The sequence below is a fragment of the Micromys minutus genome (assembly GCF_963924665.1).
Source record: "Micromys minutus genome assembly, chromosome: 25".
NCBI lineage: Eukaryota > Metazoa > Chordata > Mammalia > Rodentia > Muridae > Micromys > Micromys minutus.
The window spans coordinates 8,907,869-8,968,816 of record NC_137960.1 but is presented as its reverse complement, the minus strand read 5'-3'; the positions used below and the strand labels follow the sequence as shown (position 1 = coordinate 8,968,816).

Genomic DNA, 60,948 nt, shown 5'->3' with positions numbered 1-60,948 from the left:
AAAGAGCCTCATTATCTTCCTGTGATGTAATGTGTCCTGTGCAATTCCTAGGGCTCCCCAGCAAAGGCCTGGCGTGGGCTTCCAGGCCATTTAGATGACCAGGTGAGAGAGGCGTGCTATGGGGCCGGAAGCACACTGTGATCTCTCATAGTTGTCACCAGATTGTAAGCACAAAGCTGAAAACAACAAAACAGCTAAACTCTAACATGGAACTCTGATCATCCATAGCTGGGTCGCCATCTTTGTCAACAGACGTCAGCCATGTCCACAGCTTTGGTATCAGCAGACAGACGGGTAATTTTAAAGAGATTCCTCTCCCTTCCATTCACAGGGAGCAGGTGAGGGGAGCTGATCATAGTGTGCACATCTACTCAGAGAGGGTGGAGGGCTAAGTGACAGGGCTGACAGTCACCTGCCTGGCAGGTGACAATACTCAGCTGATAGCTAAATACCAGGAAATCTGACACATGCCAGGAAAATACAGCTTTTAACTATCTTTTAAAAATGATTTTCTGAAAAATAAATTACTGCACAGGTCACTCAGGATGAGTCCACGTTTATAGGGAAATGCATAGCAGCAAAAGGCAAATCCTTGTCTGGAATGGATTCTGTATCTCTCTGGAACATCTAGGCATCTACATCAAGCTGATTAATTCAGGGTGAAAAAGAAAACACAGGTCCTCTTCTGACTTCCCTTAAAAATATCCCATTTCCACATAAGCCCTCATCCACATTCTCATGCAACTATTGCATTTTGTTTTGCTGGGGAGAAACTCATATCCTGCAGTTTAAAGGAGATTGTGGAGGGGCAGGACAGCACAGGGACCGTGACCTTAGAAGCTCAGCACTCATTGATGGCCTTCTGGTTCAGGGAGCACTCTGGGGACTTTGGAGCAGTAGGGCCTGCTGAAAATCTACCTGCAGGGTGACCAGTTTGCAAACAACCTTGTTACAAATCCTGTCTCTCCCACCTACACTGGGGAAGTCCCGGACAGGCTCAGAAAGGACTTGCAGCAGGGACTTTGATTATGTTCATTATCTCTTAACCCTTACATTTCTCCTTTTGAATCTACATTTGTAGATTTGTAGCTACTCTGAGTTGTTTCAGCCTCTTCCTCCTGTACAGCCCTACTTGGCTCTAGTATATGTATGTACTCTGCCTGTACCTCTTCTCCTTCCTGACACCTCACCCCAGGTTTCCAGTTTTGGAGCTAATGCTCTGGCTCTCCTTGCATCTGGCTCTTGCTTAAGAAACAGCTCCAGAACATCTGTGGAGGTATGGGCGACCAACCGGTCTGCTGAGATCTGACTTAGGGGGCGTGTCTCCCCACTCCACCTTCCACTTCTGCCTCCATTTAGCAGAACAGGCTCTTGGCCCCATATAATGTTCTTTTTCTTCTCAAAGTTGTGATCATCCTAATTTCTCTACTATAAAACATCTTATGAATCAAAACTTAAATTTAGTCAGGTCAAAGGTTTTGTTAGTAATATTCTGGAATCACATTATTTTCACACATCACTGTTTTTTTTTTTTTTTAAAGATTTATTTATTTTATGTATGTGATTACACTGTTGCTCTCTTCAGACATACCACAAGAGGACATGAGATCCTATGATAGATGGTTGCGAACTACCATGTGGTTGCTGGGAATTGGACTCAGGACCTTGGAAGAGCACTCAGTGCTCTTAACCACTGAGCCATCTCTCCAACCCCCACATCACAGTTTTGCGAAAACACATGTAAGGCAGTAACAAAGTAACACAGGGCATCAGATCCCATTACAGATGGCTGTGAGCCACCATGTGGTTGCTGGGAATTGACCTCTGGAAGAGCAGTCAGTGCTCTTAACCACTGAGCCATCTCTCCAGCCTAACCTAGTACCTCCTAATCAGGGCCTTTCCAACCTATAGTCCAGGATCATGAGGCCCTCCCATTTCATTGTGGCAGGGTCTAGACTCATTTATATTCTAGCTTTGTTGTTGTGGGTGTGTTAAGAAAACTGAATGAATTAAAGAAAAACATAGCAATAATCTCAACTGCATTCTGAATTTCTACGTAATATCCTTCAAATCTGGTACTTTAAAATTTTTTTCAAGCTGTCAGGACGGTTTTAAGGCTTCATCAGCTGTCAAATCAATGAGGTTTTTATTCTAGTGTTTTAATGCAAAGGATTAGAAAGCACTTGGCTTGCTGAAGGATGTGTCATCCTGTCATCCTCAGTCATGGTGTTTATGACACCACTTATCAAGGGACTGCCATTTACCTGCGATTCTGTGTCACCTTGTTAAGCCTAATGTATTCAGAAGGGGTCTGGGACATTGAGATGCAAATTTCAGTGCTCCCCCAATTTAATATTGATAAGATGCCTTCCCTGCATCACCATGTTAAGTGTACTTTTCCTTGCAACGGTGTGCCTGCAGACTTGGCACATTCTATTTATGGAACATGTCCTCCATGTGACCTAATCCTTCTTGTCACACCGGTGAACCAAGTCAGACCTATTTTCTATCAGGAAAAAAAAAAAAAAAAAAAAACCTGACCTACTTTTCCAATAGAAACAAGAGTGTTAGCGAGCTTTTCTAGGGATATTGGAAAAGAAAACCATGAGAAACGAGTTAGAGCAGACCTGGAAGAAAAGAAATAAGAAATATCTGAGGGCAATCAAGTCAGATTTTTAAACATGTGGTTCTAACACAGCTATTTGGCTCATCTTGTATTTCAAGAAAATGGGTCTTAATTTGTAACAACCTCATGAAACATGGCTCGTGTCCTTGTGTTTAAGGCTCCCAGAACGTTTGTTTGCACCGGCACACTCTCTCCCCCCAGTCTCCCACGGGAGGCAAGTGCTCTAACAGTATTGTCTTACTTGTTAGCATCCTCATCAAATGGCTCCTTCATCTTTACAAAAAAAAAAAAAAAGAGAGAGAGAGAGAAAGGGATGGGTTGCTGTTGGCACACAGTCCAAGAATGGGGAATTCTGAGTGCTTGTGAGAAAATTAGAACAACAAAAAACCCAAACAAACCAAAAACAACAACAACAACAAAACAAAACAAAACAAAACAAAAAACCAATACTAGAGTCTTGTGACCTCAGTTTCTTCAAAACCACAGAACTTTCTTTTGTGTTCCTCTCAGGCGCAGAGGAAAGGCGTGAACTTACTTCAGATTATTAAGAGAAAACATGTTTGCCACATGTGACTTGACATTTGATTGTACTCAGCTTGAACTCACGAGAACTTTGCTCATGTGACCATTCTTAACTCTAGAGCATAGACCATCTGAGGCTTTGAATAAAGTTGGCTATTGCATGAGACCGAAGTCCACCTCATTTTTAGGATCCGTTCTCCCAGGCTCAACTGCCAGCTAGAGTGGTAAACAGGCTGCTAAAAAGCTAAGTCGAGTAGCTGTGCATCTGCGGTCCTTTTCATTTTTTTTAAAAGAATTATTTACTTATTTTATGTATATGAGTACACTGTTGTAGAGGGCATCAGATCCCATTGCAGATGGCTCTGTGCCACCATGTGGCTGTTGGGAATTGAACTCAGGACCTCTGGTAACCATTGAGCCATCTCTCCAGCCCTGCATCTGTGATATGTTAAAGAACATTCAGTTAATAAACGACACAAGTAGAGAAGCAAGTTGCCTGAGACCTACCTAAGTGGCCTACTGACCCTGGAGAGAAGGCAAGAAAGGAACAGGCTGCTTTCGCCTCCATTTTGGCTTCCCTGTTTTCAGCCTGAGATAAACAACCGATGGCAAACGTGTTTGTTTCACTTAGTAGAGAAAGTGAAACTCTCAGCTGAATTGGTTTTACTCCCTGACTAGTTCCAAAACAGCTCATGTCTTTAAATGTGCTGTTTTTAAAAGATACGTGGTTCACATGACTCTGACTCTTTAAAAACACTTCTATATTTATTTTATATTTAATTACAGAAATATCAGCCAGACAGGTGTTTTCAATGGGACATAAAAAGCCATGCTAGGTTCCACAGCCATGACCGCTTCCTTGTGGATTCCCTCACATACTCTCTTACAGAACACACACCTTCTCAAGACCACAGTACAACAGCCTTGTAGCCAACTTTCCCAGAATCATGAAGATCCTTCCTTTGACAGCACCCCGTAGCAGGGGTGAATAAATGCACTGAGTACTCGCTGCAGTGTACGGGAGGCGACATGACCAGACACCCTCATGGCCCAGCTATTCACACCTTTCAAATCATGATCAAGAGCAATGGAAGGAAGGACAACTCGGACAGGAAAATGTCTACGGCAAGTCATAGTGAAACATCTTAGTCTTTATTGAGAACATCTCAGTCCTTTGTCTACATGTGACAGCATCTCATGCTCAGTTCCGGCTGGGCTCGGTGTGAGGAAGCTCATGCAGGCTGTAACATGTGGTATATACATAAATATACATACAGAGAACACTGAGGATTGTATCTTAGCAACACGTATCTTGGCTGAATTACATTCATGTAAAGTGTCCAAACTCTAAAATCAAAAGTATATAACTCAAGCCTTGGAAAAGCTAAGAGCCTTTAGGGGCTTATTCCGTTAACATTCCACAAACTGTGCTTTTAACCCACTGTGTTCCATTCAGAAGAATGGCCCATCAGCTTCTTAGGTACCACCAGCTCCTGCTGTGGCTACGATTAAGTGCTTCTGAGGCTGGGCACTTGTCATTCAAACAGCAAACAGAAAACACAGGCACTACCACAGAGACGTGAACATTTCCCCAGGAACTGAACGGAAAGTGCACTGAGGAGCCAGCCATGATTGGTCAGACCATGGGACTAAAACCCTCACGATCCCTGGCAGGTCGGAGGCTTCCCAATTCCAATTTCCTCATGCTACATGAACCCAGTAGCCCCAGTGTGGAACAGTTCACAGCTGCAGAGTGGGTGGCCACCCCCTCAGCCCTGGGGAGACTGCCACATGATAGATATGCCAAGAGACAAGGAGACACACAAGCTGTACACACTGAACGCACACACTCTGCCCTTCTCCCGATGATGTCTGGGGTTGATGATATGAAGGGATCTTCTGAGAGGTTCCCTAGTTTCAAGAACTTGCAGGTTTGAATTGCAGCTCATTTTAGTTTTCTTTCTGATTGGGAGAGCTGACATTTCTGGAGTAAAGCAGCTTGGAAGTGCCAAGCTGCTCCTGCATTGTGTGTATTTACTCTTGGCACGGGGTGATGTGCAGCTCACCCCACATTCCTGACCCTCCGGAGGCTGCCCACCTTCGGTGCACCTGCCCGAAACTAAAGTTTAAAAACCAAGTAGCACATACAGTCTGGAGGGGAGAGGGGCTGGTGATGAAATAAAAGAGCAATGCCTCATGAGATGATGGCTGCACAATTAGACATATTTTTAATTATTAAAAAAATAAACCCTTAAAATAGAATGGTGAAAGACTCAGATGATTCAAAGGTGTTCTTTGGTGTCCCTTGCTAGGAGAGGTGCTACCTCCTGACACCATTAATGGATCAGGGCTAACGGCATGAACACCACACTCACCCTGCCTACATCTAAGTGGAGAAACTCGGCTCTGTCCACTCAAGACTCCGGCAACAATGCCTTCCGGTTGTGTAGCTGCAGCCCCACTAAAGCTGGGCCTGAATAATCCTGAGGGATACTGCTTTGTGGAATTAATACTTCAGGTTTAGTTAGTACACAGAACGGAGACACTCCTGTTCTTTACCCGCTGAAGTATCCAAGGCATCTCCATCAGGTTCTTGGTGTGTCTAGCTTTCTGCTGAGTCTGTGACATTTAGGTCCTGGACATGAACTACTGTCATGGGGGACCTTCAGGAGGAGGCTCAAAGAGCTTAGTGTCTTAAATCAATATTTGTTTCCTTTATCTCTGGTCACAGATGGGCTGTTTGAGCTGCCATATCCTGGGTGCAGGGAAAGGTGGCACATACCCTGTGCTGGCTCCTCACCACAGGGTGCCTCCAGGGTTTCCCTCCTTTCCGGGCCTAGGTCAAGTCTAAGCAGGGCCATCCCCTACTGTTTTAGATGCACTATACATGTAACATTCACTTCCCGGCTGGGCACCCTTGTTCTCTGACATGAAAGCCAGATGTAATGCATGGTTTTTAGTGTATATGGGATATACTTTCACTATACGTTATAACCAAAATGTACTTAAAAAGAAACTGAATCCATCTTCCCATCTCTACTAGCAAAAATACAATTTAAAAACAAGAGTGAGAACACACCAACATGTGTGTTTTTCTTTCTAGAAAGTGCAGAAGCCTGTGGGGAAGGTGTGGCACTGTGATAAAATGGGACCATTTTTCTAAGGAGCCCCAGTGCATTTCACCTAAAGATGGCCCTGCCATGGCATGCAGGGCCCTGCAATCCTGCCTGGGAGGGCTCCCTTTCAGGGGGGCAGGTGGTGATCTGAGCAGATCCGAGATAGCACGTGTCACTAGGGAGTTCTGGTAGGACCTTCATGCCTGGAAGATCAAACCCCACAGGACGAGAGCCATGGGAGACACCCACAAGGACGTGACAGGACTCCTGACATGGAGACTCAGTGGGTCTCACTTAAGCAATGACACACAGCCTCTTGAGGTCTGCTGGGAATCTGGTGGAACCCACGGTGGCGGTGCTCCTGTTCTGTTTCTCAGTGTGTCAAGGACAAACAACTGGGTGAGCATCCTGGAGCCACGCAGCTCTCGGAGCTCTGGATGCAGCCGTGGCGGACATGTGCCGTAGGGTGAGTCTGCACCTTCTCTGCTCACGGCCCTGAAGCTCCTCAGAGCAGCCTGCTGGACCAGGCTGGCACACTGAGCTCACAGCCACAGCCCCTCCTCCCTCTACTCCTTCCTAATCCTGAGTGGAAGCGACAAGGCACCTGGGGCAAGTCGGAGCACAGGAGGTCCAGGTGTCCCGTCCAGGGCCCTGGGTGCCACCCTGTGCATAGAGGGTGCTGAGTAGCATCTTGGGGTTCAGCCCCAAGATGCCAGGAGCACCCAGGCCTGCCTGTCGAGACCCCAGTGTCTGGTCTGCAGCGTTCCAGACTTACACTGTCCCACCAGCTTCAACATGAATGTTTTATTTTTCAAACACGTGTCTGATAAAGCTGGAGGAAACACCTTAATAATGTGCCTTAGGTGGCATGCTCCAAGAATGGTACCTGCTTATAACCTCTTTCCATCCTGTGAAGCTTTCTGAGCAGTCAGTAGTTCCTACCCACCAGATCCCAAGGGGGGAGCAGAAGGAAGACTGTGCTCTGACTGAGTAGCAGCCCTACTGAGTGCCTCTAGGCCTGTATGGTTAGAACCCCCGACCTTCAAATGATGGCCAGCAAGGACAGGCTATGGACAGATTTGGTCTTCAGTTACTCAGAAGCAAATAGAGTTCTCCATGATTTGAGCCTAACCAGGAGCATGGAAGATTCTAGAGCCAGATTCTAGAACTCTCTGAGGCAGCAGAGCCTAGGTCATGGCTCTGTCGGACACAGCATCCCATCTGCAGGGCCAGTGTGTGCCAAGGTCACACTGCATCATGCTGGGGTCACCCCATGAGAACTGTTAAGACCTACTGTGAGAACCTAAGTGTGAAGGACCTATGGCGAGAAGCCACACACGGATGTGCGCGTGGTGGTTCTCGTCTACTTCCTACCTCTATATTCTCGTGCTCTTTCACATATAAATGCTTTTGTCTATTTGCAATTAAAATAATGTGGCATAAAAGTGACCTGACATAATTACTTCTTATTTTATAAATCTCATTCCTAGCTCTGAATAAATTATTTATTCAAGAATCTCACACAAAGTAATTTCTATTTTCCTATACTCGAGGAAGCCCTACTCAGTAGAACTCAACGTCTAATGTAAACTGAGATATAAAGCGGTCACTGGGTAGCTCAAGAGAGGAAATGTGAGGCAAGGGGTGGTGATGGCCCCTGTGCCCCCATGCACCCCCACTGTGCACCTGATCCCTACTTGGATGTGAGGTGCCCGGCACCTGCACATCCCCACGCCGCCCTGTTGGGGTGAGAGCCTCGGGGGATGATGCTCGATGTCCAGTGGTTCCCCCAGACTCCCCATCCTGTCCTCAAGGTGCACACCTGTCCCAGTTCAGATGCAAGGCTCTGGGGGACGGTTCGGCACCACAGCCTCGCACTCTGTGCTTGGCGCCCGCCTGGCTCAGGGAGTGAAGGAGAACTGGTCCTGCTCCGTGGGCTTCTCCACCCAGGCGCCCAGCCCCGCCTTGATGAAGGCAGTGAACAGACGTGCCTTGGCAGCCTGGTACTCCTTCGCTGCCAGCTTGGACTCGTGGTATGTGGTGGGCTTCGTGATCTTGGTGCGCAGCAGGTGGGGGGGAACCTGTGGAAGGATACATGCATCGTGTAAAGTAACTGCTGGAACAGCAGCAGACGAGAAAGAAACCTAGCATAATGTTCAAAGATGATGCTCAGGGCTGGGCCGGCTTGTGAGAAAGCAAACAACGTTCTCTCCTAGATGGAAGAGCACCCACGAGAGGCCAGGCCTCAGGCTCAGTTTAGCCTCTAAGCAGTGGCTTGCTGGTCAGACAGATGGCTGCAGGACCTATGCTTCTGGCAGATCCCAGGGGGATAAGGTCATCAAGATAGCATTTGTCTGTCCCCATGAGGGTGGGAGAGTTTCTGCCTGAGCCCTACACCACTGCTCTGAGCTGACCTCACAATAAGAAAACACCATATCCATGGCTTAGACAAGAACAAATGTAACACCACCGTATTACCTGGTTTTTCTTGGGTAAAAGGGCTCTGTAGCTGAGGTAAGTACTCACTGACTACTTCCTCTTCATGATAAGCAGTCTCCTGCCTCAGTGCTGGGACTGCAGCTAAGCCTGTCAGGGAAGGAGGACGCTGACTCTGAGGCAGCTGTTAGGCTTGTGGAACCAGGGCCATACCCTAAGCTAACAACAGTCTGAAGAAATAAGATTTCTTTTGATATGATTGTTTTAGGAGGTTGCAATGGAGACATGACGGTGGAAACCAGGAGGGATGGAAGGGGTGGGGGTGGGCTGACACCCGGTGAGGGCACCTCAGTACCTTGCCGTGTACACGCATCCAGCGACAGTACAGCGCGTGCTTACACAGGCGGGATGGGCGACCCAGCTCATCCTTCCCTGTTGTGGCATTGATAACCTCAATGGCAGCGTCACCCACTGTCCAGTTGACACTGAAGTTGGGCGCCTTCCCCGGCTGCCGTGCCTCTGCATTGCTGATACCTGAAACCAAGAAGACATAGGAAGTGACAAGAAGCCCTTGCTTCCCACCAGGAAGGAGGAGGGGCCCGGCACAGCACCGGCACAGCAACAGTTCAGAGCTGAGAGTATACACTGGCCACAAGGAGGCTCAGCTCCCAGTGTGCAGCAACAAGGCCGAGAAGTCAGAACTGATACGTAAGTATACACTTGTCTGCTTGTCTGTGAGGGGCAAGAGTCTGATAGAGGCCTGCATCCACAGGACTTCCTATCAAGCGCGTCTTATCCCTCCCTGGGGACCTACAGAGTTAGAAACCTTGCAAGGGACAGACGGGCAGGCTGTCATAGCGGCACTCGGGTTCTATCAAGCGGAGCCAGTGGGGCTGCTCAAGCACAGCATGCAGCCCTGCCACAGAAGTGCCACATATCCAGGACACTCAGTTGTCAGCACAGTGCTCTGGGTACACAAGGAGTGTCAGCAAGTAAGCACAGGAGCATCCACGGGCTTGAGTGGTCTTGTAACCGACCCCAGGCTTGATCTGAGGAAACAGCACACACGTGTAGGTCTGTACGCTGTGCCTTATGATACAGGACATGTGGCTCTGTAGCTCTCTTACAGGCAGGCAGGCTTACGAGGGGAAGTGGCACAGGGACGGAAAGGCACAGGCAATCTGAGACTGCTGAGGGCATCTCTGAGCAGGACTCACCACAGCCTGCTTGTTACTCAAGGCTAAAGATGTCTGCGAGAACGAGAGAGAAAGGTACCTAGCACACACACAAGACAGAGACGAAGTCCTAGAATCAAACTCCTAGAGAGGAGCTGGTGTCTGAGAAGAAATATACATGATAGACTTAATCACAGAATGCAAAGTGCCACAGAAAATACCAGTGAACTACCATACACACATACCCCCCACACACATATACACATACACACACACACATACACACACACAGCCCCCACACACACACACCAAACACCATATACACACATATACACATACACACACACACATACCACACACAAATACACACACATACCACACACCACACACACACACACACACACACACACACACACCATACACACACACACTACACACACTACACACACACACACACACACACACACACACACACTACATACCACATACACACACACACACACACACACACATCACACACACATATATACAAGGGGAAAGAGACAACATGAGAACAGGAAATCATCAAGATATGGGACAAGCACCAAGTCTATATATGAAAAACATTAATAAAATCTTTCTACAGTCTATGAAACCAACAAACTACAGAACTAAGACATTCAGTAAAGCATAAGAAATACGAAGAGACTCCATCAAAGCATGTCACAGTAAACGGCTCAGCATCAGCAGAGTGAAAATCGTAAGCACAGCCGGAGAAGACATAAGAGGGGCTGGACAATGGAGATAAGACGGTAGGGCAGTGGCCTCTGAGTTCTAAAAGAGCATAAAGCCCCGGCCAACCCAGAAAAATATACTAGCTTAGCAAAATGTATTTTTAAAGATGAAAGCAAAATACACTCTCAGACATACTGATGCTGAATAATTAATTCTCCATCAGAAGACTCTTGAAAGATGTAAGAGAAGTCTTTAATCAAAGGGGGCAATAATGGCAAGTGGGAATCCAGACCCACAAAAAGTAAAGCAGGGTTGGGGGGACCTTATCATTTAAAAACCTTGAAATGTTGAAAGAATTTTAAAACGAAAGTAATTGTGTGGGATTTTTAGTACACAAAAAATATTAAATTGTGATAATACCACAAAGGCTGGGGGAAGAGAAAATGGAGCATCTATTGTAAGAGTCAGGGGGGTGTCTCTCTGTGGGAGGTGGGAGAGGGCCACTTGAAGGCAGACTGTGGTACATTCAGGATGTATATTATAAACCCTTTAAACTTATTAAACCTACGAAACAAAAGTAACAGCTAGAAAAGTAAAGAAAAGCTAAAAGATGATCATTAAACACAACTAATACTGTGGTAAGAAAAAAATGGAAAAGGGCAACAAGGAACATTTGGATCAAATTGAAACTAAGTAGGAAGATGAAAGAGTTAATCTAACACAATAAAAGTAAATGGTTCAAACACCTCGGTGAGGGGAAGAGACTGTTGTGTTTAAAATAATAAGACATTAAACGAGGCCTATCACTGGTCAGGAGAGAGCTGTGGCCACAGGCAGCTCACAGAATGAAGGACATTTCCAGAGTCAAAAGTCATTTTACAACGACAAAGGAGATTGTTTATTAAGAGAGGCCAACAATCCTAAACTAAAACACATGAAATAAAGGCTTGAACTAGATGGAGAAATAGACAGCCTCTGATACTAGTGAAGAGGCAGTCAATGTCTTTCTCTCATGAGCTGACAGAAAGAACGAACGTGGCAGGCATGACAAAGTCGGTCAACTTGGTGGAACTGACATAAATCACTCTACCTACAAACACTCTACCTGACACCCATTCTCTTCCAGTTCCACAGATCATTCATAAAGAAAGATTTAATATATATTTATGCAGGTGGTGGTGGTGCACACCTTTGATCCCAGCACTTAGGAGGCAGAGGAAGTGAGGTATCTGAGTTCAAGGTCAGTTTGGACTACAGAAAAAGTTCCAGGACAGCCAGGGATATACAATATATAGAGAAACCATGTCTTGAAAATATTATGTGTGTATAAAATAAATAATATATATATATATATTGTATCACATGTACATAACAGAACATACATGTGGTGGCCTGTAGTAAATGGTTCCTTTCCTGTCACCATGTGTTCTCACAGGATCCAACACAGGTCATCAGGCTGGGCAGCAAGTGCTTTAACCACTGAGCCATCTCACAAGCCCAATACAGAACATCACCGAATTGCAGAAGTTTGAAAGGACCGAGGCTATAGAATGAAAGTCTATTTGAAGTTGGAAACACAGACCGTTTTGCAAACCCCTCTAATACACTCGTGACTAACCAATGGACAAGGGGCTCTGAGATGAGTGGAAATGAGAGCACAACATAATGATGTTTACAAAGACCATAAAAGCAGCAAAAGACAACAACCTCTGCTAGCACCATGAAGAACTAGAGAAAGAGCAAGTAACACAATGCGTGTGCAGAAAAATAAGATAATGAAGGTGAAACAGAAGTAATTAATATGAAAGACAGAAAATAATAGGGAAAAGTCAATGAAAGCAGAAATGATTTTTAGAGATAGTAAAAGAATCAATGCTGCTGGTTGGGTTGACTGGAAAGAGGTGGGCCACTGTCTCAGGAAACACTGTGACCAAAGCTCTTTGGAGAGGAAAGGGTTAATTCAGCTTAGTCTTCCACATCACTTCATTAAAGGGAGTCAGGACAGGAACTCAGACAGGGCAAGAACCTGGAGTTGACGCAGAAGCCAAGGAGGGTGCTGCTGACTGGCTTGCTTCCCATGATTTGCTCAACCTGCTTTCTTATAGAACCCAGGACAACAGCTCACGGATGGCCCCTCCCACAATGGGTTGGGCTCTCCGCCATCAACACTAATCAGGAAATTGAAAAACAGGCTTGCCTACAGCCTTATTTTATGGAGGCACTTTCTCAACTGAGGCTCCCTCCTCCCTGATGACCCAGGCTTGTATTAGGTTGACATAAAACTAGCCAGTACACTCATCAGCACCAGAGTGGGACACAGTGTAACTAGAGATGCCACAGAGATTAGAACGGGAAGAGGAGTATCAGGAACACATTTACACCTACATTTCACAAATCAGACGAAGATACAGATCATCAAACTTACCCAACGACAAAGATTAAAGAAGTAACTGACATTCAGTTTGTAATTTCCTGTGGCTGAAGAGATGGCTCAGTGGTTGTGAGTACTGCCTGCTTTTTCAAAGGACCTGGGTTCAACTCCCAGCACCTACACGGCAGCTCACACATATCTGTAAGTTCAGTTCCAGAGAACCCAACGCCCGCGTACACACACACACGTGCAGGCAAAACACCAATGGACATAAAGTAAAAATGAACAAATCATTAATTTGTAATTTCCTCATAATGAAACCTCCATCAAATAGCTTCACTGTGAATCCAACCAAACATTTAAGAAAACATATCAACCCAAAACAAACTCTTCCAGAAAACAGATGGGAAAGAGCTGACTCTCTACTCCGTTTATGCCTGGTAAAGATGCGAACTACAGTAGCCTTGCAGCCCAATGTGGTAATGTGCACCAGTAATCCCAACACTCCGGAGGCCAAAAAGCAGAGGAAAGGAGCCCTTCCACACTCTCTAGAACTTTTCAGAGTTTGCTCACAGACATGACTACCTACAAAAGAGGTGATGTCAGGCCTCAGCAGAACGGGCACTGCTCTAAAGGAGAGTCTCACCGATGTTGGCATGAACAACCGGCCTGTGTCACCCAGCGGCCGTCATGGTTGTAAGTACGTACGGCAGGGCAGGGTTCTTGTCCAGAGCGCTGAGCCTACCCAGCATCCTAACGGCTAAAATGGCATCCTGGCGCGTGTGAAGGAAAACGATCTCGTTCAAGGTTGGACAACTCAGCCTCTTGGCCTACTTACTGAACCACATCATTTCCTCTGAGAACAACACCCTTTGCAGTTTCTCACATGGATCCATCTCAGGATCTGCAACGGCTTCTTCCTGGGTTTGTTGAGCTACCCAACTGCTGAATGGAAGATATCAAGGCATTTCCTTCTCTGAGGGAGGAAGTATGAATGTCCACTTAGCTTCAACCCGTGGGAATCCTCTGATCATAATGAAATTGGATTGTGTTCTTACAAACGGCTATTTTGTACTGTGTCATCTTCCCTTCCAATTGGATTACTTCTGTGTGATAAACCAGAATGAAGGACCATTGTGTGACTCCTATGTACCAAGCCTGCAAGATTCTATATTCCAGACAAATGGTCAATTAACTAAGAAGTGAGACTCTAAACGTGCAGACGTCCCCCCTTGTATTTTAAGTTAAGCAAATGGCCATCTTTAATGAAAACAGTGCAAAGAAGGCAAAGAGAAGACAGCTAGCCCGAGGTTCCGATCTAACCATATACTTTGTCTGAGCAGAAGGCTAGCAACGGTCACGTGAGTGCATTTCCAGTCTCCGGGGCTGACACATTGTGAGGGCGGACACCCATGAGCAACTCATCTCTCTGGGGCTGCTAAGTGAGAAGTAGGGTAATGAGCTGATCATAGGCCACTGTGCGGAGACAAATAAAAGCAGGAAGGACTTGGTGGGTAATGAGAATCCCTAGCTGTTGTAAATTAAGTGTGCTAAATAAGAACTTTTAACACAAAACTGCAGAGAGACTTGTGAACTGGCCTAATAATGGATTCAACTGAAACGTCGGGAGAGCTGCACTGATGGGTTTCTTATCTTCACTTCAAAGGCACACTCTAATGGGTGCCTCACCTGACTGAACCATTCTATGTGCAATGATTAATAGAGATATTTATGATTACTGTGGGTTTGTGTTTTAGAAATTATTATTAGTCCTTATAAGTAGAGTAAGGGAAGTTCACTAGTCTTTATTCTGCAAGTAAGAAACTCAACACTCCACCTCTTCCTAGAAGGGGACCTGAACCAAGGGACTTCACATGGAACACAAGTGCTCTATCACTGAGCTACATCCTTAGCCCTAAGGCATGAACTTTAAGGGAAGCCGTGTCCACAGCACCTGCCCATTGTGACCCAGAGAGCCTCCAGACATGGGACTGAGCCACCAGACAGCAGTAGCTGTGTCCACTGATAACCAATTCCTTAAGCAGGGGCAGAGTAGCTGGGACTGCTGCTCTTTCTTTACAGGAGTGGTCTGCTTGTGAACCTGTGAGGATGAGCAGCCACTGCCCTCCTGCGGGGAGGAGTAGTGCTTCCCCAAGGCCTGGCCATCCTACAGTCTCCCCAGAGCTCCCTCACACACAGGCTGTGCTCCTGGGAACCATATACCCATTCCCCTTTGTTTGCCCATTCTTGTGACAATGCTGCCCTTAAAGCTAGCACTAAGGGGGCCCAGTCCACCCGAACACCATCCTAGCAGTCTGTCTGTCATTCAGGCTCTAGAGCCCTCATGTGGGGGCAGTCCTTTCCTCTCGTATCTCAGCGAGCCTTGGACTATGGTCTTGGTCAGTGGAAGATCAAAGTCGGGGAACCTACTGGACAGGAGCTGACACCAGGCTGCCCTGAAACATGCTGGTGCTGGATATGCAGCTAAGGAGAAAGCTGCTGAGAAAGCTGGAGAGGTTTCTGTTTCCAGCCACTAGAAATGAAGCCAGGGAGATGAATCAGGAGGTCAGTGCTGGTCCCACAAACATAAGGATAAGGACCTGGGGATAAGGATCCTTGTGAAAAGCTGGGTGTGGCAGCGCACGCCTGAGACACAAACCACCACCAGCAGCAGGTGTGGCCTGCAAAGCCAAAGCTCAGAGTGCCCTACTTTCACAAGGAAATAAAAATTAATTCTTATTTCAAATGTGACTGCACTTAAAACAAGCAAAGAAAAACAAAAGCAGCAGCCCGGTGCTAGATTTCTGTCATGACTTGTGAACTTTTAGGTCTCCTTGTCTTAGAGAGTTTAATTATCCTGTGTTGTGTGTGTGTGTGTTGTGTGTGTGTGTGTTGATTTTTGTTCCTCCCTAAAGTCTGACAATCTACAGGGTACATTAGCAGTCATTCTCACAGATAAAAGGGGAGGAGGCGACACCTTCTCAAATACAACACTAACTGTAAAGGGCTGACAGAAACTGATGTCCCAGTGGTCCTTCTGTTCAAGCCACTTGTTAGACATAAGACAATAACCTAGAAAGCTGCAAAGGCTCTGCTGTGCCGGAGACTTATTGAGACTTACTGAGACAGTGAGCTCATAAATTAAGGAAGATATCAACTTCTCTGATTGCTTTTGTTTCTGGTGACACCCACTGTGGTATGTTTCCATCTTCTTGCCCTCTTCGGGCTGTGGGAGCAGGCGTGTGTCTATCCGCCCTCCATTCAATCCCTGGGCCGCTCTACTTTCTGCTGGGTGATCCCTTTGCCAGCCTCACAGGCATCCTAGTCCAATGGTGTCCTTACTAAAACAAAACAGCAGCAACACACTGCACCACTATTTCCAAATCAACTCAAGCAGCTTGCACCTTGCAATGACCCTGGGGCTGTCTGGTGGCTCAGCCGTGAGTCAGACTCTGCCTCCTGAAATCGGGCCATACTTCTGTACTTCTCATCCAGAGGATCAGAAAAGGTAAGCTGGTCCATTCCAATAACTGAGGCACAGAAGTTACCAACAAGCCAGTCAACAGAGGGGCATGACCCAGGCACCCTGAATCCCAAATTCACACTCCGTGAATGAATGAATATAAGGCAGTGACAACTAGAGCTGAACACTCACCATGTTTTGGATCTGGGTGGACTGTGTTCTCTGAAGGCCAGATGCAGCAGCTCATGTTTACTGAGCTGGGGCCAAAGTGGAGGAACGTTTCAGAACTGAGGCCCAGGGGAGGAGGTTAGGTCATTGGTCACACGCCCTCATAAGGGGTCAGTGCTCTCGCAGAACCCGGCTCAGGTCTTGGAGAGCAAGTCCTTATAAACAGGGATCCTGACCCTTACCTTGTTCTGTTGTCATGGGTACCGTACCATGGGTACGTTTATCTGTCTCGCTGCCCTTCTCTTTCAAATTTGAGTGTGTGTGTGTGTGTAAGAGAGAGAGAGAGAGAGAGGAGAGAGAGAGAGAGAGAGAGAGAGAGAGAGAGAGAGAGAGAGAGAGAGAGAGAAACAGACTGCACCCTTGCACCCTTGTTGTGTGTGTGTGCCTGTGGAAGCCAGAAGAGGCAGGAGGTTACCTAGACCCTGAGTTCTCTCTCCAGCCCCACCATGGGCTCTGCATGCATTCCTCTCTCTGTTGTGATGACTTCCTATCCCACATGAGCTGGATGCTGAAGGGATAAGGCCCCTGACCTTGGATTTTCAGTCTCCAAAACTGTGAGCTAAAGAAACATTTCTTTATGAAGTGTCTACTCTCAAATATCTTGTGACTGCAATTGCTGATAAAGCACTCTTCCTCCAAATGCAGCACACAGCAAGTTTCCTGACCTCTGGGAAATTCATGCCCTAATAATACTCCAAGGTTCAACCAAGCCATCAGGTCTTATGAGTAAAAAGGACTTTTTGAGAAATAGGGAGCTGCGATATTTGATCCTAGATACCTTTCATCTTTCCCTTTCCCTGCATATCTGCATATTTCCAATGCTCTGACAGACATGCTGTCAAACAAAAGTCCACATGCTTTCCTGTAGTTATGCTAGTAGCAGGGCACTGAGGCAGAGTACACATGCACCCTCCCCCTCCAAAAAAGCATTTTTTAGTGTAGGGTAAAACATTTTAGTTTTGAGCTTACAGAAGTAAGTAAAATGTTATTTTTTAAAAGAGTAAAAATACCTTAACTGTGTCCTTTTAAATAAGGGTGGCTTAGAAGTTAGGACCCTTGAATTCAAAATCTCCTGTTCACTTTACTGTCAGCCCCTGACACTCTACAAAAGAAAAGAAACCAGGAATAAAGGTGTAAAAGGCAGGAGAGGCACCAGGGAAAGAGAGGCGAGTGGTCAGCGCAGCTGCCACACCTGCCACAGTGCAGAGGGGGCTGGGTGGCAGATGCCAGCAGCGACTGGGATAGCGTCTGAGTGAGGACGAATGGTTGCCAAGTCCCAGCCTGGCTGGTCTGGGAAGAGTGCCTAAGTCTTTGCCACTGGGGCAGGAATGAATACAAGGTACACGAGAAAGCACAGAGGTGTCAGGCTCCTGCAACTTCTGTAGCAAATAGTTCACAACTGAGGAAAGGCATTTTTCTTGGAGAAGGACTGCCTTAAAAGGCCCTGGAGATCAGACCAAGAGGCTCAGAGACAAGGTCTTGTTCCCCTTTTAATGGCTTTGCCGCTGCCTGGCAGCCACATGCTGGCTCTGGCGGGGCCTCAGACACTGCGAGCTCAGGGCACGGAGGTAGGAGGTGAGGAGCGAGATGGTACTTGCCGCTGAGCAGGGGCTTGTTGAGGGTGTAGAGTGGTGGCAGGTCCTCGATGTTGGAGATCCGCTGGTACATGGCCCTGGAGAGGTGGTCCCCGTGGTACAGGCTGCCCAAGATGATGCTGGAGAAGTAGATGGGCTCCACGAAAATGCTGAGCAGGGAGCCCTGGATGCCCACCACGTTCCAGCTGCAGGGAGAAGGGGGCACATGTCAGGAGACGCAACTGTGGCATCCCGTGCAGACAGCACAGAGACTCACGGCTAAGTCTGCGGGACTTGTAGAAGGTGAAGACCACGCAGTGAAAACTTTGACTCTGCAGCTCAAGTTTTACACAAAATTATTTAAAAATTACCTTAGACTGTGAAATAATTTCGGGTCATAATCTTAGGGTTTCTATTGCTGTGATGAAATGTCACAGCTAAAAGCAGCTTGGAAAGAAAAGGGTTTATTTCATCTTATAGCAAGGGGAAGTCAGATCAGGAGCTCAAGGCACAGACTGAAGCAGAGACCATGGAGCAATGCTGCTTACTGGCTTGCTCTCCACAGCGTGCTTGGCCTGCTTTCTTACATCAGCTACACCCACGTGCCTAGGAGAGGAACTGCCCACTTTAGGCAGATGCCCTATGACGTGCCTATAGATCAGTCTTACGGCATTTTCTCAATTAAGATTCCCTCTTCCCAGCTGCATCTAGCTTTGTGTAAAGCTGACAAAAACTAAGCATATTTCCCCATGACAACATACTTTCTGGAGGTTTTTTTTTTTTTCTTAAAAGGCATGTACTGGCTGGTTTTGTGTCAACTGGACACAAGTTGGAGTCATCACAGAGAAGGAGCCTCAGTTGAGGAAATGCCTCCATGAGATCCAGCTGTAAGGCATTTTCTCAACTACTGATCAAGGGGGGAGGCCCAGCCCATTGTGGGTGGAGCCATCCCTGGCCCAGCCCATTGTGGGTGGAGCCATCCCTGGCCCAGCCCATTGTGGGTGGGGCCATCCCTGGGCTGGTAGACCTGGGTTCTATAAGGAAGCAGGCTGAGCAAGCCAGGGGAAGCAAGCCAGTAAGTAACATTCCTCCATGGCCTCTGCATCAGCTCCTGCTTCCTGCCCTGTGTGAGTTACAGTCCTCACTTCCTTTGGTGATGAACAGCAATGTGGAAGTGTAAGCTGAATAAACCCTTTCCTCCCCAACTTACTTCTTGGTCATGCTGTTTTGTGCAGCAATAGAGACCCTGACTAAGACAAGGTATTAAGAAGCCACATGTTTGTTTATGAAAAACTTGAGGAAATTTCACAAGGGCAAATATATACTTTGCCTGCTTCTAATAAAATGGCTACTCAGTCAGGGAACAAGTGTCCTGATCCAGGGCTACAGTCTCATGTGGAGTTCCTCAGAGGGTGGTGTCTGTGTGTGTGTGTGTGTCTGTGTGTGTCAACTGTGGCACATGCACTAGAGACTGAGATTGTAACAATGAGCTGCCAGTTACCACACCACTGTTTGATATCTGCAGGCCAACACTGACATACTGCTGGCCTACTATGTGTCTGCTCTCTTCACTCCAGATAAGACATGCTAGTTAACCAGGAAACCACTGCATACCAAGCAACTTTTGTGTGTGTCACATGCGATGGAAGAGGAGAGGAGAAAACACAGCCCAGGGACTAAACAATAAAGCAGCAAAAAGGCAAACAGATGAAGGCACAAGCAATCTGTGGCAAAGTACAGAGCTCTGTGAGAAAAGGATAAGAGAGACTACCCACTTAGGAGGTACCAACTTTAAGGAAGGCTTCTTGAACTGACTGATCCTGAGGCTGAGCCCCAAAGAGAGGGGGTGCAGGACATACTTCAGCCTTTGGGATGAGGGATTAGAGACAGGTGGTGGTAACCATGGAGAAGTAGGACAGGCTGGAGGGCAGGGTTGATGTGAGTGGCCAGGAGCCACTAAGGGAAAGGGTAAGATGCCAAGCACGTTCTGGAGGACTTATGGCATGGAGTAATTCAATCCCATCTGACACAGGGGTCTATGGAGAGAGGTTGACTAGTGCTGCCTTTTAGAAAGTAGTGTCATCAGTACAGGGGAAGAGACCCAAGGAGAGAGCCCCTAAGGTACATGGGCACGTGTCAGATGCAAGAGCCAAGTAAGTGGCAGTGATGCTGCAAACATCAGCTGATGTGGAAAGAGGAGGACTCCTGACAGAAAGAGTCTAAGAGTCTAAGGCCTGACCTTGAACTTACCCTGGAGTACTGTCACTGGATGGGCACTGTAACCCCAAGTGACATCCTGAACTGAAGCAGGAGTAGAAGGTAGATGGGTGCTTCTTGGCTCACAGCCAGTAAGCAACAGGGAGCACTCCACATAAGCAATTGATGAGGGGCACTCGGGTAGATCTGCACCCAGTCATGCTTTAGCCACTAGCCTCCAGCTGCTCAGGACTAAGGGCTAATGTAGCTATTAACAGATCTAAGTAGAGACACTGGCTGCAGGGTCCTCCCAGCGTCCCTCAGTCCCTACTTTTTACAGAGTCTTCCTGGCTGGGCTGCCCTTCTCCCAGCTGCTCTTCCTGATGTAACTCAGCCATTTTGGTGCTGTGGTCCTTTTCTGACCTCTTGCCCTCTGCTCCTGGTCCCCTCTCTTCCTCTCTTCTCCCCATCTCCTCACACGGCTCTGTCCAGCAGGCTGGTGGGTCATGTTCTGTCTGGGCTCTCTCAGATGCCCCTGGCTACGCCTCTCTCACATCTACAATAGTCTTTTTCTCCCATCACACCCAGGAACGGCCATGTCTGACTTCGTTTCTTCTTTTCGTCCAAGACCAAGCCAGCATTAACCTTATTTCTCCCTTCTGTCACAGCAGATCTGAGGACTCCGCCTTAGGAATAGACTGAGCTCTGACTTACGGCTAACACCACAGCTACACCAGGGGCAAATATGTCACTCTCGTCCTTCCCATTTGTGCCCTCTTCTGAAGGAAGAGGAGTTCTGCTCAGTCTCTTCCTGTACAGCTGGCACAGCCCTGGGAAGATGTTGGCTGGTCTAGTCCACTACCTCCCAGGAACCCCCAAAAAGGTCCCCAGAAAACAGCCCATGTCCAGCAGGCTGACTTTCTTTTACCCACTTCCCTCACGCTTCAGCCTGGTCTCCAAGTTGGCTCGTCTTCCTGTTTCAGCCTAGAGGACGGGGCACACAGGTGCCACCCACTGAGCTTCCTCACATGCCTTTTACAGAACTTAAACTTCTGGTTTCCATGACCTCCCTCAGCCCCCACAAAGAAGGCCAGCATGTTGAATGGACAACCATAATTCCTAGGATGTGTTCTTTCTACCCTCCACAAAAAAAGAAAGAAAGAAAGAAAGAAAGAAAGAAAGAAAGAAAGAAAAATTTAAACAGCCTTCCCCATCCTTAGAGAACATCTGAAATGATTCAGCTCTTGGAGGCCCAAGGGCTCCTTTCCGATGCAGATGAGAAGCCTGCTGATTTAGAAACTTAAGCAGAACTTAGTCCCCTGGGCAGTAATGCAGAATCTTGCAGAAACCAGCATCTGTCAGGAGTCATTAATTCTGAGCACATACTTCCTAGAAGATCCCAGGAGCTCCTGGAGCTCTGAGGCACTGGGCAGAAAACAGAGCCCTTCAGCCAGCTCCACTGAAAGACAAGCTCGTGTCCATTAGTCTTCCAGAGAATTTACTCTCACTTTCCCAGACCACAGACCACTGGGCAAGGGCATCACAGATACAGGCAGATTCCGGGGGGGGGGGGGGCAAAACACTCACCAAGTAACACATACGCTGTAACCACACACCTAGAGATGTCTGCCCAGTTTCCACCTGGGCCGGGGCACTAGATGAAGAGCTTCCCCTTTCAGGCCCCCAGGAAGGGGACTCATTTGTCACTAGAAGACACTAAATAGGTCCTCCCAACTCCTGGCTTTAGGCCTGTCGTGCTGGGTTCAGGACTGGTCTGTGGCTTTTTTGTTTTGTTTCCCTTAGGTTGCTGTTTGAAGATGGACTACACAGTGTTGTCAGCTGAATCTACTGCAGGGCCTAAGCTGGCCCTGAGCACCCAGGGACACTGACCAGAGGACAAACAAGACAAACACTGACTTGCTCAGACAAGCAGCCAGTTCCGGCACACGTCTGTTCAGGTCTATGCTGCGGCCTCTTTGGAGGCACTGCATCCAACTGACATCATTCTGGCTCCTGTGCTATTCTTGGACCATGATTTCCTTAGCCTTGTTGGCTTTTCTGGAAATGTGTGTCATTCCAGTTTCTATCAGTTTGCTTTTCCTCAAACAGTGTTTCTTAAATATGAAACAAAGGGCACCAAGTTTTAAAAAGTCTGACTCTGGCATTTGTTTGTGTGACCTCCCCTTTAGCTGAGGGCAGAGACTCCCCTCACTCAGCACACCCTTCAAACCAGTGTCTGTGCAGCAGAACATCAAGGTGGCTGCCACTCTAGATGCTGACTGAGGGTCAGAGCTCTCTCTTACTACGTGGCTGTCATTGTTATTGTTGTGGGACTTTGGTAACTGTTAGTAAGTTAGAAATCGTATTTAACTGAGGATCTACAGGACACATACAGACCACCGTAAAACTGAGCACAGCCATGAAGGGACAGGACTGTCAGTGGTGTCTGGCATGACTTTAGTGACTTCTGCCTACAAGGGAAGTGTAGTGCTGGGAAAATCTTCATACCTGGGCATGGAACAGGGGGGTAGGTCAGAAAGCTGTATCTTGCATATGTGAAATTGGCCTGGTGGTCATCTTTACTGTTAGGCAGTGATGGGCTAGGACTAGAGTTTAGAAGCTACTAGAAACAAGCAAAGCACCAGGTTAGGACTCAATTCTGCTGTCAGGAACCAGAGGACTAAGGACTCAGAAAAGCCAGAATTTATTAGGAAGAACTTACTTGCACAAAGCTAATACATAGTGGCTAAGTAGCTCTAAGAGAAATTCTTTTCCTAGATGTTCAATCCCAGCTAAATAAATAAATAGCACCAAAAATAAAAACAGAAGCTGACCAAATGACTAACGATAAATTTCTAGAACCCAACCTTAAAGAAATGCAGATCTGAGTGGTTGGCAAATAATTTAGAGTAACTGATGTAGGGGGCTGGGGAGAGATGAATCAGTAGTTAGGAACAATGGATGTTCTTCTTAAGGACCTGGGTTCAATTCCCAACACCCACAGCTCACAGCTGTCTGCAACTAGGGGATCTGACACTCTCACACAGACACACATGCAGGCAGAACACAATGTATAAAAAGTTAAAAATAATAAATCATTTAAAGTAACTGACATAAAATGCCTAGTGAGCCAAAAGGGCAGAGGCACGCAACACTATGGAAAGACTGCATAAAGAAAATGAAATTGTCAGCACATGAGAGATTCTGAGCAGGAAGAAAGCTGAACTGAAAGCTTGGCTGTGGAACCAATGGGAGAAAGAGCCAGTGAACCTGAAGCCTGCCATCAGAGAGTAGATTAAAAAAATACAAAGACCATAAATGATGATGGGCTGTGTGCCGTAGGGATACCAGCGAGCGGAACAACATGCAAGTCTTGGGGATTCCGAGAGAAAGAAAGCAGAAATGAAAGTTTATTTGGAGAAATACCTGAAACCCCAAGGCCAGAAAGAGAAAGATCACACAGACCCAAGAGCAAAGAACCGAAATGAGTGTAACTAGGAAAACTGAGCAACTTTCCACCCAAACCAAGTCCAGACAGACGTAAGCAGCAGTGGGAAGTCGGTGCTCATGTAAAGACATTTTTTCAGTTTCTCAGTAAAACCTTATGAACCAGAAAGCAGCGGGAAGATGTCCTCAAGTATCCCTCATAAGTGACGGGGACTGAGGACTTTCTTGGGGATCGCCAGCAGGTAGTCTCATCAATACTAGACCTAAGAAGGCGCAGAAGGGAGTCCTTCAGGCTGAATCATCAGAACGGAAGACAGCCACAGAGGCTGGGTAAAAACGTGAGGAGGCTCTCCTGCAAAGGAAAACACACGCGGAGCACGGTAACTTCACTGCTGTGGTTAAGAGCTCAAGGGACAGGAGCTCAGGTCCCGGCTCTCAGTCAGCACAACCTCTTGTAACTTGAGCTCCAAGGGGTCCAACGCTCTTTTCTGGCCTCAGAGTCACCCTCACACTTATAGTATTCATTCACACAGATACACACACATACTCATAAGTGGAAATAAATATTAAAATTATATAAATAAATACGTTTTAGTATACTTATAATAAATGCTATAAATAAAACAGTACATTTGTTTATTTGGTAATTATTTATTTACTTATGTATTTATTTTTAGATATGGTCTCACTATGCAATTCAGCTTTGAACACAGGATTCTCCTACTCCAGCCTTCTGTGAGCTGGGATTGGGTATATACCACCTGGCTTGTAATTCTGATTAACTGAATTTAAATAAATTTGGCTATAGGTCTATGTAAATGGGTTATAAAATATACAAAGACATAATCTGTGCTATTGACAAAGTCTGAGGGAGTGGAGCTAGAAATGAATACATACATTACATCATCATCAGTTTGAAATAGAATGCTGTAATATTAGGATGTTTTATGTAATGAGAATCATAACTTTAAGGGTGGAGAGATGACTCAGAGGTTAAGGGGCATTGCTGTTCTAGAGAACCTAAGTATGATTTCCAGCATCCACATCTGGGGGCTCACAACCACCTTTAACTCCAGCTCCAGTTGTATTCAACACCTTCATACACACCTGCACAGACACACACACACCTGCACAGATACACACACCTGCAGACACACACACACACACCTGTACAGACATACACACCTGCAGACACACACACACCTGCACAGACACACACACCTACACCAACACACACACCTGCACAGACACACACACCTGAATAGACACACAAACCTGCATACACATACACAACTGCACAGACACACAAATTTGCACATATACACACACCTGCACATACACACACCTGCACAGACACACATTCCTGCACACAGAGGCATGCACACACATTTACATATTTAAAAAATCAACAACAAAAACTTAAAGCCACAGAGGAAGTTTTGTAGAAAATACAAAAAGAAATGACATTTCTTTAAGGCTATTTTAAAAGAAAGGCAGTAAGGGCAAATCAAATAAAAAGAGAAATAAGACTACATGTCACACAGATATAAAAAGGTGAGCCTTCCCTACACAGAATCTTTTAAATGTTAATGAACTAAACTTCCCTGACAAATGGTAAGACTGACAAATGAATTAGTAACAGAACAGGGTGAGTTACATTCTAGGAGATTTACTTCCACTTTAAGGATCCAGGTATTGCTGAAAGTGAAAGGATGAAGAGAGATAATTCCTGCAAGACAACCAAATGAGCAGGGATAGTTAGATAACAGAGATTTTTAAATTCAACAAACTCTCAGAAGAGACAAAAGATAGTACAGGGCTCAATTCGCTAGCAAGATAACACATCGACGGCCAGTAGAGTGGCTCAATGGGTAAGGGCACTAAGCACCTGAGCTAAACCCTTGGGAGCCACAAAGTGGAAGGAGAGAACCAATGTCTGCAAGTAATCCTCTGACTTCCACACACACCACCTGCCAGACTGACACATAGGTGTGCAAAACAGCAACAACAAAAAACCCTATTGGGCATCAGACAGCAAGCCACAGAACTTCTGAATATGAGGCAAAGCCTGGGAGGCCTCCAGGAAAAATGGACAGGAGCACCATAAGGCTAGGGAACGCCAACACCCACGCGGCTATGCACGTATCAGTTGGAAGAACAAAATGGAAGCAAGAGATTGAGGATACTGTAGACCATCTGCATCTAACACCATCAAAATAGCAGACATTCTCCAGGGCAGACCTCAAAACAAACTTCACAAAGTTCAAGAAAAATCAAATCATTCAAGTATCTTCTTATAACGGTACAAATCAGGATAAAAATGCAAATTAAAAAATTAAATACGTGGAAACGAAATGTCATGCTCTGAGGCCATCAACAAACCAAAGTATCAGGGGACTTATGTGCATGAAAATGAAAGCAAGCGTACAAAAGCAAATTCCCGTGAGATCTCCAGGAAGCCGAGGGAGCCAGACAACTTAGGGGAAAGAACAAAGTTTGAGGGTCCTATTGGCTGACTTTAAAGATATCAAAATAGTATAAAATTGATAGTAATCAAAACACTGTGATCCTGGCATGCAAACATACAGTACAACAGAACAGAGGGACTGCCTACAAACACGCAGTCATCTTCTCCAGCGCGCTCGCGCGCGCGCGCACACACACACACACACACACACAGACTGGAAAGACACATAAAGAGTAAACCTGTCACAGGCAGCATTCCACTAAAGCCTGGTGGTTTGGCGTATGTAAGCTTTGGGTTTCAGCTAGGTGTGCTCAATTGATAGAATCTATACATATATTTCAAAATGCAAGAACTTCCAAAATCTCAGACGTTCCTGGTCCTGGGTTTTTCTTTTCTTCTCTTTAGCTGGGTGTTGCCCAACCTGCACCAGTCCTTGGGAAGAAGGATGAACCCAGTCCCCGATGAAATCTGCTTTAGAGAAAAATCAATGCGTAGTGCTCCTGACAGTTGAAAGGATGTTCATAAGTGCTGACTAGGTTTCATGCCACACTGTGAGATGTGCCTCCCTGAGCTTGTTAGAACATATCAGGTTGGGCACATGACCCATCTGATGTGAAGGAGACAAAAGGCACACGTGGGCTAAGTCTACGTCAATTCCAAACCTTCAGGGTGGTCAGCCAATCCACAACTGCTTACCCTTAATCCACAACAGGGCCGTGCTCTGTAGGGAGAGGTTTGACTTTATATACACTGACATACGTTAGCTGAAACAGAAAGAGAAGAGCCACTGCAACTTGTATTGGCGTCTGAAAAGAGAGCTTTCTAAAGTCTGACCTGGATCTAAGCTCCCAAGAGAAGCTGCTTCCCAGGCACATGGTAACTAGAGCAGTGTGCTCACGGAGCTCTGTCTCTCCTTGGCCTGGGATGCCTCACGTTGCTCGGGCACCTCAAGGGTGAACACTGTGTTCCCCGCTGACAAGAAAAAGCTTCTCTGTTTTCCTCAGAGAGCAAGCTGTAAAATATAGCCTGTAGACGGCCCAACATCGTCAGCTTAGCCCTGATACCCATGTTGAAAAAGACATACAAAAAGACAAGAAGAATGTCTGGAAGCGAGTGACATGGGAACACTGGAGTGTCCTGTCCCACGGTCTCCCTTGTCCCTCCAGATAACCCCAGAGGCACCTGTGTAGAACCTGAGTCCCTGGAGAGCTAACTCTTGGAGCACCCGAGCAGGCAATGGGGTAGAATACATAGAACTGAGGAGCCAGGAGAGCGCGTGTGCTAACCGCATGTGCCCGGTAAGGGCAGGCGTGGCCTTACCGTGCTATCTTGTCACTGCAGGACATGGTGAGCAGCCGTTCCCCCTGCAGCACCCCATCCCAGGTCTGGATGCTGGCATTCGAGCGCACAGGGATTGTCCCCTCGCCAGACTCTATTTTCGTCCGCAGCTGTCCCCTTGCTTTGCGATTCGGATGTCTATCGGCTGGTTCTAGAAGAAAGAGAGGTTCAAAACCCACAGGTGATAAAACAGCTAACATACTGAAAAGCACATCTAACGTACCAAAACTTAAAGTGTAATTCATAGATATGTGTGCAAACATTTATTCAAGCCATACAAAATAAACATCCCAGCAAATATATAAAATTGAACTAAAAAGACATAATAGAGACCACATTTATGAACATGGAAAAAGGTGGTTTACGTTTTGGCTGAGATGATTTCCATCACTAATGAGTGGAAACAAATGGAAAAAAACGCTAAGATTTGCTAATTCTGAGCAACAGATACTTGACTGCTTGTTATGTGTTCACCTTTGTATTTTCATCATTCCAAAAAAAAATAATACAAAAATCAATCCACGGGGAATATGTAAAGATACTCCCAGTGATTAGCAGTAAGTTATATGAATATGGGTGACTGTAATTTATTATTATTATTGTTGTTATTATTGAAAATAGCAATTATTTACAGTGAGCACCAGTTTTCACATTCCAGGACACCCATTTGGAATACATGGTGCTTAGGTAAGAGAGTAGGGATTTACATACAAACTGCCATAAAGCCGAAGCGCTAGGCTGGTCTCAGAGGACAGAACAGTCACACGAGGGCCTCGGCCGCCTGTGTCCACGGCTTCCGTGGAGCAACCTCACCGTTCACACACTCACCAGCCAGACTCACCGCAAACACAGCGCCTTCCTCTTAGAATTAGCATTTTTCCCTCATTAACGTTTCCTAACTAAACTGAGAAGAAAGAATCTGTACTTTTACAGGGACTCTTATCAAAACCAAACCTAAGGCTGAAATTTCAAAACAAAAATAAAACAAAACAAACAAACAAACAAACAAAAAACTGAAGTGGAACACAGATGCGGATGCATTCTAACACTACATTATATTATGTTTTCTTAGAAACCTGTCAGCTGCTGAGAGTCTGGCGTCATACCCTCTAGCACGGGCTCGTGGGGAGAGAATATTCTGGCGTCTCCGCAGGGTGACGTGCTGATGTACAGGTGGAACTGCACGGTATCCTTCAGCCGGAACCCACCCCGTTCTGACTTTTGAAATATGGACTTTTTCTGGTCTTCTTTGTTACTGCAAGGAAAAAGTTACAAGAGCGACTTCGGACTGCCTTCAGAGGTGGTGCTTTCAGCAGGGAGAGGTGGGTTTCTGGAGACTTGTTATGTACATCAGGTTGGCCTCGAACCTGGGATTCTGCTGCCCCAGCTCCCTCCCGCCAGGATTTATGGTTGTGCACCACCTTGTCTGGCTTGAACTGGAATCACTGTTACCCATGCTTATAGTGACCCATAGTTCAGGTCCATTCGGTGATCACTGCCATCAACTGGGAGTGACCGTTCCTTCTCAGGTGTGACTTCAAGGCAGAAAGAGCACAAGGAAGATACGGCACTGTCAAGAAGAGCCGACAGGTGCAGGATCCGTTCTGACCGTGCCCAGTGACCAAAATGAGAAGGAAGTTCTTTACTAGGCCGTTTGGAAAGACATGTTTTCTTTTGGGTTTGTTTGACTTGTTTTGTGGCTTTTTTTTTTTTTTTTTCCTTTTCAAGACAGGGTTTCCCTGTGTAGCCCTGGCTGTCCTGGAACTCTGTAGACCAGTCTGACTTCGAACTCAGAGATACCTCCCCACCCAAGTGCTGGCGTTAAAGGTGTGCACCACCACCTCGAAGCGGGCAAGACATGTTTACATTTACAGTGCATGAGACAGAAGACACCATCTGAAATATGACTTGAAATTTACGACTCTGATGTGTTTCTGTGTGTATGTGTATAATATGTATGTGTATATGTGTACATATGTATATCTGTATAAGTATTTGTATGTATGTATGTGTATATATAAGTATGCATGCATGCGTGTGTGTGTGTGTGTGTGTGTGTGTGTGTGTGTGTGTGTGAGTTAGTCCACTATAGTTCATAATTGAGCATCCTGGGAGAGTGGGACCTGCTCAGACAGCATCTAGGACAGCAGGCCTCAGCATTCCTTACACAGTTCCAGTCCTGAGAGTTCCTCAGTGCTTATACAAACAAGCGAAGAATAGACAGTGCTTTCTGACAGAACGTGTATTAAAATTAAAATATCTTCCTTCACTTGTTCACTCCTAAACTTACTTTAAATAAAGCTCAAGCTGTGCATAAAGAAACCTGAGCAGGGACCTCCGGGAGATTATCTCTGCGTGGCAGTCATTCAGCGCGAGGCCACGGTCACTCATGTATTCACCGTTGATGCACTTGGTCCCTGTCGACACACTTATCACCTTGGCATCTCTGACATCTGTACCTGAAAGACAGGAGAGTGACTGGCAACCAGTGATCCGGCCTGTTTGACACGCGCTCTCGGCAACAGCCATCCAGGGTCAGCGGAACACTTGAGCTTGTTTTCATGCGTCTTCCTGTCTCCTGATCCCTACTTGAGAAACTTGGACAAAGAGCCATTGCCTGAGGCTGTTTTTACCAATTCCAGGAAGCTACCTTCCTCATCCTGTACACCCTAAACTTAATGCGGTCATTCGCACTGGCATGCATGGGTGTTTGAGCATTCGCCCCTGACTATAGGCATGAAACACCATATGTGACTACAACCTGGCCTGGGATTAGTCCTAAAGTAGAATATTAAAGAGGCTAGGAGGAACGACTTACAGGCTCAAGAGTATCAGAAAACAGAATTAGCTTCCATGGTTTTGTTAGTAATCTTTCCCACTTTCTTACACCAAGAGTGAAATCATACACAATGTGACCTTCCAGAGAGGAAGCATCATGATTAAATCCCGTGAAACAGATTGCTAACTCAGACATGCTACAAAGACCTGAAGTATGCGAGAGAACGTGTCTCAGTGGTAGAATATATACCCAGCATGTGTGAGAGCCTGGGATGATGACGAAAACAACAACATCCAACAGCATCAACAAACCAATCCTGAGTATGGCCTCAGAGAAGACTCACAATGATGGGAACAGGTGTGTGCTACATGTTGTGAGGGTTAGTGTTCACTGTCAACCTGACACTTTACAAACACCTACATCTCTGGGCACATCTGTTAGGGGTTCTCTCAGGCTGGCCTTTGGGAACACCTATGAGAGATTTTCTTGGTTAGCCTAGCTGAAATGGAGACCTGCCCACTGTGGGTGGCGCCACTCCCTGTGCTGGGACCCTAGACTGCATAAAAGAAAGAAAAGGGAGCTGAATACTCTTCTCTATTTTCTGACTATGGATGTGATGTGATCAACTGCCTCAAGCTCTTGCCAGGTGACTTCCCTACCATGATGGACTTCTCCAACTATGAGCTGAATAACTCCTATCACGGTATTTGATTATAGCACTAGGAAAAGGAACTGAGACCCAGGCTGTGTGGGAGGCACTGTGCCAGGAGTGTTAGCGAATGTTCCTCACCGCTTGTCCTCAGTGTCCTCTGAGAGCTTCTGTTTCCATTTTGAAGAAAAGAACTGCAGCTTGCAGGGATTAATACTCTGCCTGAGGCCGTTCAAGCAGTGAGAGCACAGAACCCATGCACCCAGTTCCATTTCACTGGCTTTAGACACACATTTTGGCTATGAGCAAATGGTCAGAAAAAGACACAAAATGCTAGTAGTTTTTTTTTTTTCCTTCTGTTTTCTGTAACAGAATTTTTCGGAGAATGGTTTAAAGGGAGAATATTTTATTTTTGACTCACAATTAGAGGTTTTAGTCCATCATGGAAAATGGGACATAACTCAAAGTGGCTACAGGCAGACAGGATGACTGCACTCACAGGCTTCCCCCTCTTTCCCTTTTTATTCCCCCTGGGCCCCTAGCCTACAGCATAGTGCCATCCACATATCAGGCTGCCCCTCTCCACCTAGGCCTCTCTGGAAAAGCTCTCACAGATACACCTAGGCATTTCTCAAATCAATCAATATTAGCCATCCAAAGTCGAATGGTAGTCAGCCCAACAGTAAATACATCCTAAAACGACTTTCATCCAAAGTCTCCAAAAGGATATTAAAGAAAAATGCATTTAGTTTACCTCTTAAGTGGGTTATAACCTCAACTATCCCAACACTGTTCAAATCCAAAATCTACTGAGACTCAAAGGCACAAAAGCTTAGCTGTGGGCCCTATGACAATTAAAGCACACTTTACACATTCCTAACATGCGGTGGCAATAAACCTTCTGCTCCGAATGGGAGGAACAGGGGCGACTGTCAAACTGTAGACGAGCTTTTTGCCACAGTATAACCCAAATTTCCAGTACACTCTGAGTTCCCATCTGGAGTCTTCCATGTGTCCTCATTCTTAGTCACCCCAGTCTTCCGAGCTCCACGGAATCACCCGCTAAGATGAGCTTATACACCCTAGGGCCTCTTTGGCCCACATCTCCAAACATTTCTAAAATTCCTCCCACAAACCACTTCCACAAAGCTTCTCTGGATCATGCAGACTATCAGTCACAGCAACAACCCCACTGGTGTCACAGATGGCACTAAGCTTCTGTCATATTTGTCACTGCTATGACAAACTCATGAGAAAACTCAGGTTTTTTTTTTTTTTAAACTTTGGCTGTGTTTCTGTTTTCAGGCTATTGCAGGGGGGAGGATGTGGCAGGACACGTCAGATATAATGGTGACCAGGAAAGGGGTAGATTTATTAGTGTGCATAAGGATAAGGTATGGGTGAGGGAAGGGAGAGGAAAAGAGAGACAGAGAGAAAGAGATTGAGAATGAATATGCTTAGATCAATGGGCTTCCCCATTCTCTGAAACACTGGCCATGGGATGCTGCCAGACACATTTAGGCAGGTCTCCCCCCTGTTACTCTCTGCAAATGCCCTCATGGGCACATCTCTGAAGTACAAACTTCCCAGATTTTCTGACTTTACAATTGGTCTTCCTGCTCTCCACAGAAATCACTGCTGTGGCAGTAGTGACACGTATAGAGCAGAAAAAGGTCTAAGTGTCAACAGAAGTCGAGAAGTCAGAGATCATAATGTGCTGTGTGCAGAGTACACCAGGTCATAATGGTGTCACATGGGAATACAGTAAACTTTCTCCAAAGGAAAAGAGCACGTTAAAAAGTAACCTCTGGGGAGGGGGGGCTAAAGAGATGGCTCAGCAGTTAAGAGCAATTGCTGCTCTTACAAAGGATTTGGATTAATTGCTAGCACCCACATGGCAGCCAACAACTATTTATAATTCCAGTTCCAAGGGAAATCAGATGCTTTCTAGCGCTGTGTGAATCATACTTATATGTATGCATTTGTATTATATGCATGCGTGCGCACACGCGCACGCACACACACACACACACACACACACACACACACGCACGCACGCACGCACGCACGCATACACACATAAAGTCCCTTTTAAAAAACTGAACATTTTGAAAGGAAAAGAGTTTTGTTTGTGTAAGATTTTTGTTCTGGGGGTAGGGGTTGCTGGGGATTGACCTCAGGAATCTCACTGGCTAAACATGTGTTTTACCTGCTAAGCTGTGTTCTTAGCAAAGGAGAGAACGGCTTCCGAGGACAATTCCTGCCTTTGTATATGACAGATGCATGAACACAGAGAGAATAAAAGGGAACTTTCTGTGGTGTCACAAGGTTGAGGGCATTAATGCTTTTCAAACCAGAAAGCAGACAGGTTGAACAAAGCACTTGATGCTTACCTGTGGTCATCACTACTCCAGAAAGCACTTTTCTTCGTGCGTGAGGGGAGGAAAAGTTGTCTGTCAGGTCACTGAACTTACCCAGGACCAGGCGTGAGACAGCATCTGCCAATACCTGGGTGAAGAGCAGAGACCAAATTTAGGGCCAGGGGTACATGTGACGAAGCCAGTCTCTCTTAGTGCCAGCATGTGCTAATACAAAGACTCCTACAGTCTCATTTCTACTCTAGAAAACCCACAGGCAAACCCAGCAAGTGTGTGTGTGTGTGTGTGTGTGTGTGTGTGTGTGTTTGCATGCACATACTCACATGCATAATGGGGGGTGGGCGGAGACAAAAGCCATCAGTGGAGCCTGTGTCTGATGATACGAGCTCACTAATGCAACTGCAGTATAACTGTTAGGAGTGTAACCAGCCACTTTAGAATTGAATTGGAGGCCTACTCCACAGAAGGAAATCCATGCCCGGCACTATAAACCCGGTCCACAGCCCATGGCTATCTGAAAGGAAGCCATTACCGATGTTTTGCTAAAGACAGGCTGTCAAACCGCTCTGTAAATATTTGTTTATGCCTAAGGACCAGTGCTGCTCCTAGTCTCAGAGAAGCGCATCTTTTTGCAGCCTGCGTCGCTGAGTACAGAGAGTGAAGACAGGCAGAGATGATGGGAATGAGGAACTGTTGAATGCTAAGCCCCAAACAGAAAATCCATATCATTCCCTGCAAGACTAAGGGAACACTGGAAAAGGGACAGAAAGCTGTAGAAGACGGAGGGTTTGACAAGGGCTGTGAAACATCGTTTTCTAGATCTGACATGGCTGCTGTAGCCACCACCTTGCCTTAGGAAGATCATTAGTGGTACCTGCCCAAGGCTTGGAAGCAAGGCTGGGTTCTATCAACCTTCTACCATGAAGAGGTGTATTGTCTTCTCTTGTAACTGTGATAAAATACCCTAGCAAAGGCAGTTTACAGGAGAAAAGGTTTATTTAGCTCATAGGAAAGTCATGGCAGCAAGAGCTGGAGAGAACTGGTCACATTATATTCACAGTCAAGAGCAGAGGGCAAGGAATTAATACATTTATTCTAGTGCTTAGTTTGCTTTTTCTATGCTTAGACCATCTAGGGCTCCCTGCTAGGGGAAGGGTCTTCTCCCATCATTAATTAACATAATTAAGATACTCCCACCTCTAGACATGCCCTGGACCACCCTACATATAGGCAACCCCTCAATAAGACTCTTCCTAGGAGACTACATTGTGACCACAGTATTGAGAGAGGGAGTGGCTTTGAGGCTCCTCCTCCTCCCTAAAGAACCACAGAAGTTAACAGTTGCTGACGGAGAGTCATTTTCCTCAGTGCTGCAGCTACTGGTAATGCACTTGCTCAAATAAAGAACCTCTCATCTTTCCTTGTGCAAGCAACCCCAGTTAGACATAGTGGGTCACATATAAAAAGAAAAAGCCATGGAGGATACTGGGAGGAAGAAATTTTATATATATTCATATATATATATCTCATATATATATATTCATATATATATATCATATATATATATATGAAAGAATGGATTTTTAAAATATAAGTTTTAAAGGTTTTTATTTCATAAGGGTATGTTCCAAGTGACTTTCCTGCAGAAGCCTGAGCCCGTGAATCCCGAGCCAGGTGCCTATGGAATATATACTGTGAGGCACAGGCAACTGAAGAACACAAGTACTTCTTACTCTCTGAAAAGGACTTACGGACCTGACCCTGTGTGTCTGGGGCTGTACACAACAAAGTATAAAATCCTACACACAGCTGGGCATAGCAGCCTGTGCCTTTAATCCCAGCCCTCAGGAGGCAGAGACAGGAGGATGGATCTTTGTGATTTCATGTTCAACCTGGTCTATATTGTGAGTTCAAAGGCAGTCAGAGCTACATAGGGAGACCCTGTCTCAAATAAGTAAACAAGTAAAAAAACAAAAATTAATAAAATAAAACATCCTACATGTCAACCACTTACCTTCAATGACATAAACAAGGATGAGGACCACTCTATACTGATGCTTGGCTACATTATCCTGGCATGCCTGCTAGAGCGAAGTACCGCAGTTGTGGTGTGGCCAACACTATCTGACTTTAGCTCCACCCCACTCTTGAATCATCAAGAAGGTAGATAGTTGTCAGGGCAGGGATGCTTGGCCCAAGCCCTTTAAGAAATAGTTGAGGGAAAAAAGCAAGAACTTACATCCTTCCTGGAATGTAGGATGTGATCCTCCCACCCCCACCTCTGCCATATAGTCACTGGGATTGGTCCTGGAAGTCCCCTCAGAGAAGACCTTACTGGTTTCATCCTCTGTGGTTCATAAATTTCTGGGCTACCCTGGGGCTCTAAAAGGGGCAGTGCTGGTTGTGCCACTGAGCAGAGGAGTGAGGGTACACTTCCCAGACAAGAGGCTCCAGATCAGAGGTCCAGAAATCGATGTGTGACAACTCAGGACCCAGAGGTAAGCAGCATAAAGAGGCGGAGTGGGGCCCAGCCTACCTCACCATGCCTAGATCATAACAAATGCCACTTGCCTCCCAAGGTCAGGAGCTCAGTCCTGCCATACAAAGCCACTAAGGTGGCCACTTAAGACGGCAGGGTTAGCTTGGTGTGGTGGCTCATGTCTTTAATCTCAGCACTGCCTGAGGCAGCAGATCTCTCTAAGTTTCAGACCAGCCTGTTCTACATAAAGAGTTCCAGGACCATCAGGGCTACATAGTCTCAAAACCAACCAACAAAACAAAACAACAAAACAGAAAGCAGGGTTGAAGCACCTGCCCCAAACCATCTATCCGCTATCCCTCTGTGGGACCTGTAGCATCCAATATAGATTCAGTGGTCTGGCAATCGTTGCCAACAGAAGGGAAGACGAGTCACATCAGATGGTATATTGAACTCAGGTCAAAAGATTTTAGCAAATCTACACCTGGAAATCAAGTCACTTGGGAACTAGTACCATAGACTTGTCAAATAACCACTGGACCAGTTGGCTACTCTTGAAGGGATGTTAACAAGGGACTGATAGGAAACAAGTGCTTGCTTGTCACAGGAAATCAGTAAGACACTATGTCCACTCCTTTACACTGAGCTGGACTTGACTGATTCAGGCAAAGCAGAACAAGTCTTTTCAAACCAAGATTTGAATTTAATCCCAGCACTCAGGAGGTAGAGGCAGATGGGTCTCTGTGAATTCAAGGCCATACATAGTAACATAGTAAGTTTCAGGCCGGAGAGAGCTTATAATGAGACCTTGCCTTAAAAAGAAAACAGTAAATTAAAACCAAGAACTGTGGCCACCTCAACTGTAGCTGTAACACAGGCCAGAGAGAAAGGGCCCCATCTAAGATCCAGGAGAAATGACCTTCCTATCCACATTTTCTAACTTGTTAATTCACTAGTTCTGGTCAACTGCTTCCACACTAAAGGACATTTTGGCAAAAATGGCTTAAGACAGAAGGCTGAAAAACAGGTGTGTGAAATCGGGATTCCAAGAACCAAGACACAGCCAATGATCTGGGATGTGGTGAGGATTCAAGGCCCCTTTCCCTTCTTCCTCTTTCAGAGACCTATCCCGAGAGACCCTAAATGTCCCTTTCTTCACTGTGAATTCTCTGCAAGGGGCACAAACTTGAGTGGCTGTCCACATTCAGCTGGAGCAGGGCGAAGCCCACAGAAGTGCCACATTAGGAAATCTGGCATACAGAGATGGATAACAACTGGCCAGTTCTAAAGTGTTTATGAAAGAGCTCCTCCCCAACACACCCCCTGCCCTGCCAGCAGCTCCCTACTACTCTAGGGGCAGTGTTTTATCAACCTGACCTTAAGGAGGCCTTCAGCAGCAGACTGGCCAGCAGCCCTTATTCTGAGCGTGAGTTTTCTGTGCAATGATTTAAGGGATGCCCCACTGAACAGAGGACAACTCCAGCATTTGGGCCCCCTGCCCCTTTCACAATAAAGGCTGGCTGTGGGGTGAGGGTCTCTTTGGGAGGACATGGTTCAATGGAAAGTAAATTGTGGCTGTCCTTCGAGGGCCCTGAGGTATCCCTGCTCTGTGTTATCATGACCCTAGCCAGCATCAGGAGACTAAATCAGATTCTCAATGACCAAGTGACCGTGGAAACTGAGGCAGTTACTCCATAGCCAGACTTACTAGCAACTGCTCCTGCTGAGGGCCTACGTAACATAAGGAGTCAAAAGCAATAGTGAAGACTAACGGCTACTTAGAAATGTCATCAAGGGCAATAGCTACTCATCTGCAAACATGCATTTTTCCTCACCTGTGGCAAATGCAACTGAAGACCCTCACTGAGGACAGGCTGGCGAGATGGTGTTTGGTCCAAGTGCAAATTGAAGACAGTAGCCAAGGCAGACTGTGCAGCCCGGGCCTTAGCCAGCTTCTTGTTTCTCCCTGAGCCCTCAAAGAACTGGCCATCTACAACCACAGACATGACAAAGCTCTTGGCGTGGCTCTCCCCACTCTCAGAGAGGAAGTCATACTTCAGCCCTGGGCGTAGCTCATTCAAGATCATCACAGGATTCTTCCCACTTGGGGGTGGGAATGGTGGTGGGATGGGCAGAGGAGGCTGGGTAAGGCTGGCAGGCACGGGGGAGGCTGACAGGCTAATGTCTCCACTTGAGCTGAAGGAGTCATCCCCATTGGAGCCTACGTAGAAGGGTGGCTCTGACTTGTCTGGAGTCTCAAAGCCATTGAAGAGAGTGTCAGGGAAGTCAGCCTGGTCAGATGTGAAGTCTGTGTTCACAGAGAGGGTCCTTCCCATGGCCAGGTGGGCCTCGGAGGCGTTGGGAAACTGGACAAAAGACCTCAGGGCCTTCTCAGCAGCGTGGAGTTTTGCCTTTTTCTTCGTAGGGCCGGAGCCTTCAAAGACCTGCCCGTTAACCTCCACAGACATGACAAAGAGAGGCGCATGCACGGGTCCTGTCTGGGACAGCAGCATGTACTGTAAGCCGGGCTTGATCTCATTCAGCTGCATCAGGGCGTTCTTGGGCAGAACAGGCCCTGGTGTTTTCCTTCGCTTCTTCAGGCGGTACTTGGAGTGGCCATTGCTGCCCTCCTCCAGAGGCCGCTTCCTGCTGGTGCTACCACCACCCCCGTTGGAGAGCGGAATACCCTCGCCAGGCCCGGGTGTGCTGCTGTCCTTGGGGGGCATGTTGTCCAGATTTCGGTTTTCTTTAACATCAGTGCTGCTGGAACCTGTGGTGCCCAGAAAGAGTAACTTACAACGCCTTCGTTGCAGGATCTTGTAAATGCAAAATTTATAGATTCCTTTATCTCTTTGTAGCTGGGTAAGTGATGTGTGTGTGTGCATTTCTTTCCTCAGTGCACATGTGAGGAACTATATATTGACCAAAGATGTAACTGTTGGGGGCTGGAATGCACTTTGAGATTTTTAAAAAGCTAACGAACCTATTGCCACTTCTACTTAGTTTACCAATTTTTTCTGCACTAGGAGATAAACTTTTAAAACTATTTTCTCTGCCAAAGACATCCTAAATCTTTCTAGCTTATCAAAATGTTACGTGTTAAGCTAATCCACAAGCCTCACACTAAGTCTGATGAAGTGGCCTCTGAGTTCACCAGCACACGGGCATTTCCCTCAGCATGCCCTTCCTTCACAAGGCTGCTACTGACCTCAACAGACAGCAGTTTTTAAACTAAAGCACTTCTCGGGAGTTTAGAAACGTGTATTCCCAACTGACTCGGCTCTTGAGGTTCCAAACATCTGATCAATACGAGATAATTTGGTTTAGTTTATGAACCGATCATAGAAAACTTCTTACGTAATAAGGTAAAGTATTATGACTTTATGGAATTTGTTTTTGAAGAATAATGTATCCATTGAAGATTTTTCATTATATTTCAGCACTATGTGCTTCAGAATCCTCAATAAATTTTATGCTTAAAAAAACCGAAATCAAAAGTAAGAACAGGACACAGTGCTAGAGCAGCAGACAAACTGTGGTCGCTAATTTCACAACAAGCCAGTAAACCAGCCTTTCTAAAAAAACAGCTGGTAGGCTTCCAGAATAACTTGGTGACCACACCTTTTAAATGCACTTTACATGGCAAAATAAAAATGATGATTTGGATCTTTAAGAGAAATAACCACCAGGCATGGTGGTGCACACCTGTTCTTTTACCACTCAGAGGGGTTGAGAGTTAGAAGACCCAGGAGGCTACCAGAGCGGCAGCCTTGTCACCACCTCCCACCAAGCAAAAAGACCATTCTTTTTACATGGGGTGTGATCTGTTCTCCCTTGTTTATCAAGCCTTCTGTAAAAGGAAAGAATGATTTCCCTTATATCATTCCGTTTTACAGTTCTGTGCACTGGGCCTGTGTACTGTTTACTTATATCTCCAACCACCAGCTCCTAAAATCCAAAGTAAATCTTAACTGATGAATATTTTCATTAATAGGGTGGCTTCAGGGGTCTGTTTCTACTACGAAACACACCAGTGGCTTTTTCCTTTGTGTTGAGTAATCTGAAAACGCTGCAAATGTTCCTCAGTGAACCCCTGGGCAGGGTTAATGTGATGGACGTCCTGGTCGTTGCTGCCAGTCTGATTCAGCTGAGACAGCAAAGATTACAGAGACAACCAGTCCATGGAAAGTCTCGTGTGTGAGGTGGGGAGGGGTCTCTCAGTAGACACCTCTTCCCAGAAGTTTCCTGACACACACACCACTTCTCCCAGCTGACAAAGCTGATGGAATGGGCACTAAATTTTCATTTATAACATCCTCCAGCAAAAGACCGGTAGGTTACTCCTTTCGGTGCTCGGGGAACAAAAGGTGAGAAGGTAGAGCAGAGACGAACAGAGATTAATAAAGGGGAGAACATCACACACTCCATCTGCTCACAGTTCAAGTCTCTCAGTAAACAGAATTATCAGCATCAAAATGCACATTACCAAGACACTCTGACAGACATTCAGCCAAACATTAGTGATGCCCTCAGTCAACAGTCAAGATGATGAGAAAAGTACCCTTTCTGTGAAAGCGGAACTCATTCTCGACTCTTACTTCAGAAATAAAGGTACCAATCACATGCTATTAAAAAAAAATGCTCCTGGGGAAACAAAGGTAAAACACTTCCATTAGAGACAGAGCCCAGGGTCAGCTGAAGCAGACACTCTCTCTGTGTACCATGCTGCTGCATTTAGAATGTGAAGTGAATCACAGTGCAACTTGACTGCTTTTAAAAACACAAGAGATGCACAAGCTGACATTTTAAAGTTTGCACTAGACCCCAATGTTTATTGTTTCGGGAATATTATTTCGGAGGACACTTCCTCAGTTAAATTACCCAAGGCTCAATGGTGAGAGCCACAGCTGTGGACAAAACCCACAGTCCCCGGCCAGCAGATAATTCTAGGGACACCTTCACACACTCCCCAGGGGGTTTCCAGGTTTGGCACAGCACTGGCAATACTGCCTGAAATTTAAAACCTGAAAAGGCTGAGAGTGATGGGCGGATCTGCCAGCCAAACTCCACAGCTTAAAACATCTCAGGAGCAGAACTAAGGAGAGGCAACCAGAGAGCTAGGAGCAGCACCCACATTAGCAGAGGCAGAAAGAAGCATGCCAGCTACATTACTTAAAATGGCACGGGGCTGCTGCCTTGTGCCAGCCAGTGGCCATTCTCAGAGTAGGTGTCTGTTGCACAGTCTACTTCAGACCCAGCATGGCAGCGAGGCCCAGCCCAGCCTCACACAATGCTGTTAGGCTCTGGGTGACCAAGAATTGCAGAGCGACAGCCCCTGCCACTGGGCTGAGTCACCATCACACCACCCCCAGGAGAATGCGCTTCTGCTGTGCAGCCGCGTGTTCTTCCTGCAGACAGAGCACCTGAGCTGGAAAAGTGCCTTCTTCCCAACAGCTTCCCATTTAGACCTGCTCCTCTCTGGGACTGAAGGTGGGCAGAAGTGACTGGCGGCTCACAGAGGACGCCAAAAGAGGAAACGTCGGTGTGCCTGAGGCCCCATACCCGCAGCCCCGTGGAAGATGCTGGAGAGCAGAAAGAGCCCCAGTGAGGGTTTGGTTCACACTAGCACCAATCACGGTCCAGTCTTCAGAGACTAAGCTCATGTGGACTCCCTTCCCTCCAAGGCAGGAGCAGCGACTGTGTCTGAAGGGAGCTTTATGAACTGTTATCCCAGTGACCGGGTATCTGAGTCAATCGGAAAGGTTTTCTTGAGTTTACACTGGTGCAAGTTCAGAGCTTTATCACAAGGACCACAACTCCACATGAAGCCACACAGCATTATGAGATAGGCACCTAGAGGCATATTTCTGGAATAAAAATGGTGGTCCCATGATGATAATGAAGGATGAAAGCTCTAGATAGGTGGCTGTAAGGAAAATATCCACAGTAAATATTGAAGCCTAGTATAGAGAAACCCATCACTGCCAACAGCCCACAGCCGAGGGTGTACCAAGCCACTCCTATCAACCAAATTTAGAAAAACACCAAACTTTTAATTGGATGTGAAATATCTGACACTATGTGATAGGCCTAGATCTTACTCATATTCTCTTCATCTTCTATATCCATGGTAAAATGGTTTTGAGGGTTTCTTGACTGGCGGAGACCTCTTTTGTCTGAAAGACAGCAAGAAACAATGTTCAGTGTGTGGTCCTAGCAAAATGAGGTGTGGAATCTTGGTGTACTGACTACCACATCACTGCAAATAAACAAAAACAAAAGCTGTAAGGAGCCTGCCATCTGAGAAGGGATATTCCCAGTCTCTTTCACTTCCTCTCAGCACTTTCTGGGTCATCAAAGGACCCCTGGTGTTGCTGTCTTATGTGAAGTAAGAAAGGGGTCACCACAAAGCAAGCCTAGGGCAGTGTCTAAGACCTCATGCTCTACCCCAGGAAGTATAGGCCACTAAGGGGTCTGGACCAGGAACAACAACCAGGCAATTCAACCCCCAAGGGCCTGCTGACGACAGCCATGTCCTAGCCAATCAGAGAACCCAACAGAACTCCTACTTGCCATCTAGCCTCTCCTAGCAGAACTATAATGGGTGACAAAGTAACCCCCAAGTACTTCACCCATACTTTCATGCATCACAACAGCACATCACAGGAGAGCAAAATGTGCACAGTAACTTACATCTAATACAAATCAATCTAGCACGATTCTGTTGCCACACACAGTTCCCATTTCATTGGCAGGAGAAACCCAGAAAAGATCTAAAGAAAAATTTCAGCTGCCCAATCACCAAAAAACCTCAAAGTTTTCACCTTCCAGATTATTTCTGATAAGTTGCAATTTAGAGAAAAACATTTGCAAAATTTGAAACAAACATTGCTTCGTCAACAAAATTTGCTTTACCAATGTCAATAAAGTAAATTACTTGTTTTTAGGAGAATAGTGATGAAATATGTTAAGAAGTACATACATCTCATAAAACACTTGCATAAAATACATAGGGATTTCATGACAATCACTTGTTAGTAATGTTATTCTCATTTTCTCCCCTGGTCAATACAATGTTAAACACTGATGTAGTTTCTACATAGACTCTTTTATTCAAGCGATTGGAGAGCTAGATCAGTTGTTATACACACTGGCTGATAGTGAGAGGACCCAGGTTTGATTCCCACCACCCACATGGAGGCTCAAAACTGTCTATAATTCCAGTTCCGGGGGAATATGATACCCCCTGTGTCCTCTATGGACATGCACTTGGTGTGTAGACATACATTCATACATAACATATACATACATACATGCTGGCAAAATACCCACACATATAAATCTTAGAAGTGAAAGTTGTCTAGGGAGCAATAAGGGCATCATTGATTTATATTCATTCATTCTCTTAAGATATACTTGTAGAGTATCCATTATGCTGGAAACAGACCTGGCTACCATAGAAACTTGATGTGAATCAGATAGATTTTGCAATTAAGGAATCCAAAAGTCCAGACAGCCTGCTATGCTAAGGAACATTTGCTAACAGTTATGGGTGCAGAAACAGTACTTTTCTGTTAGAGGCACATGCTGAAGTACTTATAGATGAAGAATAGTATCTGGGTACACACTTTATATGGCTCTACATTGTATGACAGTGTCCTCACTGGGGAACATTTTAGTTTCTTGTGTGTGTGTGTGTGTGTGTGTGTGTGTGTGTATGGAGGTTAGAAGGTATTTTTCAGAATTGGCTCTCTTCTTCCACCTTCGTGTGGATTAGAAATAAACTGAGGTCTTCAGGGTTGTGTGGCAAGCATCTTTATGTGCTGAGCCATCTCATCAGCCCAAATCACCATGGAAAGTTTTCGGAGAAAGCGGGGGGTTTAGTGAGGTATCAAGTGTGGGAACTTCGTAGGGGGCAGGTACCCTTAGCAACGTAAGGGTGATCTTAGGAAACAGGGATGCCGTTGTTCATTCAGACAAGTTATGGCCAGAGGTTGGACCATAATACTTCAGAGACAGAAAATAAGTGTAAGTAAGTTAACAGGACAGGACACAGACACCTCTGAGAAACCTGGACCATGTGGTAAAAATGGAAACGTCTCGGAAAGCTCTTGTTTGCTCAGAGGAGGCTTGAGGCAGGCAGAGGACACTGAGGCTTCTTTTATACCAATAGGTGTTAACTGCAGCGATCTATGCCTGTTCCAAGTACCAAGAGTAAATAATGACTACTTAGTCATGGATGAAACATCTACATCATCCCCAAAACACACACACACACACACACACACACACAGAGAGAGAGAGAGAGAGAGAGAGAGAGAGAGAGAGAGAGAGAGAGAGAGAGAGAGAGAGAATGAGAGCTGGAGGTAGGATTGGAACAGAACAGAAAGCTAGCTTCAGGTATGACATGATTGTTCTGTCTTAACCTCACAGCAGCTGTGATCACAAGCGACAGGACTCATCACCTCCCTGTCATGAAATGGAGAGGGGCTCACAGGGGTCTCCCCCGCCTAAGTATTTGCAGGCAGTTAACAGTAGGTAGTGGAGGGGGAGATGTGTTCTTCAGTTGGATAGCCACTCACTAGTAAGGAATTCATGTTCCTATAAAAAACTCATTTATGTTCCTGTAAATAATCCTAACGAAATTCTTTGGGTGACATATGCCGAGAAAAAGTAGTAGAAACAGAGCTAGTTGGGAAGACTGGGGGCATCAGTGGGAAGGGGAGGGGACAAGAAAGGAGAACAGGACCGGAAGATGACAGAAGTGCAATGTGCAGAAGATGGAGGAACTATACCTTACCTTTTCTTCCTGTTCTGTGGTGTACAACTGAAGCCCCAGATTCTAGGGCAAAAGAAATAAAACAACCAGGTCAGGAAGGGCATGCTGTGCCCTAGAAGTCAAGGTGGTACCCCGAAGCTCTGAAATTTCCTTAAGCCTCATTAACCTGACTCAGGGTGGAAGATGTTGGAAACTGCCTAAACCAAGGGGCACAGATGAAAACAAAACAAAAACCAACCAAACAAACAAGAAAACAAACCGTGACAGAAGCAGTTCTTTCTGGTGAGAGGGAGACTTAGGAAAAACTATGCCAGCAGAGCCCAGTCTAAACCCATCCATGATGGGCTCTTAAGAGGAGTCTGGAATCCTGGGCAGGGGTGGAATGAACCAAGTCTGGGGGTGGGGTGGGGGAAGTCACAAGGTTCACTCCCACCAGGCTGAGACAACTGTGTGCCCACCTGGAAGCAATCTACTGCTGCCACGGGAGCTCCTAGAGGGGGCAGTAAGAGGCCCTCTGTGATGATGAGTTTTATGCCAACTTGATACAAGCTGGAGTCATCAGAGAGGAAAAACTCTCAATTAAGAAAGTGCCTCCATAAGTTCAGGCTGTAAGCAAGCCTGCAGAGCATTTTCTTAATTAGTGATAGACGGGCAGGGCATCACCTCTGGGCTGATGGTCCTGGGTTCTATAAGAAAGCTGTCTGACTAAGCCATAGGGGGAAAGTGAGTAAGCAGCCCGCCTCCATGACCTCTGCTTCAGCTCCTGCCTCCAGGTTCCTGCCTTGTCTGAGTTCCTGCCCTCACTGCTTTTGATGATGCTCTATGGAACTGTGATTAACCCTTTCCTCCCCTTGCTTTTTGGTCATGGTGTTATCACAGCAATGGTAATCCTAACTAAGCTATCTTCTTGGTGTGAAGCCTAAGGGAGGCTCAGTGGGGTGCTGAACTTGTCCCCACTTTCCTTAAGGCACTGTCCTCCTTCCTCTTATAGAGTGTGGTAAGCAGACGTAGACAAGACCCCGAGTCTCAAGACAATCACATGAGCAAGTTCCAATGGAAAAAAAAAAAAAAAACCAAAAAAACAAAAAACACCGATTAGCCAGAGAATCAGGAGGATTCCAACAGTGGGGACAGTCAGTCTACAGGAATGACAGGCTTGTGGAGTGGCCAGGAAGTCAAATTGACACAGACTTCACCCCTGGGAAAAGGGGAGAGGAAAAAGGCAAAAGCAGCCCTCTGGGATAAAGGACAGCTAGGGCAGGCAGCAGAGCACAGGACAGACCCTCACACTGAGCCTGGCAGTCCGGACAATGGCGCAGGAGTGGCCAGTGGGAGGACAACCTTCCACACAGAGGGGAGCCAGAAAAGTGGGGGACTAAACCCAGAACCTTGGCACAGGCCCCTGAATGTGATCTCTAAACATTGCTTGGGACCCACAGCAGAATTGTCAGATCCGACAGCACAAGGGAAAGCCAGGAAAGGGAAAGTCGATAAACTGAACTTTAGAAATAAACCTGCCCTTATAGGCCCCGCTTAAGAAGTACATATTAGGTGAAAGCAGCTGAAACCACATAGTGAGCGAGGGCGTGGGCGGGTAAGAAGGTCAATGGTGAAACAAATATCCAATAAGAAAATGGGCATGAGTAAAAAAAGAAACCATTATCCACAAAAGACACATGGGTGGGAATCAAGCACATGAAAACATGTCCACTATGCCTGGCTATGAGGAAAATGTAGCTTAAGAGAACAAGGCGCTTCTGGGAAGGGAATACTGAGGAGCCAGGAATCCAACAACTAAACAGAACACTGCGGCGCAACCCAGTGGCTGCACTGTGGGGCTTTTATCAGAGAGAAACACAGACCTTGGTCCTCCTGGGAACCAACTGATTCTCACACTGTTCAGGGATCTACATTATCTCAGAGGGAAGTGTCATACAGAGCCGGGAAGAAGGCACAATCAGTCTAACTTCATTCTTTCTATGATTGATCAGTTGCTGGTGTGCGTGGGAGCTGGCTTTCCACTGACGTCTTCTGCAGTGATGGACCCTTGTGTACAGCCGAGCGCAGCCTGCTGGGGTCACCTGGCTTGCACAGGCTGCCTTACTGTCCCACTCTCACTGGAATTCTGTAAAGGACATGACAAATGTCTCGCAGTAGAAAATAACTGTGCTGTGCCTGGTGGTAGGTGGGGGACCTGTGTGGCAAGAACAAGAGCTAGAAATCCCTGCAGAGCAGAAGCCAACACCTACAAATGCCAACCCTTGTACCAAAGGTTATAAAACAAAGCAGACGGAGACGCCAAGTGCTTTCCAGCATTTCACGTAGCTGTTGCTTATGGCCTGAAAAGGTCTTATGGCTTCAACTATGAACAAGAATTAAAACCCCATCAAAAATCCCAATGGAAGAGAATTCCAGGAATGGGCTCTATTTGATAGCAACATTCAAAATAATTGCCTCATTTCTCAAGATGCCCCCAGGGGCAGGAAGGGGTTCACTCAAGCTTGGAGGCAGCAGTGCAAAGACCTTTCGACTCAGTCAGCATCAGAAGGGCAGAGACCTGCATTTAACTCATGGGTAGAGCCCCAGCTACCATTCTGACTGCTTCTTCAGCGTTTCTTTAAAGGGGGGGGGGGGTTAAGAATAATCATGCAGCTCTGAACTAACACAGTAACCTGTGGGAAGTATCCCAGGCGAAACACAAGAGCCCTGCACCTGAAGCCCAGCTTACAGGACTGAATGCCCAGGAAAAGCCCAGCATCAGAACACAACATATTCATAAACAATGCTTGGCAAAGATGGTGCTTTACCCAGAGGCACCCAGTGAGCTTTCCCTTGATACACGGCCACTCATCTGCACCGTCTTTACTACTTGGCAAACACTACTGTGATTAAATTGGCAATGTTTTATTTTTAAATTAGCTAGAAGTCAATGATTCTTGTGATGTATCTCTTTTTTTTTAAAGATTTATTTATTTAATGTATGTGAGTACACTGTCACTGTCTTCAGACACACCAGAAGAGGGCATCAGATCCCATTACAGATGGTTGTGAGCCACCATGTGGTTGCTGGGAATTGAACTCAGGACCTCTGGAAGAGCAGCCAGTGTTCTTAACTGCTAAGCCATCTCTCCGGCCCAGTTATATATCTTTTTTAGACCCTTACACTGGAAAACAAAAGCACAAAAATTTGTATTAACATCTCTATTAACCTCTGAGGCAGGCCTTCATCTTCCCATGGTGGTGACGGGGAGTTAAAGGGAGGCCCCTTTCTCCCTTTAACAAACAGATATACTAGGATAAAAGGGGGGGGGGGCATGCCTACATGTCTTCCCTATATCAAAGATGTACCAGAACCTGAATCTTTTCTTTGGGCTAAAAAACTGTTATCCCTAAGCAGACTAAAGTGATCACAGATAAAGATGTCTGGCAAATGTGAGGGCTGGGAAACACTTCTGTCGGTAAAGAATACACTCTGAGGCACAAGGCCCCAAGTTTGGGTCCCCAGCACTCAGACAAAAAGCTGGATCCAGCAGTTCCTAACTTCAGTGCTGTTAGAGTGGGGATGGGTAGATCCCTGGAGCTCACTGGCTGGCTAACCTAACTAAAGGAATGAGTTCCAGGTTCAGTGAGTGACCCTGTCTCAAAAAAAAAAAAAAAAAAAAAAAAAAAAAAAAAAAAAAAATACAGTGGAGTGTAATAAAACAAGACACTCACCATGGATCCTGCCTCTACATGCATGTGCACACACATAAACACACATGCACGCACATACCACACAAAGGTAAGTGGCAAATAAATAAACTTACTAATAACTGTTATAGATTTAATCAATTTCCATCTGCCCTCAAGAAAATACAGATTTTGAGAAAACCTTTATACGTTCTTCATGACTGCTGTTGGTACTGTTTTTATATGAACCAAACATTTAAAACCAGAGTTTTGAAATACAATTTGTGTTGAGTCTTTACGTATGCAAGCGGTAAGCTCAACTCGAGGATAATATTCTAGCCACAGCAACAAAACAAAACACCTAAATGATGAACTGGTGATTTAAAATGGTTCCTGAAACACAAATGTCTCACACCGCCTAAAGGAAAACAAGCTGAAATTCAACACGTTAACCCAGTGTGTCAGAAAATGAAAAGCACTTCATGACTGGTATTTTGCTTTCGATATCACCTAGCAAAATAACACCATTAAGGTCTCCAAAAATATTTAGCTTTCCTTTCTAGAAAGCCACCCACGTATCCTGATGCTCAGCTAACCCCTACAGAGTTCGTGCACGCTGAGGAGACAGCAGCAGAGCTCACCACCACACACCATCCGCTCGGGAGGACCTGGTAAGGGTACAGACAAACAGTAAGGGGAACAGAGAACACAGGAAGGAGAGTAGCAATAGGGTGCGGGTCTCACTCCCTCCATTAAAAACCTCACCCCCAGGCATCAGATGAAGTCATTGGTGGGTCAGTCACATGCCAGTTCCATGGGCAAGCCCAGTGGGCAGAGCCGGACAGTGGCAAGTGCAGAGGAGGACGCCGAGAAAGGAGTGACGCTGCAAGGGCTGGGCGCTCCAAGGGACCTCGAGTGCTCACTTAGGTAGAAAGTGTACTCAGACAAATGTGTATAAACCTTCATCGTCTTGAGGGCCCGACCTCTCTCGTGCAGCAGATGCTTAAGGCAGACCATCCAGGACTTTTCCTCCTTATGCCTGCCACATCGTGTACTGCCAGTTCTCTCAAAGTCCAGCTCAGAGGCCTACGCCCCTCACAGCATCCAGGGTGGTCTCTCTGTAAACCAGAGATACCCTGAAGCACAAGCCCCCAGGCTCACACACATCCCAGTGTGCCCCATCATGGCCCACCTGAACCTCTCCCCATTGGCTGTGCTGCTGTCCCAAGCTGGAGGCACTCAGCCCGACTTAATGTATTCATCCTGAGTGACAACTGCTATGAAGTCTCTGAGCCACGCTGACCTATTTTGCTGTATCATTTCCTCCTCATGATCAGTACCAGGAATGTGCTGGCACCTTTGACTTTAGCTGGACAGAAACACAGGCTCACTCTGAACGAAAGCCGTTTAGATGAATACTCAACAAGCATCCTTGTTCTGCCTCAAGTGGGGTCGTGCCATTCTTCCAGCCGCCCTGACCACGCTCTCATCTGCCAGTCTCTGATAACCACATCGCCTGACATCCTGAGTCTACCTTACTTTGGTCTGTAAGCACCTCCCATCCGTGGCTACTGGTTCTTTTTCACTGGTTTAATACCAGATTCCCTTAGAAGCCTAGATGTGGTTTCTCCAAGTGGGGGATCTGCAATGCTTTCCCCCAAATTACTGCAGGGCTCCTGCGTCTGCTCAGAACAAGGCCAGGGCAAACACCTACTCAGAGAGACTTCCATCACCCTACCACCCAGGGGCTGCTCCCATGCTGGGCACAGTGGGTCTACGGCTTGCAGACTGCCCGTCTCTCTCCTTACATGGCTGAAGCTCACACGGGTGAAGTAGGTTTTGTCTCCTTAACTGTGTTCTAGTACCTGCCCATGCCTGTCAGCCCAGTGAGGGCTGAACTCTGCCCTTCTGAGCTCTATCCAGCTCCTCACAGGTGTGTGACAGATACACAGGTGCAGTGCCAGCCTGCACAGCAACAATCACGGTCCCCACTCCCCCACTGTCCTGTGACTGCTTCACTTGTCTCACTGAGTCCCAGGAGGACCAAGGAACTCCTGGGGTGCTTAGCTGTGTTTTGGGTGGTGCCTGTTTCTACACTGGCTCATTATTAAAACATCCACACACTATTCTTTACCAAAGGAGAAAACATGGGCTTCATCAGTGATTTCCATTTTGAAATATTTACTGAAACATACCAACTAGAAGCCATTTGTCCAAATACCGACTGGTCACGCTAACTGAGTAAACACTCCCCCGCTGTGTCTGGACACACACAGCTGGGGCTGCGTGGCTCAGTGTGCCTGAGCACCCGGTGAGTTTATCACGAATGTCAGGTAGCGGCAGGATCAATAGCGCCATGTGGACAGGGCAGGTATGGGGTAACCATAGTGAGGACTAGAGTCCCAGTGCCCCACCAGCTCCGCTTGATTCTGCATGCCATCTATACCCATGACTTCCCTCCCAGGAAGTGCCACACACTCCTACTGTCCAGATGGAACCGCAGGTACTAATGGCCTCCAAAGCTCAGAGCCAGCATCTCCTCTGGGTGTGCAAGATCCTCACACATCGCAGCCCTCTCATCTGTAGCACCTGCCCGGCCAGCAGCCTACAAACCCCATGAAGAGCTCAGAGCTTTTGGTCTCGATCTGTGGCACACACCCCAGTACTTTCCAGGGTACACAGCAGTGGGTATGTAACCAGGGTGCCCCCATTCCTCACCACATCTGTGCTCACTGGACCAAGGTGCCTTGGGAGACCACATCAGCCACGTCTGCTTCCTTTGTGTCAAGACTGTACTTGACAGTGTATGGCTGCAAACTGAGGCCCTTAACCTGGAAGGGTTGTAAGTGGGAAGGACCAAAGGGAAAGGCAGCAGTCGAGATTGAACAGTGTGTTCCAGGTGCGTTTCCTTTATCTTCGTTAAGGACATAAACTCTCTGCTGTTCAGGTCTCTCTCCAGCAGATACCAGTCAGAGCCTGAGGTATACAGCGGGTGGCTAGTGGGGATGCAGGAGCCCACAGGCCCTCTGCCCTGGCTTGAGCAGTGGCACACCTTCCTCATGGAGAGAGAATGTGTGGGGGGTTGCAGGCCACACTGAGTGGGTCCTTGTGATCTGGTGTCCATACGGCCTGCATACAGTGAATGCTCCTGTCGGTTTAAACAGATTTCAGGGAAGCCAGGCCAGCACAGAGCCTTCAGTCATGCTTCTCCGTGCCCTTGGCCGGTCACTGTTCTTGGTGACTTAGGAAACTGATGGTGACCGAGCCCCAGACAGTGCTGACCACAGTCAGCTGCACCTGCCACATGACCTCAAGATCCCCGAACTCTGGCTGCTTATCTCAGGGAAATTAAAATAACCCCTAAACAAGTACATTCACATCACACTTTAACTTGTCTTCGGTTATCTTCCAGATACACATGTAAATGGAGCTTAAACTTAAGAAGGAAATGACCCAAAATGAAGTCATAACCCAAGTTGCACCTATGTAGTTAGAGAAAAAAAATCCAGACTGTTCTATTTAGAAAGAACATTTACCATAACCAAATAATAAAATACTTAGTATGTACTTTATAACCTCACATTAAATTAAAACCATATTCAGAAAAATTTTAACAAGTATGAATATTAGACACATAAAATCTAGAATATTCTGCTAATATTTAATTAGCTTTCCCTCCCATGGGAAAACTAAACAGAGCAAAATCACTGAAAATGTTTCTAAAACTGAATTTTCAATATTAGCATTTACACTGGGAACTGGCATTGCTGAGATTTATTCTGGATCTGCTTTCTGTAACATTCCAAGTGTGACTCAGGCTTTCAGTTGCTAACCTGGAATGTGTTGCTACCATGGATGCGCCCTCTCTGAGAGGAGCTCTTGCCCTGCCAGCAAGGTCCTCACTTGTGCCATGAAGCTGTCAGCACAAATGCAATGAGACATACACTCTGTCACAACAGTCTAGAAAATCTGAGCTATCTACCCACAAGTGTGGCTCTTCATTGTGTGTGTGTGTGTGTGTGTGTGTGTGTGTGTGTCTGTCTGTCTGTCTGTCTGTCTGTGTCAATTTGTAAATTTTCTATACTTGATGACCTCTCATAGCTGATATCACAGATTAAGTGTCTTCCACTTTCCCAGAGTCTACGGAATGTCCTACCTGCATAAACAACCCAGCAGCCACACATCACAGATGCCACCTCCTCAGACACACAGGATTTCATATGGTCCATTTCAGCACAAACCGTAAGCCTGACACAGTCAAGAGCACCATTCTTATATCTGAGATCCTGTGTCTACACCTGTGCTGTGCATGTCCAAATCCCTGACACCAGTATGCAGACGTTCCTTGTGCGCACTTGCTAGCTAGGTGGGCAGATGGGCTAGTGCAACTCCACCCCACATCCCAACCCTTGCCTTGTTCTTCGTCTCTCAAAAAGATCCCCTCTGTACCGACTCGAGCCGAGACTAAAGGGAAGACTTCACGGCAGCAGCTCAGGATCACCCATGGTTAGCTGTCCTCTTCACACTGAGCAGGGAAGGATGCTCTGAGTCTCAGGGTTACTTTCTCTCAGTACTCGGAGTACGTGCCTCTGCTCAGCTAGAGCCTCCTCTACATCGTGCCCAACCCCACTCATTTCTCAATCCTGGAAACCAGGCAGAGGACGCTGGCTTCTGATGAAGGCACCTGACGATGGCCTTTGAATATGTGCTGAAGAACTGGGAACATTTGGAACAAATGAAAGACTCAAAGAGAGCAAAGGGACGGGACCCAGACATGGGACCTTACCTATACAGTGGTGGTGACTGTGGGGAATAGAGCAAAGGAGCACCTTTGAGTCTCAGTTCACCACACCAGTCATTTACTGACCCCTGAACAGACTCTAATGTGCCTCACAGTCTGACCACGCCAAAGGCCCTGACCAGAAGCATTTGCCTGGTCGGCATCAGGACTAAACAGCTTCCCTTCCCATAAGATTTTCTGCTCTGTTGATGGCTCCTCTTGAGCTGCATACAAGTCAACCAATGTTTGTCCTGTGGGGGGCAGAGCAGTCACACGGGAAATGGGGGGGGGGCAGGGAAGGAGAATCACTGAAAATGTATTGTTGTCACCGTTCAACAAGCAGCTTGTCACTACAGTTTCACTACAGAACTAAAATTATAAAAGCATGCATTATCCTGGTCTTAGAAAGAAATACAATTCATTACTAACACGATCTTAAAGTATTTCAAAAGCTCACACTTCCGACTTTAAATAACTCTGCTGTAACTACATGCCCCGTCTTCACAGCCTACATTGTTTTAAAGGTGTTTCTATTAGTTTCAAAGACATGTTATAAACCACCAAGATCATGTGCCACCACACACAGTCACACTGCTCAGTGACTGAAAATGGGCTTATTTAGAAGCAAACTCCCGTCCTATGCAGGCCTAGCTGCAACCGTGTGATACTCTTTAAGATGCTAGTCCGACGAGGGCAGTCTTGCAGCAGAGCTGTTCCTGCAGCCCTGCAGCCGACACAGCTCCAGAGTACTTGAGGAAGCTTCCCTGAGCTGGGACTTCAGGGAGTCCAAAGAATGTGTTCAGAATTAGGCTTGGCTCGCGCTGAGGGTCTGCAGAACAAGCGGCATTTCTAAATTCCCCATACTTTTGTGTCTGTGCTCTTGGCTGGCATTGTGACTTCCTATCTTACAAAACTCAACTGAAGATTCAGTGACGAGCAGGAGTGGACTCTTCTAAGATAAGAGCAAGTGGGAAATAAGCTGACATTTTGGAGCTTCCCTTTGTTCTATCTGTAAAGTAGTAAAAACAGCACATGCACTTTGCCCACAAGGATACAGGGACCATGATATCCTTCTAACATACCCCAACATTCTATTGAGCACGCCAATTTTACACAAAACAAACTACAAAGATTGCTGGCTCTAATATCAATTTCTTGCTCATCCTTAAAAAAAACCCCAGAAAACTATAGCTCATTTTATTTCCTGAGGCATCACCATTGCTGGGTACAGAGCTTGCCACAGTGACAGCTCATGTCCTAACCTATGGGGTGGTAACACTGAGGCACAGCATAGCCAGCTGTTCCCAGCTAGAAGCAGCTGTTCACTGGGACATTTTTTAATATTTCCAATTATAAGAAGATAGTAACTGTTGATAGCTTATATAAAATGCTTTCCTTCTACAAGCTAATGGCTTGCAATATTTATGGTAGTGGACACTGTCTACGCCCTTGAGGGCACATGACGTTTTTTACTACTATAACAACTTTTGAATCTTTAAAAAAAAAAAAAAAAACCTATGGATTTTCATGTCCTGAAACACAGAGTGGAATTAAGTAGTGGAATAAGCCGGGTGCTGACTGTGAAAGACTTATCCCGGCTTCTTCAGAAGGAAAGCATTTCCCTAATAACAGCTATGGTTCTGCCCTCCCAGTATAATAAGCAAATTTAGGGCAAAAGAGGCACAAATGAAGAGCAGCGGCAAGAGCGAGCCACCGTTATGAATCATCTCTCTACACAGAGAAGCCTTGTAATGCTAATGCTTCAAACTTCCAGCACCCTGCAGACGGAAGCTAAAAGGACCTCTGCTCACATTTACAAACACTTCCAAAGCTTCCTTTGTCCGTGCGCCCTATCAAATTCCATAAAGTATCAGCAAGCGGGAAGCAGAGAAGCGCCACACGGCAAGACTGAGCCACAGGCAGCCCACCCCAGAAGACTCCACCTACGAGTCCCAGTAATTACCTTTCCTTTCAGAGCGCTTCTTGCGCCTCCTTTTATACCGGCGCCCCACGATGTTGAAGAAGGAACCTGCAGTCAAAGTCCCCAAGCCCAACGATGCCATGTAGACCGATGAGTGGCTACCAGCCCCTGCTAGTCCCAAGCTCATTCTGCGTCCCGTGGTGGTCACTCAGCAATAACACGGAGGATTCTTCAGAGTGCAAAGCTGAGGCTGAGGCGACAGCCACCCCTGCCGGCAGGACGCAAGCTCCTCTGTCTCAGGCTCATTCATCAAGCCTCAGAATTAGGCAGAATTGGGTTGAATGGGACCCAAACACACAATGATTTCCTCACACACCACCCAGAGGGTGACATGTGACAGTTAACCCTTCAAAGCACAGGGTGGGAATGAGAGAAGCGCAGTGGCTGCAAACCTTTCTGGGAAAACAGTCTCCTATGACAAACATCAAAGTCCCTTCTCAACAAAAACTCCTACATTAGGAATAAAAGCAGCAACGGAAAAGTAGTTTGTGGAGTAAGAGCTGGAGGAAAAAGCAAAACCAAAAGTGGGTAGCCACAAAACACGATGCAGATGGGGTGATCACGGGTGAGGTGATGAGAGTCATGAGCAGCTCAACTGGCCCAGGAGAGTCCCTGGGACAAGTCCACCTTCAGGCACAGTCTCTCAGGTGCCTCCAACTCTTCTCAGTCATGTGCTTGGGACCAGTGCTGACCTGGTTCCTTCAAGAGTGTAGATCATGGCCATTGATGAAGGGTGCTCAGGGATTGGGGGAGACACTAGCTCCTTTGTGTTCTGTCATGCCCTGGGACTAACATACAGAACCAGCATATCCTAGGACAGCACTCGGACCAGCAGGCCCATGTCCCACAGTCATCTATACACAAACACAACAATACAGATACACATACAAGTCACACACCCATAACTTGCATGTGTAAGCCTGCACAAGCACACACAGATGCACGCACGCACGCACGCGCACACACACACACACACACACACACCCATCACACAACACATGGCATCTCTGTTGCTCAGGAGCCAACAGTAATGCTGGCGAACAATCTCCACAGCCCTAAAACTGCTCCAGACAGACAGACACATGCTGTCAGACTCCAGGGAGACTTCTTCCCACTGCCTCTCCACCCTGGGTCCCTGCATGGAATGCTTAGCAGGACTGTGAGAATCAGCAGCATGGAGGATGTGAGTAGAGAGAACACGTGCTGTTCTCTCCTGATACCATGCATGGTATAAAAGAAACCTTCACACACAGTGCTCAACAGCCATTCACAACTGGTCACTCTCAAGGTACTTGAGTTAGTGTAACACCGACAGCCACACGGGAACCTTCTGAATTTGAATGTGCACAACATATTTCACCCGAGACACACCTTCTACTCCACACCGGCAACTAGATACTGGATAACAGAGTCTCCAATAGCTTCTATCTTTGCGGAACTGTTAATATGGCCTGACAAATCTAGGTTATTTAAGTAATTTTGACACATTGACAGTTATTTTGTAACTTATAACAATTAAAAATATTTTTTTAATGTGAAAAATCCTACTTTGCTTAAACATACGACACTCTGGAGAAATATGTGCAAACTTTGTATACCTTCAATTATATATATTTTATATTTTAATCCTTTAGACCAAGACCCCACATATTTCTTCTGTAAAGGGTCAGACAGGCAGTAAGGCTGTGTCTCTACTGCACTTTTTGTGGATAAAATGGATAAAAATATGCTAGGGCCTAGCTGCCAACACTCCTTTAGGCACCGCTACCAACAAAAACATCATGTCTTGACCCACTATTCGTTCCAACATGAGTAAGCTTTCCGCAGAATGCCCAGAAGTGTGTGGCTCCAACTGCTTCAGGAGTCCCTGCTAGTTCGCCAACTTTCAGTCATAAAACCCATCTTTCCACATGTTCTTTCCATTTTGAATGCACCTTTGTCAGGGAGCAAAGTGTGTGTACTACACTGACTCAAGTTCTTTAAAAATCTAAGCAAGATTTGTTGGCCTCACAGTGCTCTTATCTCAAGCCTCTGCCCTGCCTCAGCAGGTCCATGCTACGGATGGGTGCTGCAGACGGCAGGCCCATGGAGATGTCCCTGCTGCTGGGAAATGACAATGGCTTATGTACATGTATGATGAAGTCTGAGCTTATACATGATGCAAGCTCTGAACATACCAGGCAGGAGTGCCTCAGGGGACACTTTCAAGACTGGGGGACACTGGAAGTATCTGCTAAGAAACCCAAGAGCCAAGAGCCCTTTGGAAAGGTGAGGCTGAACCCTGGTGGCACAAGTGAGTTAGTGTCTTGGGTGACTAGCAGGGTATGACTTGAAAGGGCTCTTTCAGTGGAAGCAATGTTTAAAAGTCTTCCTGAGAGCCATGCAGAATCCACACATACATCCTATGGCAGGTGGGTGGGAAGGGAAGAGACAGGGCTGGTGGCCAGCATAGCTGTAAAGCCAGGCAAAGGGATGATGGAAGACTGGCAGAGAAGACAGGATGCTGAGGCGGGCAGCAGTGAGAAAAGCATGCTTCCCCGGGAAGGTCAGAGACCAGAGGACACAGAGCTCTGCTCCTTAGGGAGCTATTGTAATCAGCAGATGCAGGCAGAAGCCAGCACTGTTCCCACTACCCGGACTGCTAGGAACCAGAACAGCAGGGCTTAGCATGTCTCTCCTACGCCCAGGTAGGAAGATGGTGGCACCTTGTCACACTTCCCTCTCCTGGTTAGGTCCTGCACATACCACCTCAGCATGTTTCAGTGTCACCAGCAGATGAACCCAGCCTGGAACCCACTCTCCTGGGCTCTGGCTTTAGCATGGCCTCTACCTACCCATGAAGCTCCCATCTCTCAGGCCTCCTAGCCATCATTCCAGGACTACTGCATCTCAGGATCTTCTGGGGATTGAGTCAACATAACAGCCCTCATACTAGAATCTGCAGATGCTCAGGTTCCTGATGTAAGTGACACAGTATCTGGATGACCTGTGCGCACATCTTCTGCAGACTTTAAGTCTCAAGTACCCTTCACACCCAGTACAACACAATTGTATGGATACTGTACTAAATGAACACATTTTTCAACAATATAGTGTTTAGAAGTGACAAGAAAGGCCCGTAATGCTCAGCCCAGATGCCATTTTCCCCAAACATTTTTTCTTTTTCTTTTAAGATTTATTTATTTATATATTTATTTATTTATTATGAGTACACTGTAGCTATCTTCAGATACACCAGTAGAGGGCATTAGATCTCATTACAGATGGTTGTTGCTGGAATTTGAACTCAGGACCTCTAGAAGAAGAGCAGTTGGGGCTCTTAACCACTGAGCCATCTCTCCAGCCCCCCAAACATTTTTCAATCCATGACTTGAGGTAGACACTCCACAGATATGAATGAGGGTTAGAGTAAACAAGAACAGTCAGAGGCAAGCTCAAGACCTACAAGCAATTATTCAGCCTTAATGCCTTTTACACTGTTAATGCTCCCCGAGGCTGTGGGGGGAACAGAGGACAGTCCTAAGGATACAAGCAGTACCCGAAGCACCTTTAATGTTGTCCTGTGTCTGGGAAGCAAAGGAGCCTTTCACAGAAACGGTTTTGTTAGCAACACTGGCATGTCTCAGTGTTAGTCCTAGAGGGTTGTGTGTCAACCTGTCACCTCACTAGGCCTCCTGCCAGGCAGTCAGCATGGGTGGGTGGAGCTGCCAAGGAGACAGTTAGCAGAGCCACCTAGAGGCAGCATAGAGGAGCCAGGTGGTCACATTGGCCGGGACACCAGCCTCAGGGTGATCTAGACCTATCCCATAGCTCTAAGGAGCCTGTGGAAACAAGGCTGTGGAGACTGCTGACCACAGTTCAGGGGTGCCTGAGCTGGGGCTGGGGGATTCCTTTTCTGCTGTGCCTGTGTTTTTACTGTGCCCTCAGATGCTTGGCCTTGGGAGCACATGACTTGTTTTGAAAAACATCTGGTCTTGACATCTCCAACCTAGGTGGCCGATTTTATATTTTCTTGTCACAAGTCATGGTGGACAAAAATCCTGGCTGTGGCCACGTGCCTGTGTTTGGATATCCACCGACTCCAAACCCACAGTGGCGATCAGGTGGACAAGGTATGGCTCCCATCATGGAATCAAAGTCAACTACAGGAATGAGCACAGAACCACAGAGAAGACAATTGTTTAGAGTAGGTGACGCTCGGTTACCGTCATAAGGAACTGGGAAGGCTCTTTGGCCCCACTCAGTAATATGGAGCCACTTGCTGTACTTAGGCAACAGTGAGTAGAACGGTACCGTGTGCATTTGTCCTCTTATAGCACACACACACACACACACACACACACACACACACACACACATACACACACAAACACACACACATACACACACATATACACACACATACACACACATATACACACCCACACACATACACACATACACACACATACACACACCCACACACATACACACATACACACACATACACACATACACACACACATACACATACACACAGACACATACACACACACACATACACACACATACACACACACAAACACACACACATACACACATACACACACACACATACACACACACATACACACACAGATTTGTAGTGAGTCATTCTCAGTCTACAGAGCAGAATATACGCCCCAACTGTGTGTGTATTAAAAAAAAAACAAAAAAAAAAAAAACTTCTTTTGCCTTCCAACTCCTTCTATCTTTAGAGTTAGTGAAGAGAAATATCAAAACAGAAGTCTGATTCATGAAAACCACAACACTGCTGCCGAATGCCATTATCTAGTGAACCAGAAAGCCAGGTGTGTTGGCACAGGCCTTTAATCCCAGTGCTAGGGAAGCAAAGGCAGGCAGATCTCCTAGTTTGAAGCCAACCTAGTCTACAGAGAGAGTACCAGGACAGCCAGGGCTAGAGAGAAGCCCTGTTTCGAAAAGCAAACAAAAATAACTAATCTACATCTTAAATAAAAAACACTTCAAAGCTTTTCCCAACTATAAAAGTGATTCTGTTTACATCTTCAGCTGCTGTGTTTTTGCAAGTGACTATTTTTCTTTAGGGGGATGTCATGAATGGCCGTATACTGTTTAGCATTTGACATTCCTAGTAACTAATTAATTTTATTCTTAGTCTATGTCCTCATCGTAAAGACTAAGACAGAATATCCCTACCGTATTCACTTAGCATGAAACTCTTTTAAAGTGTGTTCTACAAGATCTGAACAGTGACATCATCAGTTGACATGCCAACATGGACAGCGGCCATCTCACTAGACCCCACCCCTAGATGAAGAGCTGTGCAAAATTAATTGAGAAAGGGAGGGGCAAACTTCCCCAGGGATGAGCCCCACACTCAGTTATCCAATCTCAAGAGGTCAACCCAAAAAGCATACATGGTACAGCAATACTAAATGTACGATGGGTTATAGCTACATATTTTTATGTACGCACTCGTGTGTGTGTGTGTGTGTGTGTGTGTGTGTGTGTGTGTGTGTGTGTGAGAGAGAGAGAGAGAGAGAGAGAGAGAGAGAAAGACAATAACAATAAAGAAAAAGAGGCTATGAATTTGAGAGAGAGCAGGGGTAGACGGTACACGGGAAGAGTTAGAGGGAGAAGCAACAGTGTAAATACAGGACTCACATATGAAATTCTCAAACATTTGTTTGTTTGTTTTGGTGACAGGGTCTCCTTATGTAGCCCTGGCTGGCCTGAAACTTGCAATGTACCTCAGACTGGCCTAAACTCGCAAAGACCGTC

General features: G+C 46.3%; 1 protein-coding gene across 2 annotated transcripts; it reads right to left on the bottom strand.

The window, feature by feature from the left end:
- Nucleotides 1-4,302: 4,302 nt before the first annotated feature.
- ADARB1 (adenosine deaminase RNA specific B1) lies at nucleotides 4,303-38,700 on the bottom strand. 2 transcript variants are annotated; one of them, XM_080937517.1, is made up of 8 exons: nucleotides 37,794-38,700; nucleotides 33,495-33,609; nucleotides 29,964-30,132; nucleotides 28,750-28,928; nucleotides 27,656-27,824; nucleotides 18,250-18,431; nucleotides 9,056-9,234; nucleotides 4,303-8,345 (listed from the first exon to the last, which is right to left on the bottom strand). In XM_080937517.1, exons 1-8 carry the CDS (start codon nucleotides 38,682-38,684, stop codon nucleotides 8,166-8,168), a joined length of 2,064 nt encoding a protein of 687 aa, XP_080793643.1. In that variant the 5' UTR covers nucleotides 38,685-38,700; the 3' UTR covers nucleotides 4,303-8,165. The 2 variants fall into 2 exon arrangements, with proteins under 2 accessions (XP_080793643.1, XP_080793644.1); XM_080937518.1 differs by having other exon boundaries at nucleotides 28,780-28,928.
- Nucleotides 38,701-60,948: the final 22,248 nt, after the last annotated feature.

Bases quoted from the DNA above. Each gene is read 5' to 3' on its own strand.
- ADARB1 (XM_080937517.1), bottom strand. From the start codon at position 38,684: ATGCCCCCCAAGGACAGCAGCACACCCGGGCCTGGCGAGGGTATTCCG. The intron at 33,610-37,793 runs GTGAGGAAAAAT...CTCTTCACCCAG, and splicing joins TTCAGTTGCATTTGCCACAG to GTATTGGCAGATGCTGTCTC. The intron at 8,346-9,055 runs GTACTGAGGTGC...ATCCTTCCACAG, and splicing joins GGATGCGTGTACACGGCAAG to GTTCCCCCCCACCTGCTGCG.